This window comes from Argopecten irradians, chromosome 3 (assembly GCF_041381155.1).
Source record: "Argopecten irradians isolate NY chromosome 3, Ai_NY, whole genome shotgun sequence".
In the NCBI taxonomy this organism is placed as follows: Eukaryota; Metazoa; Mollusca; class Bivalvia; order Pectinida; family Pectinidae; genus Argopecten; species Argopecten irradians.
In genome coordinates this window covers 52769599-52841687 of record NC_091136.1, presented here as the reverse complement: position 1 = coordinate 52841687, position 72089 = coordinate 52769599, and the positions used below count along the sequence as shown (strand labels likewise).

General features: G+C 35.4%; 3 protein-coding genes and 1 long non-coding RNA gene across 6 annotated transcripts; all 4 read left to right on the top strand.

Annotated features, from left to right (window-relative positions):
* The first annotated feature begins 19657 nt into the window (after window positions 1-19657).
* On the top strand, window positions 19658-43967 carry LOC138319018 (cytoglobin-1-like). Of its 3 annotated transcripts, XM_069261899.1 has the most exons (5): window positions 20398-20532; window positions 22682-22755; window positions 40673-40910; window positions 42961-43103; window positions 43861-43966. In XM_069261899.1, the coding sequence occupies exons 2-5, from the start codon at window positions 22706-22708 to the stop codon at window positions 43880-43882; spliced, it is 453 nt and encodes a 150-aa protein (XP_069118000.1). In that variant the 5' UTR covers window positions 20398-20532; window positions 22682-22705; the 3' UTR covers window positions 43883-43966. The 3 variants fall into 3 exon arrangements, with proteins under 3 accessions (XP_069117999.1, XP_069117996.1, XP_069118000.1); XM_069261898.1 differs by lacking the exon at window positions 22682-22755 and having other exon boundaries at window positions 19658-20532; window positions 42961-43094; window positions 43861-43967; XM_069261895.1 differs by lacking the exon at window positions 22682-22755 and having other exon boundaries at window positions 19660-20532.
* On the top strand, window positions 24478-29493 carry LOC138319019 (uncharacterized). Its single transcript, XR_011207941.1, has 4 exons — window positions 24478-24962; window positions 26344-26414; window positions 26955-27022; window positions 27367-29493. It is a non-coding gene; the product is annotated as an uncharacterized lncRNA (long non-coding RNA).
* A 1661-nt stretch (window positions 43968-45628) lies between the features above and the next one.
* LOC138319734 (uncharacterized) lies at window positions 45629-47187 on the top strand. Its single transcript, XM_069262871.1, has 2 exons — window positions 45629-45633; window positions 46542-47187. The coding sequence occupies exons 1-2, from the start codon at window positions 45629-45631 to the stop codon at window positions 47185-47187; spliced, it is 651 nt and encodes a 216-aa protein (XP_069118972.1).
* Window positions 47188-52077: 4890 nt separating this feature from the next.
* Window positions 52078-58463, top strand: LOC138319017 (uncharacterized). Its single transcript, XM_069261894.1, has 2 exons — window positions 52078-52217; window positions 57884-58463. Exon 2 carries the CDS (start codon window positions 57888-57890, stop codon window positions 58461-58463), a length of 576 nt encoding a protein of 191 aa, XP_069117995.1. The 5' UTR covers window positions 52078-52217; window positions 57884-57887.
* Window positions 58464-72089: the final 13626 nt, after the last annotated feature.

Below are 72089 nucleotides of genomic sequence, written 5' to 3'. Positions count from 1 at the left end.
TTGGGCGAATGTTGACCCTTGGGCATTACTTGATTGAACCGTATAACCATAATATATTTCGTTAAAGATGGATGTAGACCCCAGACAAGAAATGTGTGTTTAGGTCGAATGTCATCTTAAAGGTATTTAATAATGGATTTAACGCAATATAAACATCTAACACTATACATGAACAGTCTTCCGGTCGAAGTCTTCACCTGATGTTCCGCATGACTCAAAGTCACGATATAAGGCCAGTATATACAGTTGTACACCTATATATCTAAATACTCACCGAAATGTGATCATATCCCTGTCCTAGTCGCGGTTCCTCGTTGGTTTAGCGAATCAAAATAGGTACGCCTACAACATGTAATTGGTAATAAAGTGAATTATAGATTGATTTTATTTTTATGTCCTGTCAGTAACTAGGACCAAGTTATTACAAAATAGACTTTAGAGATGGAGATTAAATAGTAAAAAAAACACCTTAGGTAAATTCGACAACTTCTTTTTGGAACATAATTTTGGAACATAATATCGGTAAACAAATAGACCAAGAAAAACAACGAAAAAACGTTTCATGGTCGATATAATGCTTACCTTGATTTGCTTTGTGCTTTATGAAATAAGATTGTTTAATACAATATACAAATCTAATGTAATCACCCGATTCTTTCTTGATATTACTTTATGAAGCGCGTCAGAATTGGCCAATTATATCAAATCGTAACCTGCGACAAAATGAAGGGTACATCTTATTCATAACGCCTTCCTTGAAACAGATTGACTTTTATGATCCATCCAAATGACACCATGATATGGTTTCTGCTCTCGATAACCCTTTGTCAGCGTATAATACCAATGGAGAGGGTGTGTTGCCTGGTGTTTATAAAGTAGGGAGAGTTCGTGATATTATCAAGAGTTTTTTTTCTATTAGTTGATTGTGCTTCCGCTAAGGCCATTAAAGACAATATTCCGTGTATGCAATGTTGCATGTGGTGCTTGTTTGTGTTTTAGGAGACTGCGGTATCAATGGGTATGTCCGTGTTGCATTCAGAGGTTGTCGTTATTTTGTGTGTCTGTAAACTAGAAGAGGCGTTTATCACTGACAAAAATGGTAGAAGAGCACTTTACTGTAATGTTGATTACGCTCAAAATGCGTGAGCCGCAAAGGACATGGAAAATGTCAAGCGGTACATCTTTTTGAAATAAAGATTACATGTATAGTTATTTCTCTATATCTTCTAATAACATATAGTTCTATAAGGTCTTACAAACTTCTCTGTCCCCTTGCAATAGTGTAAACGTTTCAAAGACATAAAATAACTTGCCCATTTTCAGTCATATACCAGGAATTGATCTTGAAGTATTATATTAGTATTTGGTGAATAGTCTTCATGGGTTTCATTGTTCTAGATATATTCTCTGGATGGTTTCATTGTGCTAGATATATTCTCTGGATGGTTTCATTGTGCTAGATATATTCTCTGGATGGTTTCATTGTGCTAGATATATTCTCTGGATGGTTTCATTGTGCTAGATATATTCTCTGGGTGGTTTCATTGTGCTAGATATATTCTCTGGATGGTTTCATTGTGCTAGATATATTCTCTGGATGGTTTCATTGTGCTAGATATATTCTCTGGATGGTTTCATTGTGCTAGATATATTCTCTGTATGGTTTCCAGTTATGTTTAATGTATTTAATTAGGTTACTTCACCCTTTACGCGATACCTCCCTTTACCATTTTTTTTCCTTTAGCTGATTTTCTATTTCAACTATGGCTAGTTGAGATACTCATATGTTTTCACCGATCTTGTACATTTGTTCTTCTAGTTGAATTTCGATAGATATCTTTTTTAAACACTACACATTCCGTTTGATATCGAAACGGGCGTAAATACCCGATAGACAGTTTTAGAATGTTGAATTCCTTTTCCGAATGAAGTCCAACAACATAACATATCTCTTCGTTAGTGCTCTAACAGATTGGGAGGAAATACCCTGATGCAGTCTAATTATGCCAGGGAAAACGTGTTTTATATTTTTCATTATCTCCGGACGAGAGACTCATTACACTTAGTTTAACTTATATTTTTACAAATTTTTACACGGAACTCTCATCTTAAATAATTCTTTGCCTTTTTGTGCAAGAAATCACCGTTGGATTCAAGATGGGTTTTGTGTACATCGTTTTCAACACTCATTAACTTTTCATCCACGCGACGGCATATTTCAATAAACATTTAAAGCTATATTATCTACGTTGGACATTTTAAAGTTATATTATTTTGAATACTGTGTTTTTAATAATCTATTCGGAACTCTATGATGTTTTACATACTATACTTTATTATGCGTTTATATATATTCTTTTCAAGCAACATTTATATCAATAATTTCATTTTCTTTATTTATATTTTATTTTCAATCAAAATATTGAAAATTATTTGAAAGTGTGTTACTTTCATTTTTAACTTAACTGTAAATTTTCATTGTATGTATGTACATGCAGTTCGTACTACAGTTCTAGAATCAGTAATATAGAATATAATGGTCATAATGATAATATAATAATGATCAATGATAAGAATTTTAGAAATTTTATAATTTATTATATCAAATTATATCTAATTTGATTGATATAATGTATAACATGGCGACGAATGTAGTAAAAGTACATATAAATGATAATAATTTTTAGAGTTTGAAATTTGGACTAATATATAATTATCTACATATATCTTTCAGGTATGTTTACACTGTGTAGGTCAAGCACATGTGTTTCATATTTACAATTAATAATGTATATGTACGTGCATGTAAAGTTCTATTGGAAACCAACCTCTGTTAGGGTCATTGTATTGCTACTAATTACATAGCCAAAAAATGTTATTAATTTATGTTACATGATAAAGTTCTAATGACATACACTGCTTTAGATACAAAATATCATAAATATTTTTTTGAATGAAGATATGGAAATAATAATATATGCATATTTTAGGCTTTAAAAAGTGTTAAAAATTACACTAAAATGTTGTTTCGCTCATGAATGACCTTTGTTTTGACCCTTTCATCCGTTTTTTTTTTTTTTCAAATAGATTGATAGAGATAGGGTAGATCTAATCGCCCGGTTTAACCTCATCAGAGGTTGTCAATACTGGTACTACACTATTCTATTGCACTCTGGTGGGTCCATATTGATATTTATACTGAGTGTACACGCCATCTCTGAGTGGAGTGTGGGGAAACTTTTCCTGATTATATTTGCAGTGTCACTTTGTAGGTCACGGTCAATTGAAATTTCGACTAAGTTGTCAATAAATTGTTACAGATCTTCAATGCATATGCTTTAAAAATGGCACACTATATAGTATATACATTGTACCTACATATTGCGGGTGATGGACCGTAACAAATGTAAAATGTGTGCGTGTTAACACTCGTTTATATATATATATTATATAAATATCGAATTGAAGGAAAAGTCAATTTTAACCTCTTCAGAGTCATAAATCCTAATGCGACTAATTTATAAGGCCTAGCTGTATATGACACATTCATGTAATTTACCTGTACACGTATAGCTGATGGCAGATGTATAATCTGGACTGATACCTATAAAGACATCACGTATATAAGTTAAAATGTTAAGTTGTTTCAATAAAATATGTTTAAACTAAAATGTTAAGTTACACTACCCACACAGAGTAAAACAACCCTAAGTCACTTTACAAAAAAACTTGTCACATCGTTTAATTTCCATTGGTCGCTCTAGATTTAGAGGCCTAATGTTCATTTTGTAACATTAGAGTATCTGCCCTTACATCACGCCTGCTTCACTTGTAAGCTGTAAATGCTGATCTGTGCCTATAGCAACACAATTATCCAATTATATCTTCCGATAAGAATGCCTTTTCCCTCGATCATATATTTATAAACATTTATATCCGATATTGACGAGTTGACAGAAAGCAGCTCCAAGGAAAGTATATAGGCATACACAGCATGACAGGCTTGCCTGGAGGGGTTACACTGCTTCAGATCTAGACGTGGTCATATCTTATATAAATGTCGATGTATTTCAACCCCTACTGTATTGATCTTTAATTTTGTCTGTCCATGTATGTGGCCAGTCTTGTCCCCCAGCGCTGAATGTGATGGTATTGTTCAGTAAAAAATATTCAACATTTTCCCTTTGTAGATATGTTAATGACCAAATTGTACTTGTAGGCATATAACGCGTTAGTTATACGTACACACGGCTACTTTATGATAAGAAAATATACTCTACTAAACATAGCTGAGGCCAATCTCAATAAAACTGGCTTATATTAATTTGGGCGAATGTTGACCCTTGGGCATTACTTGATTGAACCGTATAACCATAATATATTTCGTTAAAGATGGATGTAGACCCCAGACAAGAAATGTGTGTTTAGGTCGAATGTCATCTTAAAGGTATTTAATAATGGATTTAACGCAATATAAACATCTAACACTATACATGAACAGTCTTCCGGTCGAAGTCTTCACCTGATGTTCCGCATGACTCAAAGTCACGATATAAGACCAGTATATACAGTTGTACACCTATATATCTAAATACTCACCGAAATGTGATCATATCCCTGTCCTAGTCGCGGTTCCTCGTTGGTTTAGCGAATCAAAATAGGTACGCCTACAACATGTAATTGGTAATAAAGTGAATTATAGATTGATTTTATTTTTATGTCCTGTCAGTAACTAGGACCAAGTTATTACAAAATAGACTTTAGAGATGGAGATTAAATAGTAAAAAAAAACACCTTAGGTAAATTCGACAACTTCTTTTTGGAACATAATATCGGTAAACAAATAGACCAAGAAAAACAACGAAAAAACGTTTCATGGTCGATATAATGCTTACCTTGATTTGCTTTGTGCTTTATGAAATAAGATTGTTTAATAATACAATATACAAATCTAATGTAATCACCCGATTCTTTCTTGATATTACTTTATGAAGCGCGTCAGAATTGGCCAATTATATCAAATCGTAACCTGCGACAAAATGAAGGGTACATCTTATTCATAACGCCTTCCTTGAAACAGATTGACTTTTATGATCCATCCAAATGACACCATGATATGGTTTCTGCTCTCGATAACCCTTTGTCAGCGTATAATACCAATGGAGAGGGTGTGTTTGCCTGGTGTTTATAAAGTAGGGAGAGTTCGTGATATTATCAAGAGTTTTTTTTCTATTAGTTGATTGTGCTTCCGCTAAGGCCATTAAAGACAATATTCCGTGTATGCAATGTTGCATGTGGTGCTTGTTTGTGTTTTAGGAGACTGCGGTATCAATGGGTATGTCCGTGTTGCATTCAGAGGTTGTCGTTATTTTGTGTGTCTGTAAACTAGAAGAGGCGTTTATCACTGACAAAAATGGTAGAAGAGCACTTTACTGTAATGTTGATTACGCTCAAAATGCGTGAGCCGCAAAGGACATGGAAAATGTCAAGCGGTACATTTTTTTGAAATAAAGATTACATGTATAGTTATTTCTCTATATCTTCTAATAACATATAGTTCTATAAGGTCTTACAAACTTCTCTGTCCCCTTGCAATAGTGTAAACGTTTCAAAGACATAAAATAACTTGCCCATTTTCAGTCATATACCAGGAATTGATCTTGAAGTATTATATTAGTATTTGGTGAATAGTCTTCATGGGTTTCATTGTTCTAGATATATTCTCTGGATGGTTTCATTGTGCTAGATATATTCTCTGGATGGTTTCATTGTGCTAGATATATTCTCTGGATGGTTTCATTGTGCTAGATATATTCTCTGGATGGTTTCATTGTGCTAGATATATTCTCTGGGTGGTTTCATTGTGCTAGATATATTCTCTGGATGGTTTCATTGTGCTAGATATATTCTCTGGATGGTTTCATTGTGCTAGATATATTCTCTGGATGGTTTCATTGTGCTAGATATATTCTCTGTATGGTTTCCAGTTATGTTTAATGTATTTAATTAGGTTACTTCACCCTTTACGCGATACCTCCCTTTACCATTTTTTATTTCCACCGATGTCTGCTTTCCTTTAGCTGATTTTCTATTTCAACTATGGCTAGTTGAGATACTCATATGTTTTCATAGAGACGGGTATACATTGCTTTTGTACTTGTACATTTGTTCTTCTAGTTGATTTCGATAGATCACATCCGTTTGATATCGAAGACGGGCGTAAATAATGTTTTAGAATGTCCAATATCTTTGTGTTAATACATTTCATATAAAACCTTATACAGTAAAGGGACATACTTAATTAATTAAAAGTATTCGTCACGTTATTTTCATCGAGACTTTCTGACTTATTGAAGTTATTGTTAGAAAATTGGAGAATTATCTGTTATTTACAGTCGTATAAACATGTATCAGACTCGACTTAGCCTCGCCCGGTAAAGTTTATTTTAGACCCAATATTTTCATCAAACCACAAAAATAAATTCTAGAAGTTCAATGGTAGAAAAAACGTCAAAATACAATTTATTTCATATATAATTTTATCAAATTCAAATAAGCATTGAAAGGTTGCTGTGATGACAAAATCTTCAGTCGTTACAATATGTATAAATGTGAAACACAGATGTAAGCGTTTGCTTCATCAGTAATAAATATTGAGAATAATTATCTGAATTTAGATTGTTAATCAGATCAGTAATTGAAATATCATTACATTACCAAAGTTAAAAAACCATAATATGTAAAGATGATAGATTATTATTTGTAATGTAAGTTGTCAGTATACAGTCCTCCTGCTTTAATGGATATCTCTTTATAAAGGACCCTTATATATGAAGGACAGAACCACCAACCCAATTTTGGTGCAGTTTATTATATAATTGACCTCTACATAAAAGACACGTTTATAAATTACCTTTAAAGGGAGCTAGGATATTATCTAATTCTCATTTGAAATGTATTTGCAAACCCCCGCTTAAAAAGGCTGTAAGGAGATGCTAGTATTAAAACTAGCATGTAAATATAATCATTCCACCAGCAACTAAAAGAGACATAAACACAACAGTATTTCCATGCTAGATGATTTAGCTCAGTCGGTGCACGTTTGAAATCTGACAGCTCCTGTCTGGCCGGTAGAGATGTTTGTAATCTTAAATCAGTCTTTAATGTTTTGCAGTGCACAGTTGAGGAATTTGTAAATTTACGATATCGGTTTTCGATAACTTGGTTACCGCTCGTCCCACCTAGAGTTATGACACACCTATCGGATAATGATAACCCCTAAACCCCTTCCTCCCTGTGAGGTTTTAATTTTACTCGAATTATCACACGGACGTCAAGTTGGCAGACGATTCATCAAAATTGACGGAGATAGCGACTGTGCTATCAAATTCTATGGAATTTTGCTTGACACAAGCAGGGTTAAAAGATGTTCAAAAACTACCAATGTAATAATTTTAGTTCACCGAATTATGTTGGTTTTAGAATTTGACTAGAATAGCCGGGTTAATAGCATGTTAATTGCATACGGGGGTTGATATCGCAGTTGACGAATACTTCTGAGAAACGTATGGGCCAATCAAAATACAACAAAACCACCAGCCATATTATAATACGAAATAGTGTCAAATCCATCCATACACACACGTGAAATGGAGTATGCTAATTCGACGATGGTACCATAATTACCATTTGGTTATTTCATTGCTGTTATTTTTACCATTTTCAATAAAAAAAAATGTGTTCTGATTGTATGTGGTTTTATTGTACGTATTTATCATTGCAAATATTAAACATAATTTAAAAAACAAGCGATTGAACTCCATTCTTATTTTGTTGTATTAATGAAAATTCAATAAAAAATCATTTCGGGATACTCAACTTGATACTATAACGAATGAAATGTGATTTCAAATGTGAAAAATGTCTACAGTCAATTGATAGGATAATGGTATGAGTGACACTTGATGTGGTGATTCTAGATTTCTGTAAGATCCGAATCCCTGACCCTCGGAGAGCCTTCCTGTAAAAGTTAGTAACCTTCATGGTATTTTTTTTGTGTGTTTGTGTACAACACATGATCACGTTGGAGGTTACAGAAACAAAGTTAAATATATACATGTATTTCCTGAAGTAACATCGCTAACGCCATCCAAACGAATTGATATAGATATTGGATTTTGACCTTATCTTGTCCGTCTCCTAACTTTTGACACTAAATGTATTCGTCTTAATAGATAAAACTGTGATTGGATAACCGATGTGGTTCGAACCACTATTCTGGGTATAATAGTCTAGTATATGGTATAAAGTGTATCTAACAGAACACATAATTAAACTATTATTATTTATAAGGAATCGTACTGTATTTTTATTTCCCCGGAGAATTTGTTCATAAGTGAATCTACAAGAGAGCGTTGTGCGTAACAGCGGATTATTGTTGTTTAAGAAAAAACAGTACAGATATGGCTGTATGTTGTATAAAACCCAGCAGAGCACTCTCGCTGATCTGTTACAATTTCGATAAAAAAAATAATTGGCAATTAGAGTTTACATATGGGGAGGTTTTAAAATCGAAGCAAAAACCCTAAATATTTCATAACTACCAACACACTGGCATACCTTTAAGGTAAACTCTGATTGAGTCTTATGTGTGTGGATGAAAATGGTATCATTGAATATCATTATATGAGAAAGTAATTAAGCCTTGGATACGAGCTGGCAATGTTGACCACACGCACACCGAGTCGGCTACAACGGAATTAAAAACGCTCCTATAGCAAATTTTATTAAAATAAAAAAGAATTATAAAATGGTCCTTCTCTCTCTCATTCTTTGCAAATTTTTGATGTACGTAATCATCCAAGTCGTCATCTTCTAATATCTGTTGAACAATGTATATAACCATTACTTTTGTGTGAACATATAGGATATCAAAATAAACCTAAAATAAACCAATAGAAGACACCATGAACATTAACACACCTAAAATAAACCAATAGAAGACACCATGAACATTAACACACCTAAAATAAACCAATAGAAGACACCATGAACATTAACACACCTAAAATAAACCAATAGAAGACACCATGAACATTAACACACCTAAAATAAACCAATAGAAGACACCATGAACATTAAGACACCTAAAATAAACCAATAGAAGACACCATGAGCATTAACACACCTAAAATAAACCAATAGAAGACACCATGAACATTAACACACCTAAAATAAACCAATAGAAGACACCATGAACATTAACACACCTAAAATAAACCAATAGAAGACACCATGAACATTAACACACCTAAAATAAACCAATAGAAGACACCATGAACATTAACACACCTAAAATAAACCAATAGAAGACACCATGAGCATTAACACACCTAAAATAAACCAATAGAAGACACCATGAACATTAACACACCTAAAATAAACCAATAGAAGACACCATGAACATTAACACACCTAAAATAAACCAATAGAAGACACCATGAGCATTAACACACCTAAAATAAACCAATAGAAGACACCATGAACATTAACACACCTAAAATAAACCAATAGAAGACACCATGAACATTAACACACCTAAAATAAACCAATAGAAGACACCATGAACATTAACACACCTAAAATAAACCAATAGAAGACACCATGAACATTAACACACCTAAAATAAACCAATAGAAGACACCATGAACATTAACACACCTAAAATAAACCAATAGAAGACACCATGAGCATTAACACACCTAAAATAAACCAATAGAAGACACCATGAGCATTAACACACCTAAAATAAACCAATAGAAGACACCATGAACATTAACACACCTAAAATAAACCAATAGAAGACACCATGAACATTAACACACCTAAAATAAACCAATAGAAGACACCATGAACATTAACACACCTAAAATAAACCAATAGAAGACACCATGAGCATTAACACACCTAAAATAAACCAATAGAAGACACCATGAACATTAACACACCTAAAATAAACCAATAGAAGACACCATGAACATTAACACACCTAAAAATAAACCAATAGAAGACACCATGAACATTAACACACCTAAAATAAACCAATAGAAGACACCATGAACATTAACACACCTAAAATAAACCAATAGAAGACACCATGAACATTAACACACCTAAAATAAACCAATAGAAGACACCATGAACATTAACACACCTAAAATAAACCAATAGAAGACACCATGAACATTAACACACCTAAAATAAACCAATAGAAGACACCATGAACATTAACACACCTAAAATAAACTAATAGAAGACACCATGAACATTAACACACCTAAAATAAACCAATAGAAGACACCATGAACATTAACACACCTAAAATAAACCAATAGAAGACACCATGAACATTAACAGACATTACCCCTAAAATAAACCAATAGAAGACACCATGAACATTAACACACCTAAAATAAACCAATAGAAGACACCATGAACATTAACACACCTAAAATAAACCAATAGAAGACACCATGAACATTAACACACCTAAAATAAACCAATAGAAGACACCATGAACATTAACACACCTAAAATAAACCAATAGAAGACACCATGAACATTAACACACCTAAAATAACCAATAGACACACCATAAAAAAAACCAATAGAAGACACCATGAACATTAACACACCTAAAATAAACCAATAGAAGACACCATGAACATTAACACACCCTAAAATAAACCAATAGAAGACACCATGAACATTAACACACCTAAAATAAACCAATAGAAGACACCATGAGCATTAACACACCTAAAATAAACCAATAGAAGACACCATGAACATTAACACACCTAAAATAAACCAATAGAAGACACCATGAACATTAACACACCTAAAATAAACCAATAGAAGACACCATGAACATTAACACACCTAAAATAAACCAATAGAAGACACCATGAACATTAACACACCTAAAATAAACCAATAGAAGACACCATGAACATTAACACACCTAAAATAAACCAATAGAAGACACCATGAACATTAACACACCTAAAATAAACCAATAGAAGACACCATGAACATTAACACACCTAAAATAAACCAATAGAAGACACCATGAACATTAACACACCTAAAATAAACCAATAGAAGACACCATGAACATTAACACCCCTAAAATAAACCAATAGAAGACACCATGAACATTAACACACCTAAAATAAACCAATAGAAGACACCATGAACATTAACACACCTAAAATAAACCAATAGAAGACACCATGAACATTAACACACCTAAAATAAACCAATAGAAGACACCATGAGCATTAACACACCTAAAATAAACCAATAGAAGACACCATGAACATTAACACACCTAAAATAAACCAATAGAAGACACCATGAACATTAACACACCTAAAATAAACCAATAGAAGACACCATGAACATTAACACACCTAAAATAAACCAATAGAAGACACCATGAACATTAACACACCTAAAATAAACCAATAGAAGACACCATGACATTAACACACACCTAAAATAAACCAATAGAAGACACCATGAACATTAACACACCTAAAATAAACCAATAGAAGACACCATGAACATTAACACACCTAAAATAAACTAATAGAAGACACCATATGAACATTAAGACACCTAAAATAAACCAATAGAAGACACCATGAACATTAACACACCTAAAATAAACCAATAGAAGACACCATGAACATTAACACACACTAAAATAAACCAATAGAAGACACCATGAGCATTAACACACCTAAAATAAACCAATAGAAGACACCATGAACATTAACACACCTAAAATAAACCAATAGAAGACACCATATGAACATTAACACACCTAAAATAAACCAATAGAAGACACCATGAGCATTAACACACCTAAAATAAACCAATAGAAGACACCATGAACATTAACACACCTAAAATAAACCAATAGAAGACACCATGAGCATTAACACACCTAAAATAAACCAATAGAAGACACCATGAACATTAACACACCTAAAATAAACCAATAGAAGACACCATGAACATTAACACACCTAAAATAAACCAATAGAAGACACCATGAACATTAACACACCTAAAATAAACCAATAGAAGACACCATGAACATTAACACACCTAAAATAAACCAATAGAAGACACCATGAACATTAACACACCTAAAATAAACCAATAGAAGACACCATGAACATTAACACACCTAAAATAAACCAATAGAAGACACCATGAACATTAACACACCTAAAATAAACCAATAGAAGACACCATGAACATTAACACACCTAAAATAAACCAATAGAAGACACCATGAGCATTAACACACCTAAAATAAACCAATAGAAGACACCATGAACATTAACACACCTAAAATAAACCAATAGAAGACACCATGAACATTAACACACCTAAAATAAACTAATAGAAGACACCATGAACATTAACACACCTAAAATAAACCAATAGAAGACACCATATGAACATTAACACACCTAAAATAAACCAATAGAAGACACCATGAGCATTAACACACCTAAAATAAACCAATAGAAGACACCATGAACATTAACACACCTAAAATAAACCAATAGAAGACACCATGAACATTAACACACCTAAAATAAACCAATAGAAGACACCATGAACATTAACACACCTAAAATAAACCAATAGAAGACACCATGAACATTAACACACCTAAAATAAACCAATAGAAGACACCATGAACATTAACACACCTAAAATAAACCAATAGAAGACACCATGAACATTAACACACCTAAAATAAACCAATAGAAGACACCATGAGCATTAACACACCTAAAATAAACCAATAGAAGACACCATGAACATTAACACACCTAAAATAAACCAATAGAAGACACCATGAACATTAACACACCTAAAATAAACCAATAGAAGACACCATGAACATTAACACACCTAAAATAAACCAATAGAAGACACCATGAGCATTAACACACCTAAAATAAACCAATAGAAGACACCATGAACATTAACACACCTAAAATAAACCAATAGAAGACACCATGAACATTAACACACCTAAAATAAACCAATAGAAGACACCATGAACATTAACACACCTAAAATAAACCAATAGAAGACACCATGAACATTAACACACCTAAAATAAACCAATAGAAGACACCATGAGCATTAACACACCTAAAATAAACCAATAGAAGACACCATGAACATTAACACACCTAAAATAAACCAATAGAAGACACCATGAGCATTAACACACCTAAAATAAACCAATAGAAGACACCATGAACATTAACACACCTAAAATAAACCAATAGAAGACACCATGAGCATTAACACACCTAAAATAAACCAATAGAAGACACCATGAACATTAACACACCTAAAATAAACCAATAGAAGACACCATGAACATTAACACACCTAAAATAAACCAATAGAAGACACCATGAGCATTAACACACCTAAAATAAACCAATAGAAGACACCATGAACATTAACACACCTAAAATAAACCAATAGAAGACACCATGAAGACACCATGAGCATTAACACACCTAAAATAAACCAATAGAAGACACCATGAACATTAACACACCTAAAATAAACCAATAGAAGACACCATGAACATTAACACACCTAAAATAAACCAATAGAAGACACCATGAACATTAACACACCTAAAATAAACCAATAGAAGACACCATATGAACATTAACACACCTAAAATAAACCAATAGAAGACACCATGAGCATTAACACACCTAAAATAAACCAATAGAAGACACCATGAGCATTAACACACCTAAAATAAACCAATAGAAGACACCATGAACATTAACACACCTAAAATAAACCAATAGAAGACACCATGAACATTAACACACCTAAAATAAACCAATAGAAGACACCATGAACATTAACACACCTAAAATAAACCAATAGAAGACACCATGAACATTAACACACCTAAAATAAACCAATAGAAGACACCATGAACATTAACACACCTAAAATAAACCAATAGAAGACACCATGAACATTAACACACCTAAAATAAACCAATAGAAGACACCATGAACATTAACACACCTAAAATAAACCAATAGAAGACACCATGAACATTAACACACCTAAAATAAACCAATAGAAGACACCATGAGCATTAACACACCTAAAATAAACCAATAGAAGACACCATGAACATTAACACACCTAAAATAAACCAATAGAAGACACCATGAACATTAACACACCTAAAATAAACCAATAGAAGACACCATGAACATTAACACACCTAAAATAAACCAATAGAAGACACCATGACATTAACACACCTAAAATAAACATTAATTAAACACCTAAAATAAACCAATAGAAGACACCATGAGCATTAACACACCTAAAATAAACCAATAGAAGACACCATGAACATTAACACACCTAAAATAAACCAATAGAAGACACCATGAACATTAACACACCTAAAATAAACCAATAGAAGACACCATGAACATTAACACACCTAAAATAAACCAATAGAAGACACCATATGAACATTAACACACCTAAAATAAACCAATAGAAGACACCATGAACATTAACACACCTAAAATAAACCAATAGAAGACACCATGAACATTAACACACCTAAAATAAACCAATAGAAGACACCATGAACATTAACACACCTAAAATAAACTAATAGAAGACACCATGAACATTAACACACCTAAAATAAACCAATAGAAGACACCATGAACATTAACACACCTAAAATAAACCAATAGAAGACACCATGAACATTAACACACCTAAAATAAACCAATAGAAGACACCATGAACATTAACACACCTAAAATAAACCAATAGAAGACACCATGAACATTAACACACCTAAAATAAACCAATAGAAGACACCATGAACATTAACATTAACACCCTAAAATAAACCAATAGAAGACACCATGAACATTAACACACCTAAAATAAACCAATAGAAGACACCATGAACATTAACACACCTAAAATAAACCAATAGAAGACACCATATGAACATTAACACACCTAAAATAAACCAATAGAAGACACCATGAACATTAACACACCTAAAATAAACTAATAGAAGACACCATATGAACATTAAGACACCTAAAATAAACCAATAGAAGACACCATGAGCATTAACACACCTAAAATAAACCAATAGAAGACACCATGAACATTAACACACCTAAAATAAACCAATAGAAGACACCATGAACATTAACACACCTAAAATAAACTAATAAAGACACCATGAAGCATTAACACACCTAAAATAAACCAATAGAAGACACCATGAACATTAAGACACCTAAAATAAACCAATAGAAGACATCATGAGCATTAACACACCTAAAATAAACTAATAGAAGACACCATATGAACATTAACACACCTAAAATAAACCAATAGATGACACCATATGAACATTAACACACCTAAAATAAACTAATAGAAGACACTATATGAACATTAACACACCTAAAATAAACTAATAGAAGACACCATATGAACATTAACACACCTAAAATAAACCAATAGAAGACACCATATGAACATTAACACACACCTAAAATAAACTAATAGAAGACACCATGAACATTAACACACCTAAAATAAACTAATAGAAGACACCATATGAACATTAAGACACCTAAAATAAACCAATAGAAGACACCATATGAACATTAACACACCTAAAATAAACTAATAGAAGACACCATATGAACATTAAGACACCTAAAATAAACCAATAGATGACACCATGATCATTAAGACACCTAAAATAAACCAATAGAAGACACCATATGAGCATAAACACACCTAAAATAAACCAATAGAAGACACCATGAACATTAACATACCTAAAACAAACCGAAAATAAATGTAACTGTACGACTCAGTTGTTTCTTTTTAGAAATTGAAAATGCTGCTAAAAGTCGTCTGAAGTATTTCTAAGTGACGATCAACCCCTCGGAAGTGAGATAATATGACGAAACCATTGGCTTAGACAGTTTTTAACACACAAAAAAACAAAAACAACGACAACAAAAAAAGTCGTGAATGTTCTCTCTTGTGAGTCAAACTTCGTTATCAAATTTACTACTTACAGTTTCAAATGATTAAAAGTATTTTTCAATTACTTAGTAATAATTGAAGTAATTGAAATTTTGGCACAAGGATTTATGTATTTACCCATTTCTGATCATTTCACAGTGAAACGTTAATTAACTTTCATGAAAAGAAGATACCAAAAATGTAATTTCCGCAAAAATTAACAACTCTTATGTTGTTAAAATTAAACGACCACGAAAAGTATATACGTAGTAGATTAGTCAGCTGCCGAAAAGGTACACCGATAACGATTTGTATACAGTATGTAGGTATTGCTGTAAAAGACAACAATTTAAATCACAGTGATTTATTCCTACTTGCATGTGTTGTTTGTTTGCCATGTAAAATGCCAAGAAACAAGAAATAGTTTTTATTCTAACTGAACTATCATAACTTTTTTTGACAGATGTCAAAACAAAAGAAACGTAAATAAATATAGGCACACAGTAACACAAAACATGCGATATTTTGTTTTGTGTGATTTCGTTATGTAGGCATGTTTTTTGGTTGTATGCCAACCTGACCAAAATACTTGGGAAAAGTCATTGCAATATGGTTGGGATTTCATTCTTTTCTAAAAATTGATAACTTACCATGCGATAAATACTATGAAGATGACAAACATAATGCTGCTACCATGTGTTAGGAAATAGAGGATATAAAGCTGTCCAGTCCTCCTGATGGCGGTAGGACTGTTCAGTGACTTCTCTTGTTAATTGCGATATAAATACACATAGAGTAGTAAATTACATGACAAGAGCAGGTGTTCGTACTGTAGTACTGCATTAATTCAGGTATACTGTTGTCGTCCAAGTTTCCAACCCTAAATGAATTCTGATTGAACAGGGCAAAGTGCTTGCTGCTTGGTTACTGGAATAGTTTACGTCAATGGTACTCGAATAAGATATGAAACTGTTAACTTACTTTCTGTGTCATACCTCACAAGAAGGAAGCGCACGTGCTTTACGTGCGTTACAACCCTATTTTATCAGCTCTGTTAGGACGACACTGATATGTGTTATCATTTAACCATTTCTACTTCTCCTTGGCTTTTAACATGGCATTAGGTATTGATTTCAGGAAAAAATGAAAGAGAGGAAAATCCAAACGGTAATACAAACATAGCATTATACTACGGAGTATTCTGTGTCATCAAACATAAAACGGACACCTGTTAAATATTAAAAATAAAATAGCGCAAAACCGCATATGTCTTGGATAACACAGATAGAGTGTCCATTTTCATCTGTGGTCGTTCGTGAAATGCAATAAAATATTCATTTCCGAAAACATACTTTATGTCTCCTTACGATTACAACCCGTATTGCACGTGAATGCGCACGATTGACGACTAATAGACGCCACCTAGTATTTGTAAGTGGATCTTATCAGTGCTCGTGTCGTATTTAATGAAAACCTATGTGGCAGTATGACAGGTCAGCTCACCAGGGAACACATAACTCCCGATCTGGTCAATTGCTGGGGATGCACCTTCATCAATTATTCCGACTTCGTCTGTAAAAGTCGGTCGCTCACGGAGAACTAAGATCGTGCCCTCCCTATCACAGTAGACACCGATCAACCATTACGTTGTCATGATGCGTAGTGGAAACACGAAAGGGCAGAGCACGATCGGGGTCCTCAAGACAACGGATAAAACTATCAAGATGAACGGAATGGATACTGCTTGGTTCGTGGCCTCTAATAGATAAGGTGACGGTCGCTGTTAGAGGACACCATATTGGGGATGGGCAGAGCGCTCTGTCATGACATAATGGTACTAGGCAAAGAAGGAAACATATTTAGCTGTATTGTCGTTTCCCTCGGTCATTGAACCGCTACCCTAAGTGTGGGGGCATTCTCGTTATACTGTCATTATCATCACATGTTATTATGAGATCGATTGTGTGGCTGTATACTTAAATACAATTAAAAAACAAATTTAATTGTTCACTATATTTGTATATATTGCGAAATATACATCACGGTGTTAAACTATCGAGTACGGATAAATGTAACATGTTTGACCATGTTGAATCGGGCTTTTAAACGCAGCATATTTTCCAATAAAAGCCTATGAATTAAACTCCAAACAATATACCTGTTAAAGATTGTCATAAAATATTCACGTTTCCTCTAACACACCAAGATCTAAAATATGGGCAATGGCATCACATATTTTATGTTGGGTGGAAAAGTAAACTGAAATGCCTTTAGCTTTAGCTACATAATTATTTGTATGTTTGACTTTACACTTCTACACATTTCTGATTGGCCTTTTCATGGCAGTTTTCAACAGTACATGTACATGAACATTTGTGAGAAAAAACTGTCCGAATAGTTTAAAACGTGTATGACGCATGTGTACAACACTGATCATAGCAGTCATTTATTAACTGTTTGCACTGTATGACAGTGACCATTCACTGACCATATGATTGCATATCAATAGGATAATCGCGTCACAACAATACTGGACACATTTATATTCACATAATGGCCAAAGTAAAGTTAAGCCAATCGGAAGCAGTCTGGAGCTAACCGGAAGACACATTTCGCTGCTAGGTAACGCTGATGGACATAATTGGTAAAATCGTGATCATATTTAAGTTTAAATGAGACGTTATATAATTGCTGCAGGCTGAATCATGACTGACTTTTACTAACCTTAATTATGATGAAATGTTGACCAAACACACAATTCATTAACGCACCGCTATTCTGATTATAGTATAATTTATAATATATTGGTTAGTGACAAGTCAGTTTAGACAAACAACACAATTCGTTCATAATGGTTAATTAAGATATTTACATAGTAAGTCACATATGCATGGGAAAATATTCAGAACCAATATTTTTCAGCTGTAGCTATACATAAGACTTCAGTCAAAATTAAAAAAAAAAAACTCGCCTAAATATGTTGCCCAAACCCAATCTTACTTTTACTCTTAGCTATTATATCTAAAGAAGGGATGATAAATCCCGTCAGTAGTGAAATGATAAATGGTATTGGCTGGTGTAATGGTCTACTTAATTGTCTATAGATGGATTCTGTAGATTGTTAACCAATGATGAAATATAGCTTAACAGATAATCGTAAACTAGTTGGCTTTGATGTGTACCATTGACCAATTAGATGAATTATCCAAGTTTCTTTTTCAGTACTACATTATTAACACGTTGAATGGATGAATGCTGTCTAATTTCTTACCACAGAGTTCACAAGTTAGACAATGTTTGAAGAGGTGCTCTCAAACGTCAGTTGCTTTCCTTGTTTCCTTTGTCGAGTTGGAGATCTCTGATTGGTGTTCCGTGTAATACGGTTCTTCCTTTGTTGGCGTAGTGATGTCTGTCTAATGACTGTCTCTCCACCGCTGTACCTACCTTCCTCACACGCTCTCCTAATGGACTATACAGCGGCCGTGTGATGAAGTGCTAATAATGGGTACGCCTTTGTTTTATTCTACCATCGTATTGTGAGTTTTTGATTCTTACAAATCAGACATGCAACTAAACCGAGTACATCGAACGAGTTCAATTGAACAGGTGTTAAGGTTTACCGTGCTAAAAGGTCGATGACGATTAATGAATTTGTTGTTAAAATGCCACTTTACAAGATAACACACAGAGAAGACTACATGTGGAATCTGTGAAATCTATCCTATAATAGTTTATGTTTGATTTCGTTTGTTGAGGGGTTTTACGACTGCTATACATAGTGGCTTACATATCGCAGCCGTACATAGAGCCGATATGCACATTGATAGACTGCATGCAGTATACCTCAGTGGGCGGAAGTGGCAATGGACCTAGCCAATAGGGTCCTTTCAAATGTGACTTTTTATTTCGTAAAGGAGTTATGATATGCTTGGACTCTATTGCGCATGTTTTGATACATGTTATGGTGATAAATAGAATACTAACCGACAACACCAACAATGGTGTGAATGTAAACAAATACTTCACTCACCACGAACATGACATTCGGACGCAAACGCAGACATTGCTACAAATGGTATTGATAAGCATATGAAAAGCAACAATTGACAACTGGAGATTGGTGAAATATGATTGCGTGATCATCCACCACAATGCGTTAATGATATAAATGTGTGTGCAGTGTGTGTTGTGGTTAGAGTCGTGTAACCTGGACAACATGGGCAACGTACCTGGCCAGTGTATTGGCCGGAACCGGAACAGACTTAGCTCCTACCTCACACCGGCCGAAAAGGCTACCCTCAAATCTTCACTGGAGTTCATAAAGGATGACCTTCACGACCTCGGCGTCATTGTCTTTGTGAGGTAATGAAACAAGGGGAAACAATTAGCAAAATGTATAATTTGGTAGAAGTACAATAACATTCTTAACTAGCGGTAGCCTAATAGATTGTGCCATGCAATGTATCTATCAATTCTATAAAATTATCAGAATGCACACACTTAAACATATCTCAAATATTAACACAATGTGGTGGTTTTGTTTAATTTTGATTTTGTTAATGAGCTTTTCTCTCTGCCAATTCTCACAATTCTCTATGGGATCTCATCTTACGTATTAGAATTGCATAATGAGTGCATTTAATATACTAATAATGATTAAATGTATTATTTATATGTGAATAATTATGTACATCATTTTGTGTCAGTGGGAAACTCAAAACTAACGATTATTAAATTGGTTTCTGAAAGGCGTAAAAAACCTATTAAGCGTTAACAAAGATTGTTGCTTTTGATCGCTACCTCCTTGCAGTATGTGTATGAAAATGGTGATCTACGGGAAGGAGAAACAATATATATTAGAACACAAGTTACTACACGATTGAATCAACTAAATGTTAACCATGTGAATGCAGTTTTAAAACTATGTTTGTTTAAAAACACGTGTTGTTTTAACTTTTAACCTTTCCATTTCTGTCCTCATAAAACACGATATGAGTACGCTTGTATTACAAAACATGTTTTAGAGAGATTTATTTTGTCCTGGGGTTAACAATGCAATTAAACCGAACCGGTAACATGTAAGTGATTTTCAAAAAAACCTGATTTTATTTATTCGTAGCTCAATACGATACCCCAATTGTCCATTAGTCATCAATGTTATTCTACTTTTATTTTATGACATTAAACTTTTTAAGAACTTCAACGCATGATTGTGTTTATCAAATAATTGAGTAATAAGCACCACTAATTATTCTGATCTAGGTACATTTCAATTAAAACGATAACTGAAATACGAGAACGTTTTGCCACTAAGTATAGAAATGGTTAAAAGGAAACTTAGTGATTAACTAAGGAGAAGAGGAGGGAGAAGTAGGCTTTGTAAATTATTATAAATGGATATCCGACCACTAGAGAAAGTCTCCTCTTCTAATGATTTTAGAGCTTAAATTAAAAAAACATTCTATACGTAAAACGCGTCAGTGTTGTTGTAATTAAGACATACTTGACATGTTACATACTGCCACTACTCCCACCTCCTCGATCTACTTGGCACGGCGCAAGGTTATATGATGACTCTATAACAAGGCTGGCGGAGGTAGATCTCATTTCATGTGGAATCGTGCACGGTGTGTTATGTTGCACAAAGGTGCAGACAGTATTGAAATACTGTACAAACATACAGTTATGATGAATGATGACGTCAAGTAAGGAATAGTGTTAGAATCTCATACATTTCTGGCTCAATTAAGAAAGGATAGGTCGTTTGTCAATTGTTAATCAAGGGTCTGCTTACCGTGGCGCATAGTGATTAAATATGAGAGAAAAAAGGGAAAAGCAAACATATAAATCTTCCAAAGAAATACCTAAATAGAGCAGTATTTGAATTGGCACCAACGAGAGAAACTATTCCAATAATGCTTTGGAAATGTTTTTGCCCTTTTTGTTTTGTTTTTATGAACTTTTGTATGAATAAAATCACTTTCGGACTGCAAAAAAATATAATAATATTAACGTTCTGCAAATAGTAATATATTAATCTGGCATTGATTGATGGTATGTTTTTCTACTAACAAGTAGATAATATCTAAAATTGTTACAGAATAAATGTTACTTTTTTATTATACTAAAACAACTAATATGTCAACGACATTTCCTTATAAGTATGATCGTATGATAGGATCTTTATAAGCCAATACCTGTACGTAATGACTATAAGCAATTGGATGTGTACTATTTGATTTAGTGGTTAGATATACAAGTGAAATCGACTTCGACTTGCAGGAGACAACTTGCCTTACACATTAATGCTCTTTTTTGAAGTAAGACACGTCTGATGCCTATCGTATGTGGCTTAATCTGTAATAACGTCTTGACGTTTTACTGTCGGTCTTATTTGTAAGTTATTATCTTAACTGAAATTATGTCTTAACTGTTATAGGTTTCATGGTTACACATTAATAATAATCTATAACAATATAAAACTTTTCACATGCATGTATTCCTTTTTCAGTTCTGTAGTCGTCGTTTTCTAGAGATGCTGTTTAGGATCAATGGTGAGGTCATTGACACTACAGCATTGTCATGGTAACTTTAGTCACTCATTAATTATTTGTAGTCATATTTATATTTATTAGAAGGAATTGGTTGAAAATATTATTTCATATACAAGCAGTGCTATTGATGGATTGACAAAAAGGGCAATAGATGTAAAAAAATAATTTGTACTGTGTCTTATGGAAATGCTACATGAGGAATTAGATATTACGAAAGTGTGAGCGTTCCTTAATTTTTATACAGTTACTTATGTAACCAGATTAAAAAAAAACTACATCTGATGATGCAGACAACAGATTTTACTTGACATGCTTCTGCAGTGTCCAAGTTATGACAGCATTTTTAGCTCATTTACAAATGGATGGCATGATTCTATGCTCATTCAAGATCCTATTTGATGCTTTCATGTGTAGTGAAATGGGCAGCGATCTATCATGGTGACAAAAACACTGCCATTGCAGTAATCCGTCCGCGTCATGGGGATGCATTGTAAGGCTCCGCCCGACAATAGAGTACCAATATTTAGAACAGAATTACACCAATAGAGTCGCACGTGAGTTATGAATGATCGCAGACTTCATTAATTGAAATGTATTTACGTATCAAAGCTCAGTGGAAGTTGGATGTAAATAACTAATTGCTATGGAGATATGTCGAGTATAGTCACGTGATAGAGGATTGACGCGGATAGACCACGAGACAGATAAAGGCCAATGTTTATGGATATGTGAACCAAATTAATCCAAAATAAATTAATACTGAAAAAAATCAATGTCTATTGACATTGACATGAACGACTGGCTTCCTCTCTTCAGGAAGATTCTTAAGCAATATGAACATCGTCTTCCACTTGTCTGTAGTAATGCCCACAAACTTTCCTACGCCATTTCCCAGTTAGCAATCTTATATGTTACCGTTTGATTCGGGAAGGGGGTTAATTAATTGTCCTACTGAAATACATCTTTAAGTATATTAATCGAATGCATCAATAAATAGCAACAAAGCATGCTTAATTACATTACCATGATTAAAGTTTAATTAGCTATAGCATGTACTATAGAGGAATATACATCGAGAAAATCAATTTTCAGTACATAAGACATCAAGTATCTGACTTCTGTCTGAGGTCCAATAAAACGTGTGCTACGCTAATAAAACAGTCGCGAAGGTCATCTTGACCATTATACCAGATGTTTCAGGTTAAGCCCTGCCGGGATCCTCTCGTAAATATCATCTTGCCTTCTTCTCTTCGTCAATTATGTGCAAGTCTGATACCTTAGACACAACCCGACTACCGTCTTTGAAATCATTTACAAGATTAGCTTCTTTCCGTAATCTGTTAAAATTACCGTCCGATGAGGAATAATAGCTTATATTTCTGTCGACACCATCCATAGCTAATTGTTATATATAGGAATCAGATATGACAAGGAGCCAATGGTGAGAATACCATGGATGCCACGAGGATCTTGTATCATTGGGTTCGGTGTCGATATGGTGTCATATCATATTGGCATCACAGATATGACACATCAGGCCCGTTTTATATAGAATTATCCATTTGTAAGTTTTTCAAGAGTCTTGTATTTTTCTTGAAGTATAACGTTTTAGTTTACTGAAGCTACCTGTAAGGATACATAACTTTATTATAGAATAGAGCAGAAGGTTATTATAGTATAGTAATAGAAATATAATTTACAATGCCTAATAATGTATATATAGTTCTATAGGATTACCCTAACCTATCTTACCCTCCTTTAAGGTAGTTGGCTCGGCCGATTTTGAATGCGCGCGCGCATCGTAAACCAGCACGATTGTCGTATTTTTTTTTTCGCAAAATAAATTAAAAAAACCACGTTATAATTTATCTGATTTGATCAGTAAACTATACTATTGATAAGTCAGTCAAATTACATGCAGGAAACGTGAATTTAAGAAAATATATTTCGTTTTACGACAATGATACGTACTTCCGGTTATGGCGGTCACTATCGACGCCAAGACCAGACGAGTGTGTGGTATGTTATTATCATGCCGAGTAGAGGCATTTGATAATAATTTAGGTCGTTTAAACCAAAAAGGTAGATTATTGAGACACACAGGAAGATGAGAGAATGATTTATTGCATAGAAAACGGGGATTGGAAGTTTTATTGAAGGCCAAATCGCTACCGATGGCCGAGCAACAATCACAACAAATCCACTGACATGCATTAGGAAGACCACAAAGCGGACACGGTAAGATATATTGATTATCTTTAAGCTTTAATCAAATTAAGCGAATAAATAATCCATATCTGGACCTAATTATTTTCGATCCTTCTCTAATATTTCAAGAAATTCAGTAGATCAACAGTCTGTTTATAACTTGCAGTCAGACAGTGTCGATTTCAGATATTTCTCTGCGTGTACTATATGTGCACTGCTTAGGGGGAAACAAGATATATTTGACAAAACTATGCAAATGACATAAACAGATAAAAATACATGAGTCACATCAACATAATCATATTATGTTGTTACATTTATATAGTACATACATGTTATAATAGAACGATATAATCATACCCTGCCTCCACTCCGTTCCCGGCAGGGTATGAATTCCATCCCATTGCCGCTAGTGTTGCAAGCCCCGATGTGATCCACATCGGGCACTTTGAGACTGATAAAAATATATTTTTCGGGTATTATCCTTATGTAACTGTATTGTTCTGACAACTATGATCAATATTCAATTCCCAAACCTTTCGATTATAATCTTTCATCAACTTCCTTATGTAACCTGTATTGTTCTGACAACTATGATCAATATTCAATCCCAAACCTTTCGAAAATCACAACTATTAGTGGTAAAATCCAACAGCCATGTTTGATTTACCGGAAACCTAACGAAATGAAACACCCAACAGGTGTTTAAAAGTTTTAAAAAGCCAACAAACCTAAGAATAAATATGGTGAAACTGAACAAATGTAAGTATTATTAAGAATTAAGCAAAAAAGAATTTTTAAAGTTCATGTTAAAAACTTTGTAACATTATTTCTTTCGTAGTGAAAATTTGTAGGTCATTCCATATATGGTACTAGGTGCCATATTTGGAGCGCGAGACTTTCTAACGAGAAGCATCATGGCGGCCAAGTGAGCTGTGTCGGAGATGTGAGCCATTCAAAAGTGCTTCAAAACATAATTTAGACATGGAGGTGGGTAAACAAATAATCATTTTACGTTAAAAATGTTTGATATTGTTGAATTTAATTAAAAAATTACATGACACACATGAAATGCAACATTTTCACCGCTGGATGTTTTGCAACACTACGGGCAATGGGACGGAATCGTAGCTCTGACGACGACCATCTGTCAGAAATCTTCCGTCCGTCGTTCAGAGCTACGTTATCGCAGCTAACATAAAGGGTATTCATGAGTGACACTTCGGGGCCAGCTACATAGTCCTATTACATATAATTGTAATATGCCATTATACATCACATCATTATAGAATTCACCATGTACAGTCACTTGTGCATGTTGCTTATTAGCATGTAACATACTTTTTTTTCTAAAATATTAAATTGATTTAGTTTTTTATCTCAATTAATAATCTTGTTTTTTAATTTATAGGTGTGACACATGCTGACATATGTAGCTGCTGACATGTTGTGATCTGCTAGCAGTTATCCAATATCCATGTTGTAAGTGATTTTCTGAGGAGGCTTTGTAAACATGCATGTGTACAAAAGTTGATATATGAATATGGGTTGATATCATAATACATATTTGAATTGTGTCAATATGAAATTTTTAATCATGTGTCTGTGTAGGTTATATTGTCAATTACTGTTATATAATTATACTTTTCTAAATTACCGAGTCATAATAAAGAGATACATGTATGGGTTCATAATTAATTTGACCTACAATGTACATTTCATTGTATGTATTGATCTGTAGCATACTGGTCATGGACTTCAGTTCAAATGAATTATCTTGATCCACAATCAAGATTGAAGGGATAAAATATTATAAAAGAAATCTATTTTCTTCATGTACATCCTAGATAAAAAAATGCCTGTCATTATGAATTCAAAATTTTGATAAAATGTACAATAACAGTGTATCCATTTACCATTTTGTGTGGATTTTGTATAATTCATGTAATAGACCAGTACAATTTATGAGAATGATTAAATCGATAAAATTGTCATGTAACAAACCCATCTTTATTTTATCAGGATTCAGGATTCGAGGAGAGATTGGCAGAAGAGGGACAATACAAGAGCACTTTCACATGTTGTTAGAGGTGTGTATATTTGAAAACAATCTATTAGGTCAAAATTATACAAAAGGCAGCAATCTGTAAATATATATATGTACGTAATTAGCGCTCCCCTCCCCCCTAGAAGCGCCACTCCCTTATCTGAAAAACAGTTGAAGTTGTGAAAATGCCCCCTTACTACTTGTGATTTGTATTCCATTTTGCATGATCTTGCAAGTCTTTTACATGTGAATCAAGACATAAGAATGCGTCTCAAAGGATAAAAGGCACATATGGATGCTTACTGAGACAGATTAACTTGTTTTTGAGCCATCAGTATCCTGTTACATGTACCTATTGTATAATGATGTCCCTTGATTGAATTTTAGGACACTGCTCCATGATTGGTAAATAAACTGACCATATCACCAACTGCAAACTGTGATAAGGAACACTATGTCTGTGCTTTCAAAAGAAGTTGAAGTGTTGTTCCTGTCTGCATATGTTGAGAACTGAATCTGCAGCTTTCAGGGGACATAACTCAAGCCTTGTTCACTGCAGCTAATTATGGAAATATGTTTACAGAAACTATTAAGATATGTCTTAGTTGATTGAGTGTTGCTGGTAATCATTCAACATTCAGTGTTGAAAGATTGATTTCTTCATGGATATTAGAAACAAAACATTATGATTAAATGTTGGATTTTTAGTCTGTAATCTATGATATGTATAGATAATACATTTAATATCAATGTGATAGTTTTAATGCTAATCTTTCCTTTGTCAGAACTTTTTCTGAATTTATTGTAAAAGTTTCATTATGTCATATTTGTGATTATGTCAATTTCAACTTCTCAATGAGCAGAACATCTATCTTATATATATATTAATTATGCATGCTCAAGTTCTGTTCTTTCTTTCATTTTTGAATAAATCAAATATTACAGGAATTGATGTTGTTAATCATCATTTAAGGATACAAACTTTTAATAAATTTTAAAAAGATGATTTTTTATAAAAGATAATCTATAAAATGATGTTGCATCAGAGACTGGATACCAATTTGCTATTGTGCTTTGTCTGTTGTCATCATAGAGTGCCATTACATGTTTTTTTCTGATCTTGGAATGGAATTCAATTCAAACTTACATACATGTATGGGAAATAATTCATAAACAATATTTGTTATTTACTTGCTTCTATTAGATTTTTATGTGGAATTCTTATGGTTTTTAAGTTTTATTTTATTTAATTTCCTTTAAGCAGCCAGGGGCATTAAGGTATGTACCAGGTTTAGGAAATGGAGGGAAGACATAGTACATTGATAAAAATCACAGACCTCCAAACAGGTATCTTGGAAGTCATGTGACCAAAGACCTCAGCCCTGTTATCAGTGGTTGTTTTACATATAAATAACATTTACATTCATATATCCCCTTGATGCTAATAATTTAATATAAAAATTGAGATCTTTGATTAAAATAACTTAGAAACCACAAAATTGGAGCATTCCTATGTATGAAAATACAATTGTATTGCTATGAAGTATTCAGTTATGTGAAGGGGGAATATTTGAAAGTGGTTGCTAGGGTACACAACCTTTCATAGAGTACTTTTTCATCACAAAATTGTTTTAGTTATGAAAATTTATGAATGTCTCAAAGAAAAACTTTTGTCTAAATGCTATAAATATCAAATAACTTTGAATAGAATGCAAAATTGAATCCAGGTAAGACTTTTGTATAGAATACTGCTTGGTTGCTATGCAACGGTTGGTTACTAATAAAAGTTAACCAAAATATAGTTTTTCATTGAAAAACAAATATTTTATCATCTTTACATGCATAACATGTCTTTATCAGAAAAAATATACATTAGGTTACATTCAAATGTACACAACAACCCTATTTATACATTTTAGAAAAATGTTGCTAAGGAAAACGGTTGCTATGGATTTAACATCCAATAACTTTTTTCTTTGGACAATGACATGCCATTTTCTCATCATTTTTATAAAGATATGGATGTCCTCTGCAAAATGAGCATCTTTGGAAAAAAGTTAATTATTCCTTCATATATTTTTATCATGTTAAAATGGACAACTCATTTTGCTATATATCAGTACTGAAAAATGAGGGAAACGTTGCCATGGAGACACTTTTTAAATCGACGCTAGGAAACAATAAATACATTGATTTATGTTTTATATTTATTAATAGTCACAAGACATCCATACAAATACATTAAAGTAAGAACAAATGAAAAAATCTTATATTTCCATATAATTTTATTGCATTACATTTACCAAGTACATGTCCAGTTGTGCTATATTTCTGCGCAAAGGTTTGGTTAAGTCGTTGTCAAGGTAACACTTTTCAAACGAGGCTAGCAAAAAAACTAGCACAATGACACACACTTTTTTGTCCATTTTTTGACACAGCATGACCATACAATTAAAAATATCTATAAATGAAAAAAAGTTAATTACTTTCAAACGGTCGAGCCAGCTACCTTAATTAATCGGAAGAGTTTCATGTCTAAGAAAGTATTTCCAAACGTTATATACTTCATTTTTATGAGTTATGGGTCTTTTGTGTCTTTCACGTCATCACACATCTTGTCATTTCCCTTGATGATGTTTAATACATGGATCGTACCATTCTTCGCCAACATTTAATTGGCGTCACCCAAATAACAAATGTCTATAAAGTGCAGTGTCATTATACAACCGTACTTTGATATGGTGGACATAACTGTCTTACTTTATCGATAGTATAAGGTTGTAAGTTATATTAGAATCTGCTTTGTGATCTTCTGGTGTCCGTAGTGGCTTATTTGATTTGTTGGTCATTACGAAATTTAAACAGTAATATTTATTTAGAGTCGCTTATCAGGAACAAATAACATTAGCTCTTCAGAGCTATTATTGCGACGAAAAATGTGTTCATATTTTGTTTTTTCCTTTACCATAAAATATCGTAATAGTAGACCGTTATTAACATTGAAGGAATGACATAATTGTAGTGATTTTGGCCAAGACGGTTTTTACTAACAATCATTTACTTCAAGCATGCAATATTGTAATACCTCGGTGATATAAATCCAGACGAAGATATACATTCCAAACCGTTTGTTCGATACTTTCTTCGCGTATTGTATTGGTTTCAGAAACTGATGACACATTTAAGAGATGTTGGTATCTGAAAAAAGTAAACATGGTTTACCAGACACGGTGGTGCGAAATTTATACTGCTGATTTGACCGTTTTACTTAATCCCTAGTGATAACATAGCACGATTGTCTACAACGGTATTATCTTGTCAATATTCTTTTTCTGCAATGAATGTCGTTTTAAAAAGGTATATATATATAATATTCCATGGTGATATCAAATCTGTTTACCCAACTCAATACTAATTGCACAAGATCAGTCATATACAAAATAATTTGTACTGTGTCTTATGGAAATGCTACATGGGGAATTAGATATTGCGAAAATGTGAGCGTTCCTTAATTTTTATACAGTTACTTATGTACCCAGACTCAAAAGCACTGTAGATACTAATAATAGTATAACGAACACCAAAACTGTAATCAAACAGTTGGCAATATTCACCATAAAGGCTAAGTCTAGGCCAAGTTTCATTCTCAAACGAGGTGAAGTGGCGACAGAGAAATAAATCATACACTAGATAAGTAAAAGGGAGTGTTATTATACATGTATATGTGTGATATCCGTAATTCTGTATGGAATATATTTGACATTAGTTCTTTCAAAATTTAAGACGTTGCCAAAATACTTATATAGAACAAGAACATCCCGAAGTCACAGAAACAAATCTTATAGGCTTTTGTAGCTTTCTAGAGTAAACGTAATTGACGATGATTTGTGTAACGTTTAGACAATGTATAAGACCACTTACAATAAATCTTAGACTAGATTGAAAGTAATAGTAAAACACTGAATGATAATGTTAAGGTGTGATTGAATGGTTACGATAACTGTAACATGTATCGTGTAAACACCCCAGGCGTTACCAACATCTGTTGATATTTGGACATACACCATATACTTGCTATTATCTTCAAAGATAAGGAAACATAGGCTAGACATGCATCAACACATAAACAGTTGATGATTTATGATGTCAAACGAATGTATTTTCTGTCTAACATTTACAGCATTATCGTAACAGTATAATCCAGCATTGTATAACTGGTAACATTCCAGGAGTCAATGGCGACGTTTTCCAGTAAAATGCATAAAGTCATCAAGTTCATCAGCGAGGTGAAGTTAGAACACTTTGTTACCCGATTTGTATGACAATGTACCTTCCGGGACACCAGAACATATTATGTTCTTATATCAAAGAGCATTCGTACATATCTATTTTAAATTTGCATTTAACCTTATTCTATCAACTTGGATTTTGAATTTGTAACATATATAAATATGTAAATATGTAACAGCTCATACATAAAAAGATCAAAGTAAATACAGCAGTAATTTATTGGAAGTAAGTCACCCTGAGAGAGTGTCGCTGTTATTTCAGTGAGTTAACGACTGATACAGAAAATATTATTTTTCAGCGCGGCTTTATGAGCCTTGAATATACGACGTAATTGAGAATAGACTAGGAGGCTATTACTACGCGTCTAGAGGAAATCGAACGTGGAATTATCATAACGTCCATCATGATAAGGTCGTAAGATAATCATTGCCTTATGTAATGACGCACAGATATCACAAAACCAGTACTGTCAGATCAGCTTTGCTTCTCAGAGCCCAGCGGAAAAACCCTGAATGAAGAGAATTTGTGACCGCATACAATGTAGGTATTAATCAAGAAAACTTCTTATGGTATCCGTAAATCCGAAACTCAAAGTGTTCATTGTATTTATACCTATTACGTAAAATAAATCAACCCTAATATAACTAACACAGGCCTTATAAAAATGCATGATAACTTGATAAGGGGACAATAAACGATACATGTAAATGCTAAACGCTTTAGACTACGTTAAGCACGCCAGTGTATTGTACGACATGGCATCTTAAACTAAGTTATTGTCTAAGAGCCAATGTTTATCTAATTTTCTATTGATTGTGACGTAAGCAATGTGGTATGTTTATATGACGGGTTTCGATTAGGAAGCACCGGTATGTTGACATGTACTCATGATCATAGCGCATCCGAAACAGATAGTCTTTGATGAAATGTAATATCTGAGTATAATGAAAGTTTATACTGGTCTGTGGCAGGTTTTGTTTCGTCTAACATATACATTTGTAGATAAAGCTGTAATTGTACATGATTTGTCAGTGTAGTCGAACTTTCGACCTGTCTATCTGCCCCTGAGCCGGTAGATCCCAACAATTCACTGACAGTGTTCTATAAAAGCCTATAGGCAGTTACATGTAAACACGCATCAACAGAACATTCACTTTAAATCATTACTACCGATTTGTTTATACGGCAGGTCAACAAACATTTCTTATCCTCTCTAGACTATAAAACATCTTCATTGTACACACATAGCGATGGTGGCAGATTGGTACTATTTTTGTCTGCATCTTTATGAGTGTTTGTAACTTGTCATTATTGTATAACTTTTTAAAGCATAAATTGACATTTACATAGTTTGCAGTATATAGAATCAAAACGAAATAAGAATATCACCATAACAACGGAATATGTTATGTTCCTTTGAACAATAACATGTTGTGAACAAACTATTTTTCGCGTTTTTTGCACACTTGTAACCTAGTTTTCGCATGGGGATTTCAGGAATAACTGTCACTTCAATAGGAAATTAACAAACGATGAATCGTGCCAAAATTTAGTGAGCGAGCGACATGTTTCCTCCCGACAAATAATAGTTTAGCATTTTGAAAAACATCAACGCTTGATTTTACTCACTTCCTATCCGGAGGTTTAAATCGGCTGCTATACATACCATTGATGACAGCTTGTTGAATTAAATCTGCAGAGTAGATAATGCTGCATGTAGTCCAAAGAAAAAAGTAACATTTGTTATGCATAATGTAAAACATAGATAATAAATTAGAATACATCATTAATTGATAATCATATTATGTAATATTTGGTATTTGTTGTGCCAAAGCTTCCATACCAACAGGTATATAATTACAAGTTGCAATATGATAACATTAGGAAAGGCGGAACTGAATTCAGGAGCAGAATGTTGCCTGTGGATATCAACAACATTCTCGCTTAGAGTACACTTTATCACACACACTTTGATTTGGCACACGAATTTTATCTTGTAATTGGAGCCATACCAATAATTGAAGGTTTATTCAATAATCAAATTAAAGCTCGCCTTAGTGATACCATGAAAAGGTCTTCATGTAGATATATATATATATCAATATTACATTGTGATATGTCCGGTTAGTAATTGGCAGCGCTAGTCAAGGTTACTTGAACGCTAATCAAATTATGAAGAACCCAACCATCATATTTCTGTTAAAAGAAATCTTTTCACGTACCGAATTACAAATGGTCAAATATTCCTGAACCATGCAGTCATGTTATTTTGGTGGTGGGGAGGGGGATGATTAAGACGGAGTTGTTCCGATGGGGGTGAGGGAAGTAGTTATTCAATAAACAGTATCCTTACATCATGATGCTTAATCCTTGTGAAAAGAATACGCCTTCTCACACGATGATTGAGGCTAAATCTTGATAATTTTATAGTGATTATATATAAAAAAAAGTTATCATTTCTTGATCCATAAAAGATGAAGAAAACGTAAAGGAAATTTTCTGTGCTGTCGGTTTAAGACTAAACACATGTGTATGTCCGCCCTCCTGTCGCCCCAGACCTGTGCCAACCCGTCACACTGAGAGCCAAGGCAACGTTGTAAATCTGTCTTATATAAATAGTTTGTTGTTAAACATGTAATTATTTTGAAGGAATAACACAACACTAACAGAAGATATCCAACTCAGTTGGCACTGTCTAGGATATACTGTAATTTCATAATATACAACTCTATTTTCGTGATAAGAAATTATTTCAAACATAATACGTCCTCTTGAACGCTCATAAAGTAAAATGAAACGCTAAATGGAGATGAGAGAGCAACTAAATCTCGATGATGAAAAGCCTTATATATAACACAATTACTGAGTCGTTACTTTTTCGCAATATTTTTTTTCCCTTTTTCATTTCAGTATATAGTTACAGTGAAGCATACATATGTATATATTTATTATTCTAAAATTTAGAATAAAATCATATAGACAATCTTAAAGTCCCGATTTACATATCTGCCGGATTGTTTTTGGATTTCTACATTCTTGAGTTACATATAATAAAGCTACTACAGCAAAGAATTTTATTGTTGTCAAACATCCCATACAGAGCTACCAAACATGCATTTTCACATGTGTTCGAAATAGATTGATCTAAATGTGTTTATTGTTAAAATCACAAATAACAAGGGATCATGCACAAGTTCTTACAACTTATCAGCTCATTTACCTATTATATATGAATAGATACTTTCTCATGTATAACATTAGCAATACCAATTACAAACATTTAGTACATCACATGATAATTACTACGAATGCGATTGGATAACAGCCATGGTCTATTTTGCGACAGTTCCCCGTCCTTCTTGACTACGGGACACTATACCTGACTACGGGAACTACACCAAAGTATAGTCCCCCGGGAATGAACACGCGACCAAATATATAGAATAATAGAATGTGTTCTTATCAAAATCGGTAACTTAATTTTATGAATACATTTAAAGATATTTGAATTTAGGTTTTCGGCAAGACGGGTATTTCCAAACAAAATTGTCAAGTTCAATTAAAATCTTAAAAGTTTTGGTAATGCATTTCGGGAAGCTGAGAGTATGAACAATCACAGTGACGGTATATAGAAGCTTTGCAGATTAGTTATCAAAAGTATCACCTTTTTGTTACATAATTTGACTAATTGCGGATATACACTTGAGAAAGTTGTGGGCTGTAAGCGTATTTTGATTAAAATGTTGAACCTTATATGTATTTTTGCATATAAACTCTTATACGGATTCTTGCAACGACTAAACACGAATGAATACGGTTACTTTCACATAGGATGACAGGGTATTTATTAATTCAATATAACAAACTATACTTCGACATGATATATAACATATAAGTCGATTAGCATGACCATGTTTAAATGTTTTCTTTTCAAGGACTCTTTGTAAGCACGTGCGTGTACAAACAACGCAACTGCTTTATATATTAAACGAACCATGCACTCAATTAAGGTGCTTTAGAACATCTTTATCAAAGAGTTATTTGTGTCGACTTTCGACATAAACTGAAACACTACAAACCTGATATGCCTAGTAAACGTTCAACTATCTATGGAACAAATATGTGTCAAGTGGTGCATGAGGAATGCATTAACTTTAAAATGTGTTCCAACGTAATGACCCCAGTCGAACACCTGTCTTACTCAACAGAAATGCCTAAATACTATGGCAGGGATTTGAAACAGACTTTGTTTATTTCTTGGTGTTCTAAGTCTATTAGCATTAATACCTAATATCATCAAGGTGCTATATAATTGATAATATCTGATTTTCTACAATACAGTAAAATATCCTCGATTGGCCATATAAAATTACTTCGTATAAAAAATAATATATTGGTGTGTAAGAAAGAATTATCGGCATGTTTAAATAAAACTTTAACAGAATACATTTGTAGACTCTTGCTTATACACTCGCCACACTGTGTTTTAATGTAACCTTGTCGTAATCCAATAACACCTGTATTCTGAAAGATATATAATACCATATTTACTCAGTAAATGGGTTCCTTGTATCAAGAAATAAATAAATAAAAAAAAACACAATATCTCAGAACGTAGAGGCAAAATGTCACATTCCATGCGTCAAATATTTATATTTCAAATATGACTGAAACATTACTGTTTTAAGTAAATAAAATGTGACGAGCAGCATTTTTTTTTCAATGTCTATAATATTCATTTTATGATATTTCAACTAAACAAATAAGAGATTATGTGAGAATAATATGGACCAACAGTGATTGATAGCATAAGTTCCTTCAATAAACATTTTTAATGTGCTTCTGTTGATACCTTGTAAACCATCTCAAAACATTGATATCAGGGGTTCTCTCTCAAACTACACAGTGTATGCGTCATTATTGTGAAACATCACATTGGTTGTGTATAACAGGTGTATCACATACATGTTCTTGGAAGCGGTTTTTACACCGATAAAGGCCATTGTTTCATAGATATATATGATTTATGATTTGTATAGCTACATTGATGATGAACTCGGTATCCTTGACTCCGGGATCATAAAATAATTGATGGATAAGGCGTAATTTTTTATATTAAAATGTGTGATAAGCTAAATCAAAACTTCAGTCAGGCCTTAAGAGTTGGTACCATTTTGTCTACGGTCATTTCCGTTCTTTCGACTTGCTCTTTAACTATTTCTCAAACAAACACTAGAATGCTTTTCGTGCATAAAATAGCAGACGAACTTTGGCAAGTCACAATGTATTATTTTAGTTCAGCGTCCTGTCTATCGTAAAAGAATGATTGATCTGTGTTAACTAGCCAAACACAATTAGACGTTCGTACGTGTACAATCTTACTGTCTCGTCAAACAGGTATTGCAGTGATTAATTATCTATGTTCTTTTTTACGTGTCTATCTCTGCAGATCTGAAATCGTAAATAATGTTAATTCTTTCATCAGGATGGGTTCAATTACATAGCAATGTAATTAATTAAATTACACATTACATTTTAAAATGGCATTACCATTACCATTACCATTACATGTATTTTGCAATATAATTAATTAAATTACCATTACTTTACCAATGTAATTAATTAAATTACACATTACTTTCAGTTTTTACTAAAAGAAAAAGACTTGGCACTATTGTAAAAATAGCTATCTTTATACAATACATATCCATGTACATTTGTATACTAATTTAAGATATGCATTCATTAATAATGTACTTTAAATATCCAAATATTACATTTAAAAGAACAGTCCATTGTCGATACAATCATATCAAAGTACATTTAATTTTTTACGTTACATTGATAATAATCAGACTTTCAAAATTGGTGTGATCAGAAATATTACATAGTATGGATACTAGACAGACTACATTGGTAGAAGTAACAGAAATATAAAAAAAGTATTAGGTAATAATTGTGTTTACATGATATATTGTAACTTTGCCACTTTTGAAATTCTATAAATGTGACGGTCAATGTAATGTATTTTACCCCATATTTTTGTCTATATATATATAAATGTATATTAATTTTCTTAAACTAATTTGTGCTGGAAACTAAATCTTTTATTAAGCCATATACCTATAGTATCACTTTGAATTTCACATTAGGTGTGATTCTAACATTATACCTTGCTCTGCAATAGTGAAGGTAACGACCAATTGTTCATACTTCAGCTGTTTGCCCCAAGGTATGATTATCTATAATTACCAGGTAGCTTGTCTAGACCCCATGTTCTTCAAACCAAACTTTATTTTGAACCTGATTTAATACAATTAAGGGCATATGTGGGAAAGGCTTTTATCAAACTATATTGTAGAGATGCATGTTAACTAATCATAAGAATACTAAAGCTAAAATGAAGACAAAAACATTAGGAAGAACAGAAATATGGAAAATGTAATATGACAAATCTATCTATATTCATATCCTTAAAAAACATCACATGTAATTGAAATGTAATTGAAAAGTAATTGAGCATTACATGCATTTTTGTAATGTAATTAATTAAATTACCATTACATGTAATTGAAATTTGCTTCAATTACACATTACATTCAATTACTTGAAAAATTGTAATGCATTACAATTAATTACCATTACATTTTTAATTACCCCATGCCTGTCTTTCATAGGTGAATATACTATCCCCAGAACTGCAAAGACAATAACGTGTAAGGTGATAAATGCAACAGCTTTCATTCTGCTATCGATTCAAGATTGTCTCACGCAGAAAGTGAAATAGAACAGTTCTAGGCTTTATGCTCGCTGGTCTCTTTAGAATGATTGTCATTTTGGATGTTCTTCCCTGTTGCTGTTAATAACACGTTGCTCTATCTAACTATATATTCTGATTCTTACGTCTTGTGTTTCATATTGGTGTTATAGACAACATTTACAAAACGCATGTATAGTCTTAAGTGTAAATTGAACTTCCATATTGTATGAACAAAGCGAAAAGATATATCAAGATTTGTACCAAGTTTCTGAAATCGAAATTTTATTTGATTTTTCAATCCGTCCATCAGCAGAAGATGTGGGTGATTCAAAATGTAAAACCAGAGTAACCCATGGTGTTATTCAACTGAGACTATCAATTAATTGAAACCGCAGTTACCATTGGTGTTATTTAACTGAGACTATCAATTAAATGAAACTGCAGTAACCCATGGTGTTATTTAACTGAGACTATCAGTTAAATGAAACTGCCGTAACCCATGGTGTTATTCAACTGAGGCTATCAATTAATTGAAACCGCAGTAACCATTGGTGTTATTTAACTGAGACTATCAATTAAATGAAACTGCAGTAGCCCATGGTGTTATTAAAGTGAGCCTATCAATTAAATAAAACTGCCGTAACCCATGGTGTTATTAAAGTGAGACTATCAATTAAATGAAACTGCAGTAACCCATGGTGTTATTAAAGTGAACCTATCAATTAAATGAAACTGCCGTTACCCATGGTGTTATTTAACTGAGACTATGAATTAAATGAAACTGCAGTAACCCATGGTGTTATTAAAGTGAGCCTATCAATTAAATGAAACTGCAGTAACCCATGGTGTTATTTAACTGAGACTATCAATCAAATGAAACTGCAGTAATCCATGGTGTTTTTTAACTGAGACTATCAATTAAATGAAACTGTTGTAACCCATGGTGTTATCTACATGTAACTGAGACTATCAATTAAATGAAACCACAATAACCAATGGTGTTTAACTGAGACACTTATTGTTGTGGGGGATGTCGTCTCAATCTCCCGGTGTTCCAGTTTGTTTGAAATAGTTGCTTGTAAATTAAATATTTATCTACGTTATAGCCTTAAAACCAGCCGTTTAGTCGGGCAAAATATAAATAAAAGCAACATGTACTCGTTCACGGGTTATTGCTAATAGATAAGTTTTCATTACTGATGATTGGGTTTGCCAACTTCATTTAATAAAACGTAAACCACGTGTCACTCATCTGCTGTTTCAGCAATCTATCTCGGCGGTGCTGAAATGTGAAGAGGTTTCAATATGATACACTGTTTGCATTTTACAATAAGGGATTGACTGCTTAATGCCTAGTTACAACTGCTGACTTCGTTTTAATAAGATGCTTTGGAATTCATTGCTAATTCCAGTCTTTACAGCTCTACATATATAAACAGTTTACATTCACCAAAATTAAAAAAAAATCCTCTTTAACTTACTTTTTGTGATCGCAAACGTTATTTAACGGTCATAATTTCATAATATGTCATGAAAGTATACGAAACAGATTATATCTCTTTCAAGAAAACGAATATTTGGGATTGGTTTTAGTAAACAATTGGGGTAGAGAATAGGTATGCTTCAATCCTAAACTTGATTACGTAGGAGGTATATATCTACATAAGTGGGTTAGAATCATTAAAGGCCCATCTACATGTAACCTTATATTATTATGATAGGTATGTGCACTGTTTTCTGAAATCAGCTGATGACAAAGAATATTCATACATATCATAGTCGTCAGTTATCGCCAACATTAAATGGAGTCTTAATTTACCGAGCTTATGAAGTAAAAATACAATCGTTTCTGTTGAAGTGGGAGTATGTAAAATTACATGTTTTCGGTTTTACGAGATTTTAAGGTATATGTCTTAATATTTACATTTCCGTTGTGTGTTTGCTATATAACGTTACCAACGAATTCGGCGTTCATTTTTGTATGAACGTCTCTTTGACGCGTACGGATACATTGGCGGTGCACTGATTCGGCATATACACATTTTATGTCTTAATTTAAACTTTTGAAAACTAACTCATTCCCAAAGATCCAAATCTAATGAACATATAATTTGAACTTGTTGTTACATGTTTGAAATATCTCATAGACACCGGATAAAAAGACGGCGTCATTGAAGAACTCTTTTTGTTGTATTACAGAAGTTAAAACAATTTCCCGCGAAATCAGTTTCAGAGCACAGTTTTGGGAAACCTGTCGAAATGTAAATATAAGAAGTAATTGTTACATTTTTTGTTTTTTGTTATTCACTCGTGTATGAATGGCAATTTCGCCAGATATTTCAACATGACACACTGGCCCGCGTCATTTAAAATATTTGTCAAAAAATACCGTTCATACACCAGTGATCAACATAAAATAACTTGTTTCTTAACATTCTTTCTGACTATATATATAGCTGTTGTATTGAGCCTGATACCAAATATACACTACATCAACAATTATATTTGACCCGATATCAATGAGTGCATTGTAATTTACGTAAGAATTCAGACAGAAGCGAACATTTCTCTCTTGTATAAATACCAATACGACAGATATACCTTTCGTCTGTATCTTTCCTAAATATCTGTGACAATTTTCAGGTTTTTCGAGACAGAGCCAAAGTTGAAGCACCTGTTTCCAAAAATCGTGCGTGTGAACGAGAAGAATGAGTTGGAACTTGAAATGGACGGGGAAATGTTGAGGAAACATGGCCATAATGTAATGCATACTCTAGGGGCAGCCATCGAAAACATGGAGGAAAGTGATTTTATGAACACAGTGATCACAGCCATCGGTTCTACGCATGTGCGGCGGAAAGTTAAAGGCAAAATGTTATACGTAAGTTGAGATCGTTAAGTTCTCTAAACCACCTATCAAAAGTTGCCATTAACTTAAAGAAGTCTGTTTTGTAAGGACTTTTATAATTAAGATACTTTTGACGAAGATAGACCACTTTGTATGTGTTAATCGTAAATCACGAATTATTAGTCATCATTGTTGATAACTATACTTCCATGTAATTATAAAGTCACTTACGTTCTACTGGAAATGAAAGTAGTTAAGCTATAATGATTATCATAGTGGCTTAGTGTCCGTAGCTCGTTATACCGGATATTGGGTAATTTTGGTAATGGAAATGGTCGACAACCTTAGGATATACGCTTAATCCGATAAGTTAGTCCAGACTATTGGTCTTATACTATGCAAGGCTTACTATGCTTCAGGTAGCACAAATGGCATTAACAATCCGTTCCATCTTATAATATAAATCGACGAAATGTTCTTGTCTACATTTACTTGTTCAACTTTTAATTTTTTAAGAAGGTAATTTTCATCCAAGCGGTGTTGATGAGTCCCAGATAATTTAATGAACAACATCATCTCAATTTCTGTGCAAAATATGGAATGACTATCGTTTTTATTTCATTATTTCCTGAAAGTTATTTTAAATGTTAGGGTTTATTTCGGGCGATATCACGACGTCACTGCAGGTATATTGCATTTCTTATTGATCCATACAAATCAGTTTAACCATTTAGGCAACAAACAGATGTTTGATACACATTATCTTCCAAGACCTGTCAGTGATGGAAAGCGATTAAAACAAAACTGGAAACTGATCAATAAATATTCTGAGTTCTTAATAAGAAGGCATTTATATCCTGTAATGGCTTTCAGTGGAGACGTTAAACAGATAACGGCAGCGACAAGTACAAAGCCCTATACCTAGTGTCAATGCTTTCTTAGAGATCTGACACTTCTACGGAATAAGATGTAATCCTATCTTATTCGTTATTTTTTTTCGTTTCATTATCAAAATGTTGTTTTCGTGAGAATACTTTGTATTTTGTATGGTGTATGATTCAGATATGTTAACATCAGCCATTCGAACAAGACATTATTGACATTGTAGTCTGTAGAATTCCCGTATACATGTTATCTCCGTAGCCTAGTGTATGTGGCCATAATAAACACATTATTATCAGATCAATTTTCCAGGTCTTATTAAAAGAACGACTGACTTGTAAAACATTTTACGTCATGTCAACATTGAGGGTAATCAATCATTTGGTAAGTTATGTGGTCATTAATATTACTGTGGACATTTCTGTTTTACTACAGCAACCATCAGTCTAGATATTTGTATAAAAAACGCCGAGTAAACGTTTTCTGCCATGGACATGCTGCTTCAGCATTAAACGGCATATTGATGTCAGATTGATTGGTAAGGACAACGTTAAACAATTACACACAAATATTGCTCCATTATTTTCTGTAATAAACTCGGAACCAGACAAAGGGTTGGTTTCCCACGTAGCGTACATAATGTCTAAGCGAACGAAATCCTTATTGATGAAGAACGACTTGACAGGTGGCGGGTCACGTCAATCGAAGACGTCCCGAGAGTCAGCCATTTTGACACCCTCTGAGTATTTGGTATCCGTATTGATTTTACAATGACTTCCTACACATATACAGTCTTGTGATTGCGTGATCAAAGTTGAGCAGAACAATGAGGTCCACTTGCTGCAATTGTCACCAAACAATTACAGACAATCAATCGTGTTTACATATCTCGGATACTGGTAATCAGAGCGACTGTGTTGCAAACTTTGTTTACATTTCTGCCGAACAAAACATGCTTTTAACAACATTGAGATGATGTACCACGCCATAAATCAATATATTTGCAATAAATTGTATCGATAATTGGTCATTTTGTAAACGATAATTTCCAATAACCCATGAAAGAGAATCTATAAAATAACCAATACGAATTGGACATAGGAATTTCCGTCTATAACACATGTAATAAAATCCATAATATTTTTTTTGAGTCATGTAATACATTGTATCTATTTTATCGTCTTTGATGTATCTACTACAGCATCTGTGGCCGTCGATGGACTACGGACTACGGGACATGTTACAGGAACGGTACACACGCGAGGTGGCCGCGGCATGGAAGAAACTGTTCTACTACACGGTGAACCAGATGAGAAGAGGCATGAAGGCGCACAGGTTCGCAAAGTAAATATCCCAGATTATAGAATTTGGGGATATTAATTAATAAAAGGAGAGTAAAACTCCGACAGTCGACAAATATCAACCAACTGGTAACGTATAGAATCAAAATCCATGGACTTAAAACAATTGAAATCCACTTGCATTATGTTGACAGTTAGCGGGTGTTTTGTTCCTGTAAACCGATATGAAAATTAATTAAGACAATGGCATACCTTTTTAGTGTTACGTCCTTTCACTGATAAAGTCATTCTATAAGGATACGCAATGACTTATTGGTGGAGGAAAGTTGACAAAAAGCACCCGTTAACTGCAATTATCCCAAATGGATTTCGATTGGGTTTTTTTTTATCCTGTTACTAGCTGATATTTGTTGATTGTAAAAATATATCTTATACTCAATATATTCAATGAGCTATTTTCTGGCCATTTTTAATTGTAGAATGATTACGATTTCGCAGTTATATCGATATCCATTCTCTATAGACTTTTGTCTTATTTCTAACTCGCCTTCTCACAATGGTAAAGAAAGTTGCCATTCATTATGGGACATGGAGACTAAATCTTCAATGTGGACAGGAAAAGATTCCACGACTTTTTTATGGCTATAAATCATATAAAGCAAATGGCTCCATTCAAAGGTAGCTCTATTATAATTTATATGAGATTAAGGTCCCTCCCTTTATCATATTTTTTTCAATTATCTGTTTTCCTCTGGAATGTACTGTATTGTACACACATTTTATACGTTTCTTGTTTTCAGGAACAAAACGACATATGTCTGAAGTATGTTTACATATGCCTTGTTATAGTGGATGAGACTACTCCTTACTAGGCCGGTTAATGACTGCGTGTGTCTGCACGGATGGATTTCTAGCTACTAATTACCATCAGAAATGGTTCAAAATGCATTATTATGCATATCACAATAATCTAGTTGACCTCTTAATTACTCATTAAGGGCCCATTACTTATTCGATTCCCTGATTACTTATTCGATTCTCTGATTACTTATTCAATTTCTAGCTACTAGTTACCATCAGAAATGGTTCAAAATGTATTATTATGCATCACAATGACCTAGTTGACCTTTTAATTACTCATTAAGGGCCCATTACTTATTCGATTCTCTGATTACTTATTCGATTCTCTGATTACTTATTCAATTTCTAGCTACTGTTACCATCAGAAATGGTTCAAAATGCATTATTATGCATCACAATGATCTAGTTGACCTTTTAATTACTCATTAAGGGCCCATTACTTATTCGATTCCCTGATTACTTTATTCGATTCCCTGATTACTTATTTCCTGATTAATTCATTTCTAGCTACTAATTACCATCAGAAATGGTTCAAAATGCATTATTATGCATCATAATGATCTAGTTGACCTTTTAATTACTCATTAAGGCCCATTACTTATTCGATTCCCTGATTATTTATTCGATTCCCTGATTACTTATTCAATTTCTAGCTACTAATTACCATCAGAAATGGTTCAAAATGCATTATTATGTATCCAATGATCTAGTTTACCTTTTAATTACTCATTAAGGCCATTACTTATTCGATTCCCTGATTACTTATTCGATTCCTGATTACTTATTCGATTTCTTGCAACTGATTAACGTTTAGAAATGGTTCAAAATACTATTATTATTGCAGCAAAATGCATAATTATGATCACAATGATCTAGTTGACCTTTTAAGTACTCATTAACGGTTCATTTCTTATTCGATTCCCTGATTACTTATTCGATTCCTGATTACTTATTCGATTTCTGGCAAATGATTAATGTTAGAAATGGTTCAAAATGCACTATTATTATGTATCACAATGATCTAGTTGACCTTTTAATTACTCATTAAGGGCCCATTACTTATTCGATTCCCTGATTACTTATTCGATTCCTGATTGATTACTTATTCGATTTCTTGCAACTGATTAAACGTTAGAAATGGTTCAAAATGCATTATTATGCATCACAATGATCTAGTTGACCTTTTAATTACTCATTAAGGTTCATTACTTATTCGATTCCCTGATTACTTATTCGATTCCCTGATTACTTATTCGATTTCTGTTTAATGTTAGAAATGGTTAAAATGCCTTATGATTCATTGAAATGTAATGGACGACTCAAAATCCAGAACCTTAAATCAATTTAGCGTATTTGAATACTGATCAATTAATTCCGTGGACATGGACATACATGACTAAATAACGCACTTTCTTTGTTTGTTTCACCAAGCTGCGCAGGGGTGTCATTTTCGCACCCAGGGAGAAAGTTATTTCACGATCTGCTACACCTAGTGGAGTACGGCCAAAGATCATAACTGGTCTACGTCTCCACATCGTTGGTTTCTCAGTTTCTGGTTTACTTAACGAGATGTGGTCGCTCTTGGGAACATCAGTACATTTCCCAGAAATGTAATGGACGAACTAAATACCCGCAAACAAAAATATTATAACATGTCTGGATAGAGATACAAATATCATTATTCATAATGACATAGCGACCACAGATATGTCGTAACCAGACTAATATCACAAGCGACATTGATAACGTATTGACATGTGTGTAAATACCGACTTATCATTCATCTGTCATTTCCTTTAACGCCATACTCTATGGAATTATGTTATTTAATGGGGAGGTGTATATATATGAGCTGTTGAATGCTTTGTGCATTACAGCAGAAGATTTACAAATGACTTCGTTGTAGAGTGTTTGATGGTTATGCATAGTACGACTTTTGTGTAGATTGATATTTATCAATAGTTTATCTCTGTGCCTTTATCATAGATTCTTGGAAAGCTTTTACAATGAAAAATTTAACTGCATTAAACACATAACAAAGGAATGTAGCTTATGCTTAGTGTTGGTGGACCTATCGTCATAAATAACAGTTTATGATTTATATCCTGCATATAAATATTTCTTTATACCATCGTATACAAAAAGTCCATGCTATATACATCATTGAAATATAATGCAACTTATTATTGTTACACTGTATAGTTTCTAAGTTTTGCAGACCAAATAAGTTAATCGGTTTTCAATTTCACATAATGATTTTCTCTGCAATATATTTTATGTTATTAAATATTAATGGTGCTTTTAGTGAAATATCTGCTCTTATATATAGCTCTTAGTTCGAAACTCAGTTTCAGACTTTATCTGAATTTGTGCATTCTTATTCCGTCTTTGCATATTACAGAGTTAGCCGCCATGCGGGTAGGTATCCATTGTGACGTCATCATTTTGTGAGCGCAATTTACGTCGTTTTCTCCGAAAAGTATGACGTTTCGCTCGCGAACCCATGACGTCACAATTAATACTTACTCGCAAGGGTAGATAACTCTGTAATATGCAAATACATAATAAAGGACTGTAAACCAACTTATTGTTGCGTATGATTATTTTCACGAACAAGCAGGAAGCGCGAAAATAAATCGCCGTCAGAAGGACCAAGTATTGGTACAGAAGGACCAAGCATTGGTACAGAAGGGCAAAGCATTGGTACAGAAGGGCAAAGCATTGATATAGAAGGGCCAGGCATTGGTACAGAAGGGCAAAGCATTGGTACAGAAGGGCAAAGCATTGGTACAGAAGGACCAATCATTGGTACAGAAGGGTCAGGCATTGGTACAGAAGGACCAAGTATTGGTACAGAAGGGCAAAGCATTCGTACAGAAGGACCAAGTATTCGTACAGAAGGACCAAGTATTGGTACAGAAGGGTCAAGCATTGGTACAGAAGGGCAAAGCATTGGTACAGAAGGGCAAAGCATTGGTACAGAAGGGCCAGGCATTGGTACAGAAGGGCAAAGCATTGGTACAGAAGGACCAATCATTGGTACAGAAGGGCCAGGCATTGGTACAGAAGGGCAAAGCATTGGTACAGAAGGGCAAAGCATTGGTACAGAAGGGCAAAGCATTGGTACAGAAGGGCCAGGCATTGGTACAGAAGGGCAAAGCATTGGTACAGAAGGACCAAGTATTGGTACAGAAGAACCAAGTATTGGTACAGAAGGGCCAAGTATTGGTACAGAAGAACTATTTTACTCTAAATCACGAATCTAAATCGGCGCGTAAAAGAAGTTAGGAACGTGAACGCGAAATGAAGTCTCTAAGAACATAAGTTGGTTTACACTATCATTCCTATTTCTGTCTAAACTTGATTCAAGTACTGATGGTATTGAACAAACACATACGTTATAACTCATCACGGACATATACGTGATTTAACATGTATTCAGAGATTTAATGTATTATTACACGATATCATGTTTAATTAGCACTATCCTACGTGAAACATTACTTATATGCAAGGTATTTATAAACACGTGAAGTAGTTTATGACATTTGTTCTGTTCCTGTATATTGTCAATATCATTTCAGCGAAGTATATTAATGGAGATTCATTCTTAGGATTGCTTATGATATGTAAAGCAACATTTACACTTGTTGTCTTAAAGTGAATAGTCGGGCAAAGGAAACCAGTCTAAATGCGTTCTTTGGCCTTCCAAAAGTCATTGTATACCATAATGATGGTCAAGTTCTGCTTACGGTGTCCAGTTTTGACCATTGAAATTTTGGGGAAGCCCCGTGTAAATTTAGCACAGTTCTAAATATAAATTCTCCAAACTCTTTGAAAACGAGGCTGCGTGGAAATGTCAACATGGACATGTGTTTCTCAGTCGTGTCGGTTTCGTTTCGTGTGATAAACCACTAATGCGGTATGCAAATTGTTGTTTTGAGATGATACATTTGATGCAAATGAAGTATTCTTACATTAATGACAATGCTTTGTAATCATTTTTCGATAAAAGCATCTTGTACATGGAAATCGACACAAATATTCGGCCGATGCAGAGATGGGGCCCCGGCAAGGGGCAATTATTGCAGCATAGCATTCGTCGTATTTTACATCAACCGAATCATGAAGGTTAAATACAAATAATCGTAACATAATTTCCCATTTAAAACCACACGAAAACGTTCCATAGAACGTCCGTGCATGTAGCTGTCAAAGATGTGAAAATAAATTAGCTCATACATAGATATTTTACAAGTACAATATATGTGTTCAATTATTCCTGTAGTTTTTTGCAGAGATTTAATTAAATTATCTATGACTCTGGTTGGTTTTTTTTTTGTAAACAATATTTGAGTTCTGGAGAGAGATGACATGAATGTCCAGCTGGAAGGAAAGAAACTTTTATGATGTATATGTATCGTACAATGTATATATGTAAACGTACATTCCATGTAGCTGCTATAGAATTACAACTAGGAAATTCTCTCAAACATTGATAATATTTAATTCTTCACATTAATGTAGGCCTATGCTGTGGGAATTAACACATCATATATATTTCCAGAAAACATATAGGCCTACATGTATGTTACTTTCCTTTTCTGTTGTTTCCTGTTCTTTTTTGTGCTCTGGAGAAAAAGATGATTGAGTTGAAGAAAAGTAATTAATTAAGAGAAATGTGTACCACAGTACTTTGTCTGTAGCCGAGGGGTTCTATACTGTTTTAATAGTCCAGTAATTAATAATTAAATTGAAAATTTCAAAATTAAGATGAAATTGTAAATTCCATTTTTGAATGAAGTGGTTCCCCTCCTTTGAGAGTACACAGTGTGTATACCCTTTTGGCTTTTAGGAATAATACCTGAATAGGAACCTGAAATAACATGACAATCAATCAGGTATGTGTGTGTTGGGGGGTGGGGGTGGGGGGTGGCTAAAAGACAGAAGAATCATGAGGTTGGGAAGTTGTAACTTGAGTGGGGGGTTGAAATATAGAAGAAATAGCTACAGATAACTGGAAGTGGAAGGGTGCTTTATCATTGATCTGGTCATTGCATATTTGGGGTTTACATGGCTTTTTTTTGGTTATTTAGTCTCATTGATTTTGGAGTAACTTTGAATCCATATGGTACTGTATATCTTTCTTTTTTCCATGTGTAGCTATTTCTTCTGTATTTCACCCTCCGCCCAAGTCACAACTTCCCAATAGGTACCACTTTTTTGTTTAGAACTCAAATCAAAGACAGATGTACATAGTACTACATACTACATTTTAGTCTATGTGTTTGTAATCACTGTTACTACAGTATTAATACATAAATGGTCTATGTACAAGTTACACATAGACAATAAATGTGAAATTTGGTTCAGACAAAAAGATTTTTAACATTTCAGATAACTTGCTAGTTTTATGGTCTTATTTATATGTTGAGTCTACTCTCTTGTAAAGTAGAATTTAGACAATCCTAAGACAATGTTATCTATATTGCTATATGTGTAAAAAAAAATCCTTATATTTTAAAAGTAATTGAAAAGCTATCTCACAAGCCCTGACAAACAAATGGGCAGGCATATGGATGCAAGAATTATAATCACTGGATCTAGAGGACTAATATAAACAAATATTTCTACAAAGTTAAACAATGAAAAAGTATTGCATCATAATTTTATTTAATGATTACAGTTGAAAGGAACATTTTATAAATTAATACTGTTTAAATGTTCTGTTCATGATCTTCTAGGTCAATATTGGAAAAGTTTACTTTCAAGAGCACTCAAATCAACATTCTTCAGTCTTCATTTGATGCTAATTGTATGTATATGTATACATACACTTGTATACAGGTCCAAGGGATGAACTTTCTGTATTCATGTCACTATGCATGCATGGTGCCTGAAAAAAAGAACCAGCAATTTTTTATATCTGTTGAATATGACAAAAATTGAAATGATCAATTTCAAATATATATAAATGAATAAATGTAGGTTCATTCTACAGGTTTTTTTTTATTTTAGAGAAAACATTTTATAAGTTGTGAATGTGTCACTGATGCATTTGATAGAATCAAATATTGTTTCAAAAAAGATACAAAATTCATTATCTATAGTTCCAACAAAAATTCAGAATAATTATAAATGATACATGGCTGCAGTACATTTCAACTCTGTAAAGTTTGTCATATACACATGAACCAGGTACAGTTGTAATAAATATACAAACACTATTTATTATTATGACCAGAAATAATATTGTATGTGTCCTCCAAATATATCTAAAGAACAAGCTAAAAACCTACATGTACATATGTATATGTGTATATCAGAACATATACAATACAATTTTACCAATTAACCTACAATGTAAATCCTATATACAATGTATGTGTATAACACTACCAGAACATGTACAGAACAAAAACTTACAAATTAAAAATCTATAAATATATACATCAGAACTGTATGAATTGACCGGTAGCATACAGGGCATTCATTACCCCTAAAGAGGCCCCACTAAAGAACCGCTATTTACCCCAGGGTTACGTTTTACGCGATTGGGGAACAGGTATGAAACATGTGACCATATGTGACCACTCATTTATGAAAAAATACTGCTAGGGACTATTTACATAATGATCAAAATACGAAGACTCACTCACAATCAGCTGAGCAGGGAGTACCGGGTACGTAGTAGGCCTAGGTACGTACAGTAGCGGTCCGGAGCCGCGTGCTCGTTTGAACTGTTCTCTTCACTATAACAAGTTGTATTGCGTCGTAATGTGTACCGAGTCAGTTGTTGGGATTGTCGCTGCTCCATTGCCTTTCCTTTCGCATTTTAGGTGAGTCAGTTGGTTGTTTTGGCGGAAACATTTTGGTTCAAAACTACGGTAGCCATGTTTTGTTTACTACGGAGAGTGGTGGGTGTTGCGCATGCGTTAAGATTGAACTGCACTCTTAGCCGTCCGGGAGGACTTTTAGGATTCCCATAGATATTATTATTTTCTTCGCATGTACAGCGATTTTGACGGAAAGTTTTATTTTTCTAATTCATAAGAAATTATACCGGATATATTAATACCATTTTTACCGATTTTACAGTCACTTGCCCGACTATTCGCTTTAAAAACACTCAAAATTTAAAACGTTTTGTGCTATTGAAATAAAAGTCAAATTGCAAACTTGATAGCCATGCCATTAATATAATCCTTAATGCTGTAAGAATGACGTCATGAATAATTGACATCAGTGCTTGTTATGTGCCTGGTAGCTTGGCAAAATGTTGTTAAGAAAACATATTCATAAGGCCTAAGACGGGTTCGAAATGATCATATTAAATTGTCGCTTTGAGCAGTATGTGCCCTTCATTCAGATGTGGTAATACATTAAGGCAACTCCTGTTTTGTATGCATCTCTTTAGTTCCTATTTTCCATGTACCATGTATTATGTAAAACTATCCAAAGCTAACTGACAATTAAATGGAGTCAACACTCATACTTTTGGTATGATGTTTCGTGATTGAGTTAATAACAATGCATATGCTGGATCCTTTTCTTGTTCTGTGTTTTTTAGTCATGTACCCATATGTGTAAATAAACATCATCTGAATCACTCAGACGCTTTGTTGTTATGTGTATAGGAAGTAAGGGCACTGGCAGTCCATATAATTGACCACATACAGATACAGATAAGGTCCCTCACTTTCGTGTATATCTCCGTAACAGTCCGAGTACTGACGAGAACATAGACTCGTCCTATGACTAACTTGATTTACCCTGCATGACACAAATGAATTTGCCCATCACTATAAAACCACGAAGCAGCTTAAAACAAGTGTGTCAGAACCTTGACTCGAGGTAAGTACGGCATAGGTACAGTGTTCAGTGCTGAAACGCCTAACCAATATACCTAGTGTAGTGTTGGGAGCTGCGATGCCCTAACCATATACACAGTGCTGTACTGACCACTGCGAGACACACAACAGACACACAGCGTGTGTGTTACAGAGATAGGGCCACTAACGGCTAGTGGGTCCCAGTAGGGGAGCTAGAGTGTAGCCTTAGGTTCCCTATGACTCTAGTGTATTAGGAGTAAGGGCCGTATTTCATTGATAAGCACTAGCTCGCTGCACCGTTGACGGACTAGCGGGGCAGGGGGTTTGGGTATTGGTCACGGTGACTAATGACCCTTAAGGGCTAGTTAACTGGTGTATTATCAGCATCAGGGACGAGCTACATGTAGTATACAACGGACCGTGATACTGGACAGCTCGCGTAATCCCTGGAGAACCAAGACTAGGTTCGTTTATGTTTCCTTTTGTTATATTGTAGTTTATTGTAAATAGTCTATAGATTCTAAAAGGTTTTGGTCATTCCTCATTGCTTTCGTTTATTTGTTTATTTCGGAGGAGTACCTAATAGGCCTCGTTCTGTATTGCTTATTAATAGGTATACATGTGTAGTAGTGTTTATATTTCTACATGCCTATATAATTCCATTGGTTAGGCAGATATTAGTTAGAAGGTTTTGTTCTATATTGCATTCTCATTGTTTAGCGTGTATGTATTTCTCAAATACCTATATAATCCCATTGGTAAGGTAGATTTAGATAGAAGCTTTATTATTTTGCATGTTTTAGGGGTTTATCCCAACATATGTATATATTGCACTAGTTTGCTATCGTTTACTGCTAATATCTTTGTTTAAATACAGAGACATACTCACGACTCTTGTGAGAATAGTGTTGCACGTTACAAATTTTGGTGGCAGCGGTGGGATATATATATTAGCATTACAACGATAGTACAAGTAGTTTTGTTGATTTGTTATATTGTGTGCATGCAGTAGTAAAGGTGTTCTAAATAGCTCTTGTCGAAAATATTTTGAAATGGCATTAAGGGATTTAGAAACATCAGTTAAGGACGAGCTGGACGAAATAACATTCAAAATAAACCAGTTAGGGGTGGAGCGGGATGCATTAGAACAAACAGTAAAAATGCACTCAACTCCAGCTATAAATAAAAACATTGGAACTATGGGAATGACTGTAGATTCGGGATTGGGTACAAGATTGACAACTACCGATGACTTAGATCGGAGTGCTAGGCCAAAATTTCCCATGGGTACAATGTCACAGCCCCTGACAAATGACTATTTAGGAGACGACCAAAGAAATTTGTTGCCTCCTCGTATTGATCACAGATTACCATTTAGAGGGGACAGTTTGAAAGCGAATGAAGTTGGTTCCTCTCAGAGACGGACTGTGTTTAATGATCCACCATTATATCCAATATCAGACTGTTCGCCTGTCCTTCCTAGTCGTATGAGAAATACTGAGGATCACAGTAGAAAACCTCAAGTACATCCAGCCAAGTTTGATGGATCGGGTTCTTGGGTAGATTACAGGGCACATTTTGAGGCTTGTGCAAGTCTCAACAAGTGGACCATGGAAGAAAAAGGTCTAAATCTTGCTGTAACTCTGCGAGGTCAAGCGCAGGGTGTTCTGGGTAATCTAAAGGGATCCATGGGCCAGAACTATAACTTGTTGGTGCAAGCATTGGAGGAGAGGTTCGCCCCACCAAATCAGACTGAGCTTTACAGAACTCAGTTAAAGGAACGCAGGCAAAAGGCATCAGAATCCCTGCCGGAACTAGCTCAAGATATAAGAAGGCTAACGAACATGGCTTATGCCACAGTACCTATCGATGTCAGAGAGACGCTAGCCAAAGAACGATTCTTGGATGCACTTGTTGATTCTGATTTAAGGATAAGGATTAAACAAGCCAGACCTGGTGACTTGAACGATACGGTAAGACATGCCGTTGAACTTGAGGCCTACCTTAATTCGGAAAAGAAGCTGAAAGATGGATACTTCAGGGAGGTCACAACATCAAATGACCAGGCGGATCAAGGTTTATCTGAGGTAAAGACTTTGCTTGCCTCGATGCAACAGTCTGTTCAACAACTTACCAAAGAAATTGGCATTATGAAGAAGAGAACTAATGCAAACAGTCAGCCATGGCAAAAACAAAACAACCAGAAATGTTCTGGCAATGACAATACATCACCGAGACAGCCTCAGCCAAATGTGAGGGCATGTTTCAACTGTGGCGCTATTGATCATCTCATCAAGGATTGTCCAACGAGACCGAAAGACAATCAAAGTAAGAAAAAGAATCCAAGTTCAAAACAAACTGTCAATTTGAACAGTATTCATAAAGAGTCAGGAATGTTTATGCATGTTGCTTCAAATGGATATTTGCTGAAGTTGCTTGTAGACACAGGAGCGACAGTGAGTTTACTTTCAGTTGACATATATGATAAGCAAAATGTTGACATTAGACCAGAATTGAGTCCAATACAGTGTGACATCCTGTCTGCATGCGGGACACCCATGACTGTTAGGGGTAAAGGCAAGTTCCGTTTCAGTGTTGGAGATTTGACGTTTTCCACAGAAATGGTGGTTGCAAAGCTAGGGGATATAGACGGAGTGATAGGACTCGACTTCCTTAAAGAACATGGCTGCGTTGTAGATGTGGCCAAATGTTCAATACAGATAGGTGGAGACCAACATCAAATGAGCTTAGAAGGGACACCTGGCTGCTACAGGGTCAGTGTTGCCGAAACTCTTGTTGTACCTCCAAAGAGTGAAACAATACTTCGCTGTAACCTCAATGTGCCAAATGGGAGTATAACTCCTTGTGGTTTAGGCATTGTTGAAGCGACCGAGTCCTTTCTGAAGTCAGATAGGGGCATTTTGGGTAAAACTTTAGTAGAGGGGAATAGAAGCATACCTGTTCGCTTCATGAATCCGTCGTTTGAACCACAAACCCTATACGCCGGCACCACAGTTGGACAGTTTAGCAAAGTCACCAATGTCTCCAATACAAAGGCTTTTAAGTCACATTCTGCGGCAAATCTGCCAGCACACATACAGGATCTGTATGAAAGAAGCAAATTTAATTTATCTGTAGAGCAAGCAAATACGGTGCATGAATTGCTGATTCAATATTCAGATCTATTTGCCGAGTCAGACAGAGATTTAGGGAAGACTGACCTAGTCAAACACAGGATTGACACGGGTAATGCGAAACCAGTAAAACAGCCATTGAGACGGATACCTGCGCACTTGGTATCCGAGTTAGACAGACATCTAGATGATATGCTTCAACGAGAGGTCATACAGCCATCATCTAGCCCGTGGTCCTCAGGCGTGGTGTTGGTTAGGAAGAAGGACGGATCAACAAGGTTTTGTGTCGACTATCGACGCCTGAATTCGTTAACTATTAAAGACGCCTACCCTCTCCCACGAATTGATGAATCCTTGGACCATCTGAATGGATCTAAGTGGTTCTCCACGCTCGATCTATGCTCAGGGTATTGGCAGATAGAAATGGACGAATGCGACCGTGAGAAAACGGCATTCAATACCAGAAAAGGCTTGTTTGAGTTTCGGCTCATGCCTTTTGGTCTATGCAATGCACCTGCTACGTTTGAGCGTGTTATGGAGACCGTACTAGCTGGACTTCACTGGGAGACCTGTCTTATCTATCTAGATGATATAATAGTAATGGGAAAGACTTTTGAGGAGATGGTTACCAATCTGTCACAGGTCTTTGATAAATTGCTTGGGGCAGGATTAAAACTGAAAGCCAAGAAATGTTCCCTGTTTGCTAAACAAGTAGAGTTTCTTGGACACGTCATCTCTGAGGATGGTTGTGCTACCGATCCAAAGAAAATACAAGCGGTACAGGATTGGTTAGTGCCAAGGAATGCCACCGATGTACGATCATTCCTAGGTATCTGTGGGTACTACCGTAGATTTATAAAATCCTTCGCGGCAATAGCCAAGCCTCTGCATCGGTTGACAGAGAAGGGCAGACCTTTTCTATGGAGCAAAGAATGTCAAGAGGCCTTCGAGTATCTCAAGGACAGGCTAATCAACGCGCCAATACTAGCTCATCCAGATTTCAAAGAAACATTCATCTTAGACACTGACGCCAGCAATTATGCGATCGGTGCTGTGCTGTCTCAAAGGCAAGGTGGTGTAGAAAAGCCAATAGCATTCGCCAGCAGAACATTAACAAAGGGTGAAAAGTCTTACTGTGTAACCAGAAAGGAGTTGCTAGCAGTTGTGTACTTCACTAAGTATTTCAGAAATTATTTGTACGGGAAAAAGTTTCTCTTGAGAACTGACCACAGCTCTCTTAGATGGCTAACCACTATGAAGGAGCCAGAGGGACAATTAGCACGGTGGTTAGAAGTATTAACCACGTATGAGATGGAGATACAGCACAGGCCAGGGCGATTGCATAGTAATGCTGACGCGCTAAGTAGGCTTCCTTGTAAACATGGACATGACCATCCCAGCTGTCAAAAGGGCGAGGCCTTCGTTCACAAGATTCAAAGTGTTGACCCAATTGAGGGAAGTAAACCTTCATTGTCCCTCTCTGAGCTACAACAACAGGACCAGGACTTATCTGACGTCCTTAGCTGGGTCAAACAAGGAGAGCAGCCATCTAAAACACACATAAGTTCTTGTAGTTCATTCGCAAAAGCAATATTTGCTCAATGGAATAGCCTTTTGGAACAGGACGAAGTGCTATACAGAAAATGGACCGATCGTGCGACAAATGAAGTTAAAATGCAAGCCATAGTGCCACTAGGGGAGCGAAGGAATGTACTATTCCAAACCCACGATAGTAAATCCTCAGGTCACCTAGGTGTTACCAAAACTCTTGCCAAGATCCGCAATAGTTACTATTGGCCTGGGATGCAAGCCGACGTCAGGATATATGTGGCCGGCTGTGATCATTGTTGTAGGAGGAAGAACCCACCAAGAACTAAACGGGCACCTATGCAACTGGTATACGCTGGTTATCCTATGGAACGCATTGCCACTGACATATTAGGTGAACTTCCAGTCACGGAAAATGGGAACAAATACATATTGGTTGTGTCTGATTATTATACAAAATGGACGGAAGCCTTTCCCATGCCAAACATGGAGGCAGTGACTGTAGCTAAGATCATCGTGGAGGAGGTCATAGCAAGATTTGGTGTTCCGACCGCTATTCACTCCGACCAAGGTCGTCAGTTTGAGAGTAAGCTCTTTCAGGAAATGTGCAAGCTGTTGCACATAAATAAAACACGCACCACACCTTACCATCCCCAGTCGGATGGCATGGTCGAGCGGTTTAATCGAACTCTTACCACCATGCTTAGTGCTTATGTTGATGAGAACCATCGTGACTGGGACGAACACCTTCCTTATGTCTTGATGGCATATCGCAGTGCTGAACATGATACCACTGGCTGTTCTCCAAACAGGTTGATGCTTGGTAGAGAAGTATGTACACCTCTAGATCTGATGTACGAAATGCCTAGTGCTATCAAGACATTACCTACAAACAAGTGGGTATGGGTTCTCCAAGAAAGACTGGAGAAAGCCCATAGTCTGGTGAGAAATAACAGCAAACATGCTATGAGTAGACAAAAACGGTATCATGACAGAAACATCAATATTGAAACGTTTGAGTCTGGCGACTCAGCGTATGTTTATTTTCCGAGACGACAGGTAGGTCAGTCTCCAAAACTAAGTAGTTACTGGAAGGGACCTTACCGTGTAGTAGAAAAATGTGGCAGTGTAACATATTGGGTCGAGTGTGGTCAAAATGGGACCCCACAACTGATACATGTAGATCGTATGCGGAAGCAACGCAGTCAGAAACTTGCTTTTGAGGATGGAAGTGAGGCTGTTCAACACGAATCATTTGTGTCTGACGAGGAATCGGTTACAGGAAACACATTTGACAGTGACAGTGACGACTCGTATATCCAAGGGGAGGGAAGAAACCGTCCAAAAAGAGCTATTAAGAAACCCAAATGGTTAGAAGATTACGAATAGGACAATAAAATATATCGATAATACATCATTTATGGAAGTTATGTATTTGTATGTTTCAGAAAGATGGCGAATACGAAGATCACCGCCCGAAAGAAATTCAGCTGTCCATTATGTCCTTTCGAATCATATTTGGCACCTGTGCTAGGAAAGCACATATTAAACTGTAAAAAAGGAAACGAGAAACTACCAAAGCCATTTGCATGTGACAAATGCTCCTTCAAAACGACGAAGTCGGTTTACTTAAGCCGCCACAAAAGAAAGAACCACACGACGGGCCCAGCCACTCATAACAACGACATCAGTGACTGGGAAAAAGATCCCGGCGAATTAATCAGCGAGGACCTCACGATGACAGACAGTGAAAGCACAGAGGAGCAGGTAGCGGGGCCGAGTCTGCACATCAAACAAAAACTTGCTGAAAGCTGCAGTGCAATCGTGGCATTAGACCCCACTGTCCGCAAACCTACGCATCCGGCGAAGGTATGGGCACCTAAACCCGTGCCCAGTTCTTCCAAAGAGTTTAAATCTGTGGAGGTTCAGACTGAGAGCACTGTACGCCGTGTCGTGAAGACGATTACTAAATATCGTGACGGCGACAAAGATGTTAAGATCATTGAAACGCTGCACTATGATGTGTAGTGACCGAGTGACAGGAAGTTAAATAAGTGTAAATATATACAGATATCCATGTATTTTGTTAGCTTAGTTCGAATTAGTATGTAGAGTTAGCATAATCTTTTATGATTAGTTAAAGGTAAAATCAAGTTTTGTTTAAAGAAGTTGTTTCAGTACATATATAGATAGTACAAACATAAAGATAGTATCGTGAAATATGCAGGGACGCATATAAACGGAGGCGTGGGTAATGTAATGTTTTAGTCATGTACCCATATGTGTAAATAAACATCATCTGAATCACTCAGACGCTTTGTTGTTATGTGTATAGGAAGTAAGGGCACTGGCAGTCCATATAATTGACCACATACAGATAAGGTCCCTCACTTTCGTGTATCTCCGTAACAGTCCGAGTACTGACGAGAACATAGACTCGTCCTATGACTAACTTGATTTACCCTGCATGACACAAATGAATTTGCCCATCACTATAAAACCACGAAGCAGCTTAAAACAAGTGGTCAGAACCCTGACTCGAGGTAAGTACGGCATAGGTACAGTGTTCAGTGCTGAAACGCCTAACCAATATACCTAGTGTAGTGTTGGGAGCTGCGATGCCCTAACCATATACACAGTGCTGTACTGACCACTGCGAGACACACAACAGACACACAGCGTGTGTGTTACAGAGATAGGGCCACTAACGGCTAGTGGGGGAGCTAGAGTGTAGCCTTAGGTTCCCTATGACTCTAGTGTATTAGGAGTAAGGGCCGTATTTCATTGATAAGCACTAGCTCGCTGCACCGTTGACGGACTAGCGGGGCAGGGGGTTTGGGTATTGGTCACGGTGACTAATGACCCTTAAGGGCTAGTTAACTGGTGTATTATCAGCATCAGGGACGAGCTACATGTAGTATACAACGGACCGTGATACTGGACAGCTCGCGTAATCCCTGGAGAACCAAGACTAGGTTCGTTTATGTTTCCTTTTGTTATATTGTAGTTTATTGTAAATAGTCTATAGATTCTAAAAGGTTTTGGTCATTCCTCATTGCTTTCGTTTATTTGTTTATTTCGGAGGAGTACCTAATAGGCCTCGTTCTGTATTGCTTATTAATAGGTATACATGTGTAGTAGTGTTTATATTTCTACATGCCTATATAATTCCATTGGTTAGGCAGATATTAGTTAGGAAGGTTTTTTGTTCTATATTGCATTCTCATTGTTTAGCGTGTATGTATTTCTCAAATACCTATAAATCCATTGGTAAGGTAGATTTAGATAGAAGCTTTATTATTTTGCATGTTTTCAAACAAGTGGACCATGGAAGAAAAAGGTCTAAATCTTGCTGTAACTCTGCGAGGTCAAGCGCAGGGTGTTCTGGGTAATCTAAAGGGATCCATGGGCCAGAACTATAACTTGTTGGTGCAAGCATTGGAGGAGAGGTTCGCCCCACCAAATCAGACTGAGCTTTACAGAACTCAGTTAAAGGAACGCAGGCAAAAGGCATCAGAATCCCTGCCGGAACTAGCTCAAGATATAAGAAGGCTAACGAACATGGCTTATGCCACAGTACCTATCGATGTCAGAGAGACGCTAGCCAAAAGAACGATTCTTGGATGCACTTGTTGATTCTGATTTAAGGATAAGGATTAAACAAGCCAGACCTGGTGACTTGAACGATACGGTAAGACATGCCGTTGAACTTGAGGCCTACCTTAATTCGGAAAAGAAGCTGAAAGATGGATACTTCAGGGAGGTCACAACATCAAATGACCAGGCGGATCAAGGTTTATCTGAGGTAAAGACTTTGCTTGCCTCGATGCAACAGTCTGTTCAACAACTTACCAAAGAAATTGGCATTATGAAGAAGAGAACTAATGCAAACAGTCAGCCATGGCAAAACAAAACAACCAGAAATTTTCTGGCAATGACAATACATCATCGAGACAGCCTCAGCCAAATGTGAGGGCATGTTTCAACTGTGGCGCTATTGATCATCTCATCAAGGATTGTCCAACGAGACCGAAAGACAATCAAAGTAAGAAAAAGAATCCAAGTTCAAAACAAACTGTCAATTTGAACAGTATTCATAAAGAGTCAGGAATGTTTATGCATGTTGCTTCAAATGGATATTTGCTGAAGTTGCTTGTAGACACAGGAGCGACAGTGAGTTTACTTTCAGTTGACATATATGATAAAGCAAAATGTTGACATTAGACCAGAATTGAGTCCAATACAGTGTGACATCTGTCTGTACTGCATGCGGGACACCCATGACTGTTAGGGGTAAAGGCAAGTTCCGTTTCAGTGTTGGAGATTTGACGTTTTCCACAGAAATGGTGGTTGCAAAGCTAGGGGATATAGACGGAGTGATAGGACTCGACTTCCTTAAAGAACATGGCTGCGTTGTAGATGTGGCCAAATGTTCAATACAGATAGGTGGGAGACCAACATCAAATGAGCTTAGAAGGGACACCTGGCTGGCTGCTACAGGGTCAGTGTTGCCGAAACTCTTGTTGTACCTCCAAAGAGTGAAAACAATACTTCGCTGTAACCTCAATGTGCCAAATGGGAGTATAACTCCTTGTGGTTTAGGCATTGTTGAAGCGACCCGAGTCCTTTCTGAAGTCAGATAGGGGCATTTTGGGTAAAACTTTAGTAGAGGGGAATAGAAGCATACCTGTTCGCTTCATGAATCCGTCGTTTGAACCACAAACCCTATACGCCGCGGCACCACAGTTGGACAGTTTAGCAAAGTCACCAATGTCTCCAATACAAAGGCTTTTAAGTCACATTCTGCGGCAAATCTGCCAGCACACATACAGGATCTGTATGAAAGAAGCAAATTTAATTTATCTGTAGAGCAAAGCAAATAATACGGTGCATGAATTGCTGATTTTCAATATTCAGATCTATTTGCCGAGTCAGACAGAGATTTAGGGAAGGACTGACCTAAGTCAAACACAGGATTGACACGGGTAATGCGAAACCAGTAAAACAGCACATTGAGACGGATACCTGCGCACTTGGTATCCGAGTTAGACAGACATCTAGATGATATGCTTCAAACGAGAGGTCATACAGCCATCATCTAGCCCGTGGTCCTCAGGCGTGGTGTTGGTTAGGAAGAAGGACGGATCAACAAGGTTTTGTGTCGACTATCGACGCCTGAATTCGTTTAACTATTAAAGACGCCTACCCTCTCCCACGAATTGATGAATCCTTGGACCATCTGAATGGATCTAAGTGGTTCTCCACGCTCGATCTATGCTCAGGGTATTGGCAGATAGAAATGGACGAATGCGACCGTGAGGAAAACGGCATTCCAATACCAGAAAAGGCTTGTTTGAGTTTCGGCTCATGCCTTTTGGTCTATGCAATGCACTGCTACGTTTGAGCGTGTTATGGAGACCGTACTAGCTGGACTTCACTGGGAGAGACCTGGTCTTATCTATCTAGATGATATAATAGTAATGGGCGAAATACGCAACCCCTTTGAGGAGATGGTGACCAATATCTGTCAACAGGTCTTTGATAAATTGCTAGTGGGGCAGGATATAAAACTGAAAGCCAAAGAAATGTTGCTGTGTTTGCTAAACAAAGTAGAGTTTCTTGGGACACTCATCTGTTGAAGGATTGGTTGTGCTAATCTCGATCCAAAAGAAATACAGCGGTAATGGATTGGTTTAGTGCCAAGGTATGCCACCGATGTAACGAATCATTGTGCTGGTATCTGTGGGTAATACGTAGATTTAAGTAAAAAATCCTTCGCGGCCAATAGCCAAGCCTCTGCATCGGGGTTGACAGAGAAGGGCAGACTCCTTTTCTTATAGGCACACGCAGAACGAATTGTTGCTAAGGGAGGCCTTCGGGTATCTCAAGGACCAGGCTAAATCAACGCTGCCAATACCGTAGTCATTCCCGTGTTTCAAGAGAACATTCCATCTTTGACACTAGCACGCAGCCTTTATGCGATCGAGTGCCTGTGCTGTTCAAAGGGCAAGGTGGTGTGCTAGAAAAGCCAATAGCATTCGCCAGCAGAAACATTAACAAAGGGTGAAAAGTGTGTCTTACTGTGTAACCAGAAAGGAGTTGCTAGCAGTTGTGTACTTCACTAAGTATTTCAGAAATTATTTGTACGGGAAAAAGTTTCTCTTGAGAACTGACCACAGCTCTCTTAGATGGCTAACCACTATGAAGGAGCCAGAGGGGACAGATTAGCACGGTGGTTAGAAGTATTAACCACGTATGAGATGGAGATACAGCACAGGCCAGGGCGATTGCATAGTAATGCTGACGCGCTAAGTAGGCTTCCTTGTAAACATGGACATGACCATCCCAGCTGTCAAAAGGGCGAGGCCTTCGTTCACAAGATTCAAAGTGTTGACCCAATTGAGGGAAGTAAACCTTCATTGTCCCTCTCTGAGCTACAACAACAGGACCAGGAATTATCTGACGTCACTTAGCTGGGTCAAACAAGGAGAGCAGCCATCTAAAACACACATAAGTTCTTGTAGTTCATTCGCAAAAGCAATATTTGCTCAATGGAATAGCCTTTTGGAACAGGACCTGAAGTGCTATACAGAAAATGGACCGATCGTGCGCAAATGAAGTTTAATAATGCAAATGCCATAGTGCCACTAGGGGAGCGAAGGAATGTTACTATTCCAAACCCACGATAGGTAAATCCTTCAGGTCTACCTAAGGTGTGTACCGTGAACTCTTGCCTAAGATCCTGCAATAGTTAACTATTGGCCTGGGATGCAATGCCGGACGTCAGGATATATGTGGCCGGCTGTGATCATTGTTGTAGGAGGAGAGAACCCACCAAGAACTAAACGGGCACCTATGCAACTGGTTTACGCTGGCTTATCCTCTGGGAAAGCAGATTGCCCCTGACCATATTTAGGTATGGAACTCAAAAAAAAAAAAAAAAACACTTTCCAGTCAACGGAAACTGGAAAACTAAGATTACATGTATTGGTTGTGTCTGATTATTATACTTAAAAATGGACGGGGAAGACCTGTTTCCCATGCCAAACATGGAGGCAGTGGACTGAAGCTATGATCATCGTGCGAGGAGGTCATAGCAGAAGATTTGTGTGTTCCGACCGCGTATTCATCTTGCGACCAAGGTCCCGGTCCAGCTTTGAGCAGTTAGCTCTTTCAGGAAATGTGCGCATAAGCTGTTACGCACCATAATATTTACAAACATCTGCGACCTCCCAGACACACCCTTGATGCCCGCTTCGCGCAGTTCGGCGATGGCGATGGTGTCGTGCGCTGTTTTGAATCGAACTCGTTGACCACCGATGCTTCTTGCGTGCATAGAATAATAAATACACACTTACTCGTCGAGCATGGGACGAACCCCCCACCGTTACCCTTCAATGTCTGTGACGCCGACTATCGCGCATGTGTCGCCCATGAGACAAGCATCCCACAGGTGAGTGTTCTCCAAACAGGTTGGGCAAGCGTTGGTAGAGAAAGTTTGATAGCACCTCTAGCATACTCTTGATGTACTGAGGAATGCCATTCCCAGACAGCCACACTCATTGCCAAAGCACTATAGACACAAACTAATAGATGCCCTACACACCTAAATACACCCCCCTATAGATAGTGGTTTGTATGGGTGTCTCTCCAAGAGAATGCCTGAATCTGAATGAAGAAACTGTTACCCCCATAAGTATATTATGTGCTGTGTGTACGAAATAACAGCCAAACTTGCGATGAGTAGTACTAAGAAAACGGTATCATGAGTCATGACACAAACATCACTATTCGAAACAGTATTAGAGTCTGGCGACATCAGGCGTTATGGTTTATTTTCCGGAGACAGACAGGTAGGTCAAGTCTCCAAAGAACTAAGTAGTTACTTGGACCGGGACCTTACCGTGTAGTTAGAAGAAATGTCTCGGTGCAGGGGTTGTAACATAGTATTGGGTTTAGAGGTGGTAGTGTGTGGGTCAACAATGGTGACCCCCAGAGCTAAATGAGATGATACATTGTAGATCGTATTGCGCTGGAAAGCAACGCAGTCAGGAAATTGCTTCAGATGGTGATGGAAAGTGAGGGCTGTTCAACACGAATCATTTGTGTCTGACGAGGAATCGGTTACAGGAAACAAATTTGACAGTGACAGTGACGACTCGTATATCCAAGGGGAGGGAAGAAACCGTCCAAAAAGAGCTATTAAGAAACCCAAATGGTTAGAAGATTACGAATAGGACAATAAAATATATCGATAATACATCATTTATGGAAGTTATGTATTTGTATGTTTCAGAAAGATGGCGAATACGAAGATCACCGCCCGAAAGAAATTCAGCTGTCCATTATGTCCTTTCGAATCATATTTGGCACCTGTGCTAGGAAAAGCACATATTAAACTGTAAAAAGGAAACGAGAAACTACCAAAGCCATTTGCATGTGACAAATGCTCCTTCAAAACGACGAAGTCGGTTTACTTAAGCCGCCACAAAAGAAAGAACCACCACGACGGGCCCAGCCACTCATAACAACGACATCAGTGACTGGGAAAAAGATCCCGGCGAATTAATCAGCGAGGACCTCACGATGACAGACAGTGAAAGCACAGAGGAGCAGGTAGCGGGGCCGAGTCTGCACATCAAACAAAAACTTGCTGAAAGCTGCAGTGCAATCGTGGCATTAGACCCCACTGTCCGCAAACCTACGCATCCGGCGAAGGTATGGGCACCTAAACCCGTGCCCAGTTCTTCCAAAGAGTTTAAATCTGTGGAGGTTCAGACTGAGAGCACTGTACGCCGTGTCGTGAAGACGATTACTAAATATCGTGACGGCGACAAAGATGTTAAGATCATTGAAACGCTGCACTATGATGTGTAGTGACCGAGTGACAGGAAGTTAAATAAGTGTAAATATATACAGATATCCATGTATTTTGTTAGCTTAGTTCGAATTAGTATGTAGAGTTAGCATAATCTTTTATGATTAGTTAAAGGTAAAATCAAGTTTTGTTTAAAGAAGTTGTTTCAGTACATATATAGATAGTACAAATATAAAGATAGTATCGTGAAATATGCAGGGACGCATATAAACGGAGGCGTGGGTAATGTAATGTTTTAGTCATGTACCCATATGTGTAAATAAACATCATCTGAATCACTCAGACGCTTTGTTGTTATGTGTATAGGAAGTAAGGGCACTGGCAGTCCATATAATTGACCACATACAGATAAGGTCCCTCACTTTCGTGTATCTCCGTAACAGTCCGAGTACTGACGAGAACATAGACTCGTCCTATGACTAACTTGATTTACCCTGCATGACACAAATGAATTTGCCCATCACTATAAAACCACGAAGCAGCTTAAAACAAGTGGTCAGAACCTTGACTCGAGGTAAGTACGGCATAGGTACAGTGTTCAGTGCTGAAACGCCTAACCAATATACCTAGTGTAGTGTTGGGAGCTGCGATGCCCTAACCATATACACAGTGCTGTACTGACCACTGCGAGACACACAACAGACACACAGCGTGTGTGTTACAGAGATAGGGCCACTAACGGCTAGCTAGGGGAGCTAGAGTGTAGCCTTAGGTTCTATCAGGGCTCGCTGCACCGTTGACGGACTAGCGGGGCAGGGGGTTTGGGTATTGGTCACGGTGACTAATGACCCTTAAGGGCTAGTTAACTGGTGTATTATCAGCATCAGGGACGAGCTACATGTAGTATACCTAGTACATATCAGTGAGTACCTCAAAGGGAGATAACGCTGATACGTTCATAAGTCAATCTTAATACCTACTCAAATTTGCTTACTTTATTAGCGGACTTCCTTTGATTAATATAAACTATATAGTGCACGTGTATTAGAATGTTCATTCAATTACTTCTGGTTACAATTAAAGGAACTTTATAACTTTGGTAATCGGAGACAACACATAATGAAAGATGCAACTAATATAACAATGAAAATTGATTGTCTCAAATTGTACAGGTTTTACATAATTTTAGAATGATACGTAATTGTTACCTGTATCTGGTGAATTTGCATTGTTCCAAACCAACCCTAACATAATAGTACCTGTTTGGTTACAACATATGAAACATATTACCATGGTAGGCTTTTGATATCTCAATGTTCTGTGTCTATAAGATATATTTTGGAATTACCACTTTAATATTTACACTGTGAACTTTATTAAATAAACATCATGCTTTATAGTGTTTTCGTCATTTATCTGTTCAGTGTACCTATTAACAACATCGTACACATGTGCAATCTATTTTAGATGCATTCCATAACATCATATTGTATAATAAGAAAATAGCATCACAAAATAGGTAACAGTAACATAATATTTTGTAGTTTAGTCGAAAGACAAAATTCAACAGACATAGGAAATATTGATAGACATTAAATACAAAATTTATGTGACTTTTTTCAGCATATAGCTCGCTACCACATAGTAAAATTTTCAAATTCACATTAACATTCAAGTTTCTTAAGTTATCAAATAAAATAATTCTGCCATTCACATACTTATTACATTGAAAGAAAAAAACTGATGGGCAATCTCACACTTACTACCACATACAATTTGGACTGTTGGTGAGGTTTACACGAAAGAAGTCAAATCAAAATGGCTACATAGATGTCTTAACTTTGTATGTAACATGTCTGTATTTCTGTTACCAAAATTATAATAAACTGGACATTTTTCATCAGAATTAAATGATAGTTTTTTTAAAAGTTGCTAATGAAGGTGATGATGTAGTCGTTTTATCCAAGTCATCCCACATATGAGGAGAAGGAGGTATAAAAGATTTGATTCAAGAGGAATTTTATAATTGTTTTTAGTTGTTAAAACATAGTTATTAGTATCGCGGACTGATTGAGGAAGAAGTGAATGAACATAGTTTGGTGCTAGATTATTGCGATTTTGTAGACTTGACTGAGATTTCTTTTTTTTTCAAATGTTACTATTATGAATATCCTCTTTAGACAAACATCTTTGCAATCAACAGGGAGAAAATACCCCTACGAGACGTTGATGAATAATTCATGCAATTCATGAACTTAAAACGTACGAAAAAATATTTCATGAACATTCATGAATCCTTGCATTCATGAAATCATAAACATTCATGAATCGCTTTTATTCATGAAATCATGAACATTCATGAACAATCCATTCATGAAAATTCAAATATTTATGAACCTAAAACCATCATGATAATTCATGAGTAATTAATGAACTACAATTCGCAACAGTATGCGCAGGCAATTCACGAATATTCATAAAAATTAATAAACTGGAAGAATTAATGAATATTCATGATCATGAAACTTTAGTCACGTTAGTGTTGTGTTCATGAAGTCCAATGAATGTAAGTTGGAGTCAGCGGCATCTGAATTTCATGAACTCTTCTGGGGGTCCAGGATTGTCAGGATTGAAATTTTCTATCAAACCAATGGAAATTCTTTAAGCATTAAATTAGCTTTTTGGGGGATTTATGGTCCTATAATTCTCCCAGGATTGCAGAAAATTGAATAACGCGCGTATGTAAATATAAGGAATGATTTTTATTTTTTTGTTGTTTACTGGTGTGTAAACTGCATTTTTTCAGATATTATAGATGACGCGCGTTAGCGCGTTATGTTGAAATATCTGTACAAAAAAAAATGCAGTTTTAAATTAAGTGTTCAAATAAAATAAAACTCTTTTTTGCAATGTTATACGATTGTTGGAACAGCCGGCCGATTGATGGAATCCCGGAACAGCGGGCTTTAATTTAGCGGGAAATGATGTCAAATTCAGAGAGTACACAAAATATAATTCCACATTAACTGGATCATTTTTGCATCACATTTATACAATATTTGTTAAATATTTTATTTTCTAATATATAATTTAAGATTTACATTACATTCATACTTTGCACATGCATTATATTGAAGATTAGTCAATACATATACAATAGGACTAATCTGATGCGCATCCACACTATTTGCGGAAGTCAGTGTTACGGTGTGTGTATTCTTGCGTAGCAACCACTGCGTTTACGCAAGTATAAACGATTTCGTAATTGGTAAGGTTATATAGCAAAGAGAAAACGGAAATGTTAATATAGGACCATAAATCCCTAAGAAGGCAATTTAATGCTTATATTTCCGTTTTCTGTTATTTTCAAACCAAGCTGTAATGTACATTGTTATTGTTTTTACCAAATCAAATTATTCACTGCCCCCGTAAGTGGAGCCTCGTCTTGTGACTTCATAAGTACCTCCGACGTCATAAGAACCCCCGACGTCATTCACGGTAAAAAATAAGTCCATGAAAATAAACATAAAATCATCAGTGCACTTCCAACATTTTAATCAATATGTTCCATGTTTAGGATATTCAACATTTTAAAATCATAACTTCAAATATTGTTGCGAATAACAAAGAGCAATAGGGTTTTTTCATTCCGGTACCAAGCAAGTATGCACAAAGAGTGCGCATTCCGTCATTACGTTATGACATCCGTCAGAACGACGTCACAACACATGTTAAACATGCGCTACACCAACAGGAGGTATGGGAGAATTATGATCTCATAAATATCCTTTTTGGTTATCCTTATTGGATTCAATTAAATATTTGATGAAACAAATTCTTCTGACAATAGGTATAATCCATATATTAATTGGTAATTAGTAAAAAGAATAAGAGGTCAACATCAGAAGAGTTTAACATGAAATCATCAACAGTTTACTGTGTTCATTATGTTTTCATACTGCCACATATTAGTGCTATGGAAATCTGTTTTTCAGGGATATGTAGCAATCAATTTCATAATAGTATACATTAGTATTTGTCCGAAATATATCTATAGTTGTAAAGCATGATAGTTTAAATGGACAATTCAATTCAATAACATTTGACAAAATTTCACAAAGCAATATGTATACATAAACACAATTGCAATATCAATGTGCTACAATTACATGTTGAAAAAGAACTGCAGATAAATGAAAACTTACTGAAAGTGTTCATCTGTGCTTAAAGAAGTTCAGGAATTGGATAATCCTTTCACTTATGTGCCAAAACTTTCATTTTAAGATGAATAATATTTCCCCTTCCACACTGCAGCAGATACAACAACCATTTTGGATTGTACTGTTTTGGATAGAAGTCATGTGACTCATGTGGTCATGTGACAAGTTATGTGACTTCAGTGGATATTAATTAAAATTCATCAAAATGAATGTAATATCATGTCAAGAATCACTCATGAAAGTGAGTGATTTTTTTTAATTCATTTTGAAGAATTTTAATGAATATTAGTTATGCATAAAACTCATCATGAACAATCATGAATGTCTCACGGATTCATAAAACTTCATGCGTCATTTGATGAATATTCATGAACGTGTTTTTATGAACCACAATTTGCTAATATTCTTGAAAGTTCATGAACATTCATGATGTCATGAATACCATCTGGCAGGGGAGGGTAGGATTATTGACATTATTATTTTTGTTGGTGCTTCCACCAGAGGGGTGTGCAAATGACGAATAAAGAAAGACATACTTTTATTACAACAAATAAGAACATTGCATCATTAATGTTAAAATAGCCGTAGTTTTTAAAACATGCTATTCGTTACCAAAAGTTACCAAGGTTTTTTAAGAATTACAAAACTTTCAATACACAGGTTATAATTCACAAAGTACATGAGCGTTCAAAATGAATAATGGCAGTATTACCAATACTCATTATATATAAGTCTACAGTACAGTGCAACGAACACTGCACAGTTAAACAAAGAAGACAAGCAATGATCAAAACGTCTACAACGATAAATATAACTATAAAAAACAAATTAGGACTTACGTGTTTGTTTAGCCGACTAGTAATGCTATTATTATTATGTAGTACCTGTTTTAGCATCATCTGTGAATGGTTAAGTCTACATAAATGTCTGATGTAGACTTTCAACTGTTTCATAATCTTGGGCATAGAGAATTGGGTAGTTAATACTGAATCTTCACCAAAGATTTACTCATTTCAGGACATTGAAATAAGTGATTAGTCATTGAATTAATAATAAGATTTGGTCAAGAACGCGATCAACTACTCATAACTTACTGGTTAATGTTAAACTGCTAAACTACCTTTGTCAATAAACGCGCTCGTTTCAGGAATATATAAGAAAATTACCATTTTGTCTGAAATATCTAGATAAATATTATAAATATCAAACTTCTTGTCACCAGAATCGGTTGGGGAAACAATGTGGGTGTTTGGAGTTTCTGTGTTGATAAATGTAACTTTTGGTTACTGCAAATGTGTTTTGCGATGCCCATAGCTTATGAAATCGACACCTGTTTTTATTGTTAACTTTTACCAGTGAATTTCGACGTTATCAAAAGGAATACTAAAATGTAAATAAGATAAAGTTTTCAATATGTCTGTGATGTCTGTTGTTAAGCGGATGGCAGAGATGACAATCTATGCACTATGCATCCATCAAGCGACATGACAATAACTATATACTATACAAACCTATTTGAGTGAGCAGTTTTGTGTTGACGCTATCCATTAATGGTACTGAGGATGGCATTAACTCTTTGATAAGTGCCATATGATTCACTAAACGGCATACCAAATGATGTGTTTGTTCCTTTAAACCTTATCCACCATCTTGTTCATGTTGATTGACATAACATAAACCCCTAATCTATGAATGATTACTTGTTATTCTAGTCAGACATCTTAAAACGGCTTAACAAGGGGAGAGTACTCGTGCAGACATGTGCATTATTTCCTTTCTCCTTCAAATTCATTTCAGCTGCACTTCAAGAGGGACTACCAGAACATCATATATGTGTGTAATCACCTATACCAGGATAAGTGAAGTAGATTATCTCAAGACCGGACGTTTCGTGACTGCTAGACAATGAGAAGTCGACTGGACCAGTAAACACGATATGGTGGTATATCCCCTTAAACCATGACCGGAATAACAGTTTTATTAGATAATTTGAAATTTTGCCGGTGATTTGCATCATCATATACGGGGAAATAGCAGGGATAATACAGTTATGTCAGCTTCGAAGACTTGCACTGGTAGCTATTCTGGGAGAGTTGGAATGACTTGAACAAAATGATTTTTTCTGTAGCCTATCATTTTGTAACGTGTTTCGTGTTACCATATTCACATAAGTGATGTTGATGAGGTGATATATTTCACTTGAAAGAGTAAATACTGAAAGGGTAAATACTGAAAGGAAAAATCCTGAAAGAGTAAATACTGAAAGGGTAAATCCTGAAAGGCATCGATGCAGCGAACTACATTATCCTAAATCTCTGTGTTATAATTATAAATATAGGTAAACTTTTTAGCGCTACTTGGGTGTTTTGCTGTAAACGCCTTCTTTATTTTAGGATTTATTTATGTGGTATATTCATGTTTTTCTTTTTATGACTGGTGATATTTTCTAAACCCATTTTACATAATAACAGACACATTACCATATATTCTTTAATGCTGTGAATGATTGGTTATTTCATTAACAGATAATTATACATAGCAGCAATATTGTAGCTCAAAAGACTTTTAGACTGAAAATGGTGTCGTCTTCAGACTGAAGCTGAAAGGTATAAAAGG

Excerpts from the sequence above, each read along its gene's own strand:
- LOC138319018 (XM_069261895.1), top strand. The coding sequence starts at position 20,339 with ATGTGTGTGCAGTGTGTGTTGTGGTTAGAGTCGTGTAACCTGGACAAC. Across the intron at positions 20,533-40,672 it reads GGCGTCATTGTCTTTGTGAG|GTTTTTCGAGACAGAGCCAA; the intron begins GTAATGAAACAA and ends GACAATTTTCAG. Across the intron at positions 43,104-43,860 it reads AAGGCGCACAGGTTCGCAAA|GAACAAAACGACATATGTCT; the intron begins GTAAATATCCCA and ends TCTTGTTTTCAG.
- LOC138319017 (XM_069261894.1), top strand. The coding sequence starts at position 57,888 with ATGGCGAATACGAAGATCACCGCCCGAAAGAAATTCAGCTGTCCATTA.